The sequence below is a fragment of the Procambarus clarkii genome, chromosome 47 (assembly GCF_040958095.1).
Source record: "Procambarus clarkii isolate CNS0578487 chromosome 47, FALCON_Pclarkii_2.0, whole genome shotgun sequence".
Classification (NCBI taxonomy): Eukaryota; Metazoa; Arthropoda; class Malacostraca; order Decapoda; family Cambaridae; genus Procambarus; species Procambarus clarkii.
The window spans coordinates 31,606,840-31,678,928 of record NC_091196.1 but is presented as its reverse complement, the minus strand read 5'-3'; the positions used below and the strand labels follow the sequence as shown (position 1 = coordinate 31,678,928).

Genomic DNA, 72,089 nt, shown 5'->3' with positions numbered 1-72,089 from the left:
TTGGCGAGACGTTACGAGTGGAGTCCCGTAGGGGTCAGTCCTTGGACCTGTACTGTTTCTGATATATGTAAAGGATCTCCCAGAGGGTATAGAATCGTTTCTCTCAATGTTTGCCGATGATGCAAAAATTATGAGGAGGATTGAAACAGAGGATGATAGTAGGAGACTACAAGATGACCTAGACAGACTGAGTGAATGGTCCAACAAATGACTGTTGAAGTTCAACCCGAGTAAATGCAAAGTAATGAAACTAGGCAGTAGAAACAGGAGGCTAGACACAGGATACAGAATAGGTGATGAAGTACTTAATGAAACGGACAGAGAGAAAGATCTAGGAGTTGATATCACACCAAACCTGTCTCCTGAAGCCCACATAAAAAGAATAACGTCTGCGGCATATGCGAGGCTGGCTAACATCAGAACAGCATTCAGAAACCTGTGTAAGGAATCATTCAGAATCTTGTACACCACATAAGACCAATGTAATGTAAGACCAATCCTGGAGTATGCGGCCCCAGCATGGAGCCCGTACCTTGTCAAGCACAAGACGAAGCTGGAAAAAGTTCAAAGGTATGCCACTAGACTAGTCCCAGAACTAAGAGGCATGAGTTACGAGGAAAGGCTGCGGGAAATGCACCTTACGACACTGGAAGACAGAAGAGTAAGGGAAGACATGATCACAACCTACAAAATCATCAGGAGAATCGTCCGGGTAAACAAGGATAAACTTTTCAACACTGGTGGGACGTGAACAAGGGGACACAGGTGGAAACTGAGTACCCACATGAGCCACAGGGACGTTAGAAGGAAGTTTTTCAGTATCAGAGTAGTTAACGGATGGAATGCATTAGGCAGTGATGTGGTGGAGGCTGACTCCATACACAGTTTCAAATGTAGATATGATGGAGCCCAGTAGGCTCAGGAATCTGTACACCAGTTGATTGATAGTTGATAGGCGGGACCAAAGAGCCAAAGCTCAACCCCCGCAAGCACAAATAGGTGAGTACAAATAGGTGAGTATACACACATGCACACACACACATTACCCCCCCCCCTTTCTCACTTCTTCTGTAGCATACCAGATGTTCCCCCCCCCCTACCCCTAAAACCCTCACACACAGTGGGACTCCCTTCATCTCCCTCACCCTCTCCCACCACCTGACCACCTGATCTGAAGTGGCCATCTCTGCCTCCGCCCATACAATCTCCCTCCTCCCCCCCACCCCACCCTCCTCTCTCTCTCGTCCTCTCTGTTCTCTATTCTCTGTTCTCTCTCTCTCTTGTCCTCTCTGTTCTCTATTCTCTGTTCTCTCTCTCTCTCTCGTCCTCTCTGTTCTCTATTCTCTGTTCTCTCTCTCTCTCTCTCTCTCTCTCTCTCTCTCTCTCTCTCTCTCTCTCTCTCTCTCTCTCTCTCTCTCTCTCTCTCTCTCTCTCTCTGCACCCCCCCTGCCTAACCCTATCAAAACATATCAGGGGAAAGGGACAAAATGGCAGGAAGACGCTACAGAGACACAGGGAATAGTCAAAGTGACCAAACGAAGGAAATGTTAACCCAAGTTTTGGTGGAATTCAGGAAGGAGATACATGAAATGAGGATTACAATTAACAACCTGCAAAGAGAGCTGACATCAGCAGGGAAGGAGATCAAATCCCTCACAGAGAAAAATAAATAGGCCGAACATCAGATTATTATCCAAAGGGAAGGTGGGAAAGTTGCATTGTAAGGGAATGCCTCTGTACCTGAAACATTTGCGGAACAACTGAGAAAGAGCTCAGAAGCAATGGACACAGTGAGGGAGGTTGCTATGCAAGCAGCTACCTCACAGGAAGCAGCAAGGTGCACCAGTCAGCTGCTGGAAAGAAAAAGATCAGTGGTAGTTGTAGGCATCAAAGAACTGGAAGCATCCAATAGGCAGGAATGGAATAGCAAGGATAGAGAGGCAGTACATGGGCTACTGAAGGGGTTACAGATGGAAGGGGCTGAACAAAACATTGAGAAGGTTTTCAGGGTGGGCTAGTACAACAAGGACAGAAACCGACTGGTAAAGGTGGTGTTTACAAACAAGGCCACGAAGGAGGTTATTCTAGAAAGGAAGAGTCGTCTGCAGTATGTGGAGGGATACAAAATAGTATTCCTGTAGAGGGACAGGACGAAGGAGGAGAGAGCCAGGGCAGCAGAGGCAAGGAGGAAGCGCAGGGAGAGAGGAGTAAACCAGGAAATCGCAGCCCCCAACACAACAGTCCCAGAGACAAGAGGGAAACCCACAACCAGCATCCCAGCAACACCAGAGGGGCGGGCAACACCACCACCCCCCTTTGCATAGAAACCCTCCCTTCCCCTCACCCTACCTGCCCCCATCCAACCCTCCCTCCCCCCCCCCCACCCCATTCCCACCATGTCCCCCCTCCCACCTTTCCCCCCTGTCCCCCCTCCCTCTTCATCCCATACCTTCCCTATCCCTCCTCCCCCCTCACCCTATATCCTCCATGTCCCCCCTATCTCCTTAACCCACACCCTACCTGTCCCCTCTTCCCTTGAACCCCCACCCCCACCTCAAAAAACTCTGAGACCCTGCAAACCACCTCACAGATCTTCTCAACCAGGGAACTGCTTTCCCCACCATCAGAATGTTCACCAAATAGGGGACAAGAAAATGAACAGAAGAAAGTGAGCTTCAAGGTAATGTACACTATCATAGATGGGATTACAAATAAACCAAGTGAACTCGGAGAATGGGCACTAGAAGAAAACCCAGACATATTAGAGCTCACAGAAACAAAGCTAACGAAAACCATAACAAATGCAGTGTTTCTACAGGACTACTATGTAGTGAGGAAACAGAGAGAAGGGAGAGGAGGAGGAGGTGGTGTAGCTTTGCAGATAAGAAAAGGTTGGAGTTTTGAAGAGATGGTAATTCAGAACTGTGAAGGTTTCAGTGACTACATATCAGGCACCATAGCAACTAGAGGACAGAAAATTATAGTAAAAATCATATATAACCCCCCAACGAACGACAAAAGACCCAGACAGGAATATGATAGAAGCAACATGGCCACCATCAATATAATAGAGAGAGCAACTTCTGTGGCTAGCATGAACGGATCCAGACTGCTAATCATGGAAAACTTCAACCATGGGAAGATAGATTGGGGGAAAAGAGACCCACATGGAGGACCAGACACATGGAGAGCTTAGCTGCTGGACATGGCAACAAGAAACTTTCTAAGTCAACACGTCAAGGGACCGACAAGAATGAGAGGAGAGGATGAACCAGCCTTGCTTGATCTGATATTTACCCTAAATGAGTCGGATATCAGGGAAGTTAAGTTGGAAGCCCCCTTGGAAATGAGTGATCATAGTGTATTGAGTTTTGAGTACCTGGTTGAGCTAGGAATTATCTCACCCAAAAAAGAACTGGGAAACAAAGGGCTGGCGTACCGAAAGGGAAACTATGAGGAGATGAATAAATTCCTAAGGGATATACAATGGGTCACAGAACTCAGAACCAAGTCCGTACAAGACATGATAGACTATGTCACCCAAAAGTGTCAGGAGGCTGTAAGCAGGTTTGTCCCAGCCCGACAGGAAAAAAATAGAGAAGCAAAAGAAGAATCTGTGGTTTAATAGAGAATGCATGAAAGCAAAGGAGCTGAACAAAAGAGCATGGAGGAACTTCCGTAATAACAGAACACCAGAAAGTAGAGAGAGATACCAGAGAACCAAGAACGAGTATGTTAGTGTGAGAAGAGCAGCTGAGAAAAGGTATGAAAATGATATAGCTAATAAAGCCAAGACCAAAGCAAAGCTACTACACAGTCACATCAGGAGGAAGACAACAGTGAAGGAACAGGTGATGAACCGTAGGACGGGTGAGGACAGGTACACAGAGAATGACAAAGAGGTGTGTGAAGAACTAAACAAGAGGTTCCAAGAGGTCTTCACAATAGAACAAGGTGAGGTTACTGTGCTAGGAGAGGAGGAATTATACCAGGCGGCCTTGGAAGGGTTCGAAATTATGAGAGATGAGATCAAGAGACACCTGTTGGATCTGGATGGTAGAAAGGCTGTTGGTCTAGACGGGATCTCGCCATGGGTACTGAAAGAGTGTGCAGAGGCACTTTGCTTGCACTCTCCATAGCGTATAGTAGGTCACTGGAGACAGGAAACCTACCAGAAATATGGAAGACGGCGAATGTGGTCCCAATATGCAAAAAAAGTGCGACAGGCAAGAGGCACTGAACTACAGGCCAGTGTCCTTGACTTGTATGTTGCAAGGTCATGGAGAAGATCGTGAGAAAAAACCTGGTAACACTTCTGGAGAGAAAGGACTTCGTGACAACCCATCAACATGGGTTCAGGGAAGATAAATCTTGCCTTACAGGCTTAATAGAATTCTACGACCAGGTGACAAAGATTAAGCAAGAAAGTGAAGGCTGGGCGGACTGCATTTTCTTGGATTGTCAGAAAGCCTTTGACACAGTACCGCATAAGACGCTGGTACATAAGTTGGAGAGACAGGCAGGAGTAGCTGGTAAGGTGCTCCATTGGATAAGGGAGTACCTGTGCAATAGGAAGCAGATAGTTACGGTGAGGGGTGAGACCTCAGATTGGCGTGAGGTCACCAGTGGGGTTCCTCAGGGCTCTGTAATTGGTCCTATCCTGTTTCTGATATATGTAAATGATCCCCCGGAGGGTATAGACTCATTTCTCTCAATGTTTGCTGATGATGCCAAAATTATGAGATGGATTAAAACAGAGGAGGACTGCTTGAGGCTTCAAGAAGACCTAGACGAGCTGAAGGAATGGTCGATCAAATGGTTGTTAGACTTTAACCCAAGCAAATGTAATGTAATGAAGATAGGTGTAGGGAGTAGGAGGCCAGATACAAGGGATCATCTGGGAGATGAAATTCTTCAAGAGTCAGAGAGAGAAAAAGACTTGGGGGTTGATATCACGCCAGACCTGTCTCCCGCAGCCCATCTCAAGAGGATAACATCAGAGGCATATGCCAGACTGGCCAACATAAGAACGGCATTTAGAAACTTGTGTAAGGAATAATTCAGAGCTGAGTATACCACATATGTTAGACCAATCCTGGAGTATGCAATCCCAGCGTGGCGTCCATATCTAGTCAAGGATAAGACTAAACTGGAAAAGGTTCAAAGGTTTGCCACCAGACTAGTACTCGAGCTGAGAGGTATGAGCTACGAAGAGAGACTGCGGGAATTAAACCTCACCTCGTTGGAAGACAGAAGAGTTAGGGGGGACATAATCACCACATTCAAGATTCTCAAGGGAATTGATAAGGTAGACTAAGACAGGCTATTTAACACAAGGGGCACACGCACTAGGAGACACAGGTGGAAACTGAGTGCCCAAATGAGCCACAGAGATATTAGAAAGAACTTTTTTAGTGTCAGAGTGGTTGACAAATGGAATGCATTAGGAAGTGATGTGGTGGAGACTGACTCCATACACAGTTTCAAGTGTAGATATGACAGAGCCCAATAGGCTCAGGAACCTATACACCTGTTGATTGACAGTTGAGAGGCGGGACCAAAGAGCCAGAGCTCAACCCCCGCAAACACAATTAGGTGAGTACACACACACACACACACACACACTTAGCACTCTGTGGGGGTTGGTGGGAGAGTGGACAGCATGTTGTACACGTAATCCTGTTTACCGGAGTTCGATTCCCGGCGCTGGCGAGAAACAAAATGGGCAGAGTTTCTTTCACCCTGATGCTTCTATTCACCTAGCAGTAAATAGGTACCTGGGAGTTAGACGGCTGCTACAGGCTACTTCCTGCGGATGTGTAACAAAAGGAGGCCTGGATGAGGACCGGGCCGCGAAGACGCTAAGCACCGAAATCATCTCAAGATAACCTCAAGATAACCCCCGGACTCCCACCCACGCCTTGGCACTGAAATCTCTCAGAATAGGGTGTCCAAGAAGAGCCTGAAGGTTTGGTACACAAACACTGGCGGAGTTACAAACAAAACAGAGGAAATTAAAGGAGTAAGTAAAAATAAGTAAGAAAAGAGTAAGCAAGCAACACATGGACTAAGGAAGAACATCATGACAAGTATGAACGATTGTGAAGACTTGGTGACTTCGATTTGAATCAATACCCTGGGAAGCCAAGATAACACGCCCGGAGGACTTTTGAACCTCCCGATTCATAAACTTGACCTTAGAGACCTTCATGAATCTACGTATCAAACAGACTACGAGAATGAGGAAAGCGGATGTTCCATGTCTCATCAATGGTGTCTTTGGTATTCATCGGGAAAGAATATTTGATATTCAGTACCTTCCTCCCTTGGATTAGATTAACCATATCCTTTTGAAAATTAAAATTGCTATGCGCTATAATCCAGAAAAAATGGGGAAAATAAAACAGCTGAAAAACTTGATTTCAAGAGAGGATACAAGAGGGAACTATTGATCAAATAGGAAACTAAACAAGTTCTTTAATGAATTTAATTTAAAAGACTTGTTGTTATTCGAGGAAGTAAATGAAATATATACCAAACTTTGTGAGGTACATGCCGAAGCTACAGCAAAATTTATAACAATGCAGAGATGTAGAACTAGAAAGTAGGATTGGCTCAAAAGATATTGTGAGAGGGTCAGAGAAAAAAAAGACAAAATATATTCATTTAATACAGGAAGAGGCTGTCCCCTCAAACATACCAGAAGTGCAAGTAAGCAAGAAACATCTTCACGATAGTCGGTAGAGGCAACAAGAACCTCGAGAAAGGGATAGAAGACAAATATAAACCAAAATCAGTCCCTTTCTATAAATTCATAAAAAAAATGCAGGTAACGGAAAAAATCCAGAGGAGGAAAATTGGGAACAGATTCAATGAGAATGAAAAAAAATGTATCTCTAAATGAACAGTTCCATCAGTGGGTTTGTGCAAAGTGAGAACCAGACACAAGGCAGAATTCGGAGAACATCATAAAGTACATCGGACTGTTTCGAGACGAAGTAGAACAATTACTCAAGGAGCTAGAAAGAAACAAAGTGGTTGGTCCAGATTGAGTCTCACCTTGTCACCTTGGATGCTGCAGAAACACGCACTTAAGCTGTGCATTCCATTTAAATTGATTTTTCAGTCATCTTTACATACAGGAATTCTAGCAAATATATAGGAAAAACCAAACATAGTTCTAATCTACAAAAATGGTAACTGACAACACCCTCTAAAGTATAGACCCACGTCGTTGACAAGTACTTGTCAACGATACAAAAGTCAAAACACTAGGCAAAAATAGTTAAAACCAAATGGGTAAATTGGAGAGAAATGACCAGATAACCATCATGCAGTTTGGCTTTCTAACAGGAAGAGCATGTGTAACTAGTCTACCCAGTTATTATGATAGAGCCACGGAGATTTTACAGGAAAGAGATTGGTAGATTGATTACATTCATTTGGACCTAAAAAAAAAAAAAAAGGCTTTTGACAAGAGTTCCACACAAGAGGTTGTTGTGGATGCTGAAACATACTGGAGGGGTAAAAGGAAGACTTCTAACATGGATGAAAAAAATCTCTGGCAGAAAAATGAGGGAGTAATCAGAGGCAATGTATCAGACTGGAGAAATGTTACTGGTGGAATACCTGTGCGTTCAGTTCTAGCACCACTAATGCTCATTGTCTATATAAGCGATCATCTAGAGGGAATACAGAATTTTGTGAATATTCTTGTTGATGATGATACGCACTGAGGAAGATAGAACATTTAAAGGTTTGTCATGACCTTCAAAATGACCTGGACAAAGTAAGTGTATGGAGCTACACTTGGCAAATGCAATTCAACACGAATAAATGCCACATTATGGAATGTGATGTAAAAGGAAACAGGTCACACGCAACATGTATATTATGAAATTCATTAAAGAACTCGAACAAAGAAAGAAATCTAGAAGTGGTTGTGGATAGTAGAATGTCACCAAAGGACCCCATCAAGAAAGTTGTACGAGGAGCATATGCTACATGTTCCAGCTTCATAATCGCTTGTAAATACATCCACGTTGAAATACTAAATAAACTGTTCACGACGTTCATATGAACAAAATTGGAATATGCAGCGGTTGTATGGGGCTCATGACTCAAGAAGAACACGAATAAACTGGAAAAGGTGCAAATACTTGCTACAAAATGTCTTCCAGAACTGGAAACAAGAGCTACAAGGAGAGGCTAGAGGCGTTAAATATGCCAAAACTAAAAGATAGATGAAAATGAGGTGATATGATCAGAATGTTCAAAATAGTAACAGGATTCGACAAAACTGACAAAGAGAAATTCTTAAAACCTGAAACTTCAAGAACAAGAGGTGACAGATTCAAGCTAATGGAACAAAAGTGCTGAAAAAATATTAGAAAGTTCTCTTCTTGCAAACAGCGTGGTAGATGGTTGGAACAAGATAAGTGGTGGAGGCCAAAACTGTCCCAGTACAAAGAGACTGGGAAAGTACTGGGAAAACGGGATACCACGAGTGTAGTACTCATCCTGTAACTATGCTTAGGTAATTACACACACACACACACACACACACACACACACACACTACGAGGGGGGCCTCGTAGCCTGGTGGATCGGGGGGCCTCGTAGCCTGGTGGATGGGGGGCCTCGTAGCCTGGTGGATAGCGCGCAGGACTCGTAATTCTGTGGCGCGGGTTCGATTCCCGCACGAGGCAGAAACAAATGGGCAAAGTTTCTTTCACCCTAAGTGCCCCTGTTACCTAGCAGTAAATAGGTACCTGGGAGTTAGTCAGCTGTCACGGGCTGCTTCCTGGGGTGTGTGTGTGTGTGTGTGGTGTGGGGAAAAAAAAAAGTAGTTAGTAAGTTAGTAGTTAGTTAGTAAACAGTTGATTGACAGTTGAGAGGCGGGCCGAAAGAGCAAAGCTCAACCCCCGCAAAAACACAACTAGTAAACACACAACTAGTAAACACACACACACACACACACACACACACACACACACACACACACACACACACACACACACACACACACACACACACACACACACACACACACACACACACACACACACACCAGAGTACAGGAGGCAGAAGTCACGCTGCAGCAGGTTCCAGGAATATTGAATTGCCTAAGTATTGAGAACAGGTTGAGGGCTGTAAGTGGTGTTTCAGAATACGTGAAGGTATAGTGAATGTGAAAAGTAACTAAGATACAAGAAACAAGGAAAAGTGAGTGAAAAATCTGTGTTGGAAAAGTTTATATTCCAAAACAAAAGATTGTCAATAACAAAGATGGCTGCCACCATGGGGGAGGACAACACACCACGAGATGATGGTTTCAAAAGAATCTCACCACACCATGTAATGAAAGGAGATTTTTTTGGCAGGTTAGAGATTACTGAGGACCTGCTAATGAAGTATGAAGAAAAAGTAACTGAATTAGCACAAGAAAATGAAGGTCTCAGGATTGAGTTTTGCAATTTAAAAGAAAGCACTTTCCAACTTTTTTTTTGTTATTAATACATTAGGTACATCTGCATTTGTGCAGCTACCCTAGACTATATGAAGGGGAGTACAGTGTGTCAAAATGTAGCTACGTGATGCTAAATAATCCTCATCACACAGGATGGTTAATCATACAGAGGCATGTGATCAGTAGTCTGCACTGACAGACTCTGGGTTCGTTATGAGGATATCATGAGCACAAGAGTGAATAAGGCAGCAGTGGTAATACAAGTCCCCATCTCGCAGGATGGTTAGTCATACAGAGCCATGTGTTTAATAGCCTGCACTGGCAAATTTTGGGTATACTGTGAGGATATCTTCAAGAATACGAGAGTGAATAAAGTAATTGCAAAGCTCCAGGTACCTCATGCCAACTGGTCTGACAGGTCAAATAACTGGGCATTCAGTGATGTAGTGCGGGAGATCGTGCCTCAGTTCCTGCTCACAGAGTTTGCAACTGGAGTGCTCAGGATTGGGAGATCCGTCACCTATAGCCACCTGCCACAGGTAACGGTAACCTAACCTGATCGTGGCAACCACTGTGTCGCACAGTCTGGTGGACGTTTTGTGCTGTCCATAGATATAGGTTTCAGATCTGAACAACTCATAGCTTATTATGCTAGTGCTTTCAGGTCGTTGGGAGTCAGTAATTTCTTTCCTATCAGACCAGAGCGTTTGGACCAACATAGTTTTGACAGTAGAGATGGGATACCTAGATCTAATTCAACTTCATCTTTGTTGCACGCTAATTTGGCTGCAATGTCTGTCTCATTATGATGGGATATATTTATGTGTGAAGGTATCCATACAAAGGAGATTCGAGACCCTTTACTCTTTGCAACAATTAGGTCATTTATAATTGGGAGTATGAGGTTCTTGCTGTCGATCTTCCAAGAGAAGTTTTCGATTGCTTGAAGAGCAGACTTTGAATCACAAAATATTATTCCTCCTCCAATGTTTTTTAATGTACTGGTTGCTAAGTGTAATGCTGCTAGTTCTGCTTGTGTGGAGGTCAGCCAGTTGTTTAACCCGACACTGACAGTCTTTGTGCAAATATTATTTCTATAAAACCTACATGCTGCTTCAGTCCGTCCAGTAGAAGATTGGACTGAGCCGTCGGTGTAGACACAGTGCTCGTGAGATCTTAAATTCTCGATGGAGTAGGCAATTGTTTTGAGTGTGACAGCTTTGAGAAGAGCAAGATTTTCGTTATCTTTCTTGGTTATCTTGAGATGATTTCGGGGCTTAGTATCCCCGCGGCCCGGTCCTCGACCAGGCCTCCACCCCCAGGAAGCAGCCCGTGACAGCTGACTAACTCGCAGGTACCTATTTACGGCATCAGGGTGGAAGAAACTCTGCCCATTGTTTCTCGCCGGCGTCCGAGATCGAACCCGGGACCACAGAATCACGTGCCAGTGGTCTGTCCGCTCAGCCACCGGCTCCACCGGTGACAGGTGTGTATAATACTTGAATGGTGGGGTACAGATAAAGAGGAATATCAGAGACAGGTAGATTGCACTTAAAAGGAATGTTGAGTTTAATGAAATTGTAGGCATTGTTGCTCAGCCATTTATCATAAAAGGAGTGAGTTGGTATGTCGGCACCAGTCAATAGGGTGTTAACAGCACTAAATAATTTGTCTCTGAGCAATGCAGGAGATGTAGGATCTCTCATGACTTTAAGGCAAAAGGTAGTGTTGACTTGCATGATTCTCTCTAGTATGGTTGAAAGCTTCAGTTCTTCCCTCATATTGATGATTCTTGTGCATCTTGGGGCACCAAGAATTATCCGCATGGCCTCATTATATTCTACTTTAAGTTTGTCCAACACAGAGGAGGGGAAATTAATTAAGTGCAAAGCATTATAATCAACGAGAGATCTAACAAACATCATATAGAATAGTCTAGCATATTTAATATTGATACCAATGTTCTTACCAGTAAGTGTTTTTGGTGGTTTTAGTCTTTCTTTTAATCTACGGTGTAGATCATTTACAATGTCACTGTTAATACCAACTCCAAGGTATTTGTGCTGCCAACACGTTTCAATGTTCTGGTTGTTGACCTTGAAAGTTATAGGGACACGAGTTTTCTCTTGGGGATGGTCGAGAACTCTGGATTTATTTATACAGATAACAAGACCATATTCAATGTTTTAGCAGCGAGTGAATCAAGTAGAGCTTGCAGTCTAGTTTGGGTGTTTGCAACAATGCATATGTCGTCGGCATAACAGATGACGGCTTCGTCAGGTAGTGTGGGAATATCAATTGTTAATTTATGCATCAGAACATTGAACAGTGTAGGATTTAGCACTCCACCCTGGGGTGTACCCAACTCGAAGGGTGCACAAAGTTTACTTTTGACCACCTTGAAAAGGACTGAGGTGGTTCTGTTACTCAAGTAACTCTTGAACCATGTCAACAGTCTTCCCTTAACTCCAAAAGAGGCTAGTAATTCCAATATTTTTTCTCTGCTGTATTAAAGGCAGTTTGGAGATCAATAAATGCCGCCTGAGAGCTTGGTCCCTCTCTAATAAAATATTCAGCAAAGCAAGTTTGTGTGCTTCTTCCAGGAAGGAAACCATACAGGTTAGGGGCAAGGTGAGGCTTTATTTGAAACATTAGTCTGTCGAGTATAATCCTCACAAGAACTTTACACATGCACGACGTCAGAAAAATAGGTCTGATTTTTTTGTGAATTAGGCTTGGGTATGGGTATTATGAGTCCCTGTGTCCAGCGGTCAGGTAAAACACCCTGCCTTAGACTTTGATTAAACAATTCTAACAAAGGACTATTTGGCAGCTCAGCAAGTACTCTCATGGTATTGTATGTGATGCCATCCTCTCCAGGAGAGGTAGCCTTACCTTTCTTGAGTGCATTTTTAATTTTAAAGGGGGTTATGCCATAGTTATCATCAGGCCCTATCTCATTACAGGCAATTTCAATATTGAAGTTACGATTTATTTTGGTACTAGCTAGATGGTGTTGTACATCTAGGGGCAGGCTGCTTATACTGGCAGTGCTTACATATTGTTGAAGCAGCATGTCGGCATAGTCTACAGGTGAATGGTGATCAAGTTGACGACTGCTAGGATGAGAAATATTTTTAATTTTGTTCCACATTTGGGTTGAGGATGTTGAATGATTGATGCCTTGTAAAATCTGTATGTAAGAAACTTACCAACTTAACCAATAAGGAAAAGAGACAGGAGGAACAAATCAAGGAACTAGTGAAAGAAAATCAGGTATGGAAAGTGAAGAGTGGTGACTGAAGAAATTAACAAGAAAATAGACTCATATGGTGAACAACTAACAGGGAGTTAGGCAAGAATATGCTAAAAGAAACTTCATTGACAACTCAAATAGAGGAAGTTAATGAAGAACTGGAAAAGAGCAAAGAGGAAACAAAAGAAAAATCTGCGAGCTATAAAACGAGAAAGAGACGACCAAGGAAATGTGTTTCGATGTCAGAACCAGAAATGACAAACAAGAAGCACAAATTAGGCAAGCAATTAGGAAAGAACTGGTAACGAACAATAGTAGGCATCCTTTAGTCTCGGGAGATTATGGAATTTCGCTCTGGTTGCTCTCCAGGGCACAAAGCCTGGGTAGGTCAATATGGAGGAGAAGCTGTTACCCATGCAGCAGGCCCCCCCCCTCCCTTTCCACGTTGCTGAAATTATCCAAGGGAAAGGGTAATACACATGGTTCCAGCACCGTCGCAGGAGCTGCCAGAGCGAGGTCGAAGTCGACAACGAACTGCTTTAGGGGCTCCAACTCCTGATTTTCCTCGAGGTTGATTCCTGAAGCCTTTCCCAAAAGAGGGGTATGGCCCCAAGGCAGCGGAGGTTTAAAATCAAAGTTTTCCTTCCCCTAGATGAGCTGCCTTCCCAGGCTAACGAGTCCCATTTACCCGGAGCAGCTGGTTTTAAGGCGCCAGAGGCACGCCCTCGTTCCTTCTCCTGACAGTAAAAGCAGTTCCGCCGGACTTAAAGACTAAGCCACCCGTGCTGGCCAGGAGTTGGACTTGGTTGACAGCGGCTATTGGAGACGCACGCTGTACGGGAGCATTTTATAGGTCATGGGAGCTCGTTCCCCATTACCGTCCCCTGGCTATGACAACCCTTTGGAACCAAAGGGTTGTAACGAACAGTAAACTAGTGCAAAACACTGCAGATAGCATTAAGTCAATAATATTTTGGGTGTTTAAAAAAGGAAATATAATCTAGGGTTGACAGAGCAGCAGAAGGCTGAAAATCATTGAAAAAATAGACGGTTTAGGAAAAGGCCTCACTTCAAAGGAAAATTATTTTGGGAGGACAGGAAAATAAAAGAAAGACAAGAATAACCCCTTAAGGGGTGACATTTAATGGAGTGAAGCAAATGACGGAAGTGCTTAGAAATGCCAGGATATTGTAGTGATGAAGATGCTAAATGTTGGGCATTAAGCCAACCTCTCAAAGGAAGACAGAGAAAAGCAAAAACTAAATCTCGATGAAGTGAAACGTCTCAATGGGAATAGCAATGAAGAAGAAATAATTTTTTTACAAAGTAATAGGGAATGGAAAGTCAGTGAAATGGTACATAGAAACAAAATCATTAGAGGAAGGGGAAGTAAAAGACAAATGGAGAGGGAACATGTTCCTGAAAATTGTATATTCCAACATAGATGGAGTGAGATAAAAAGAATACTGGAGCTTAAAGATATAATTCAGCTTAGGGTCCCAGATAGTGTCACACAAATATAGACGAATCTTGAAGAAAATATTTTAAATGAGGTCGTGTTCCTAAGGGGCTACTCAGCTTGGAGACGTGACAGGAAAACTCGGAAGGGGGAGGAGTAGATGTGCTGATGAAAGAACGCCTGAAGGTAAGAGAGTTTATAATCAGCAACCCTTCGAGAAGTTGACATGATATCATTGCAGGTTTGGAATCAGGATGACAAACTGATAATCGTAAATGTCTACAGCCCACCAGCAGGCAATACATGGACAAAGGAGGAACTAGATGACAAACGAGAGGGCTTCATTCTGATCATGAATGAGATTATAGTAAAAGCAGATAAAGATCAATCACGGTTGTTTGTACTGGGGGACTTTAACTTGAAAGCAAGAGACTGGGAGGCATGCGAAGCAAGAACGGAGGACATTTTAGACAGGCAGATTTGTAAACCTCATTCTGGAGACATTCATGTATCAACACGTGAAGCAGGCCCCAAGAAGGGGATGTTCCGTCAATACTGAATTTAATATTTACTAGGAAAGAAGAGGAGATATTTGATATCCAGCACCTTCCTCCCTTGGGGAAGAGTGATCAAATCCTGTTGGAAATTAAGTATGCTTTGCGATATAAACCAGAAGACAATGGAGACGTTAAAACAGCTGATAAAATTTATTTCAAGAGAGGGCACTATGATGAGCTTAACAAATTCTTTGATGAATTTAATTGGACAGACTTGTTGCTAGGCAAGGAAGTAAAGTACGCCAAATTTTGTGAAATATATAAGATGAAGGCACACAAACATTCATACCAAAACATAGATGCAGAACCAGATAACAGGATTGGTTCAACATGAAATGTGAAAGGGCTAAAGAGGAAAAAACAAGAACATAGGTACAATATCGGAGGATGCCTAACCCGAAAACATTCCAGCCCTACAAGCAAGCAAGAAACAAATACACATCAGTGAAGAGAGAGGCAGAAAGGTACTTCGAGAAAGTGGTAGGGGACAAATATAAAACAGATCCAGGCTTTTTCTATAAATTCATTAAAAGCAAGCTACGTGTCAAGTATTAAAATCCAGAGATTGAGAATGGGAAACAGGCTTACTGAGAATGAACAAGAAATGTGTGAAATGCTAAATGAACAGTTCCAAAACGTGTTTGTACAAAGTGAAGATTTCGGAGAGCTGGACACATTGCCAATTCCAGAGCACACCATAGAACACATAGAGGTATCTCAAGACGAAGTGGAAAAATTACTCAAGCGGTTAGGAAGAAATAAAGCAGTTGGACCTGATGGAGTTTCACCTTGGGTGCTGCGAGAATGTACATCTGAGCTGAGCATTCCACTCCAATTAATATTTCAGACATCCTTGTGCACAGTAATCTTAGCATATATATGGAAAAGGGCAATCATAGTTCCAATCTATAAAAATGGTAGCCTCTAAATCAATTAATTTAGGAGGCTGAGAAGACCCTCTAAATTATAGACCTGTGTTATTAACAAGCGTGGTAGTTAAAACACTAGAAAAGTAGTTAGTAACAAATAGGTAGAACACCTGAAAAGTAATGACATAATAACATACAGACAGTATGGTTTTCGAACAGGATGATCCTGTGTAACAAATCTACTTAGTTTATATAATGGAGTGTGACGGTAAAGTGTTGGAGTGTTGATGTTCGGCAGTCCTCCAATGGCAGGTGTCAATGCCTGGTCACACTTACAAAAAAAAAGAGACTGCTTGCCTGTTTGTCTGTGGTAAGGTAATGGGAAGACATGCAAAACACAAAATATAAACAATGAAATTTTAATTACTTTAGAAAACAAGATATGAACAAAGACAATCCCTTGGCTTACGTAAAATTCAAAACAAGTCAACAAACAAAACAACATGAATAATTACTAGATATGAAAATTTACTCTATAATAAAATAATGTGCAATGCAATTATAATCAGGTGCTGAGAATATTGGCTATAGCTGCCACCTCCCTTAGTATACGACAGCCAGGGCTTAGTATACCAGAGAGAGATGTCAACTTCTAAGAGCACAGGAATATTCTGAGGAGGACGGCTTGAGCTGGCCCAGACGTCCACTCAAGTAGAGGGCGTGAGTGCAGGTGCAGGTGTGCTGTCGGCGATCCACCAGCCAATCAGGAGCAGGCAGGCGGAGAATGGGTATTTAGCTCGTTGACGACGGGCAGTGAGCCGGCGTGCCGGATGGTGCAAGGTACGCTTTGCTTCCTGGTCAAAACGTTTTGTGCTACTGGTGGACGTATCTTTAATGTAGCATCTTGTACTTGTAGAATGACGTGACTGATATAGGGAAGAGCAGGCTCAATCTCTCTTGAAAGAGATTATCGTCACAACTCTCCCCCGAAGCCTGCGGTTCCGGAAGAAGTTACGTCTTCATATGGTAGAGTGATAGGTGGAGCTGCCTCTACTTCATAGACTCTGGAGAGGGCGTCGGCTATGATGTTGTGAGAACCCTTGATGTAGAAGATCTCCAGGTTGAAATCTTGTAGAGATAAAGCCCATCGTAGAAGACGTTGATTATTGAATTGGGCTTGATGCAAGAAGCGGAGAGGATTGTGGTCTGAGTAGATGGTGGTAGACCGAGCACCATGTAGGTATGGAGCAAAGTGTTGCAGATTCAGGACGATGGAGAGTAGCTCCTTCTCGATAGTGCTGTAATTCTTCTGGTGGGGTTACAACTTGTAGCTGTAGTAGCTTACAGGTAGAACCTCCTCACCTCGTTGCTGCATCAGGACACCCCCGATGCCGGTACCACTGGCGTCGACATGGAGGATGAAAGGCTTCGTGATATCTGGCGAGCGAGAATAGGATTAGAACAGAGCAGGAATTTCAGTTGTTCGAAAGCAACGGTTTGCTGAATGGTCCAATTATACTGTTGCATGGGACTGGTTAAAGTGATTAATGGTGTTGCTACCGTACTAAAATTCTTCACAAACCTACGGTAGTAGGAGGCAAGACCAAGGAAGCGCAGGAGCTGCTTCCTGGTGGTAGGCTGTGGATAATGCTTGATGGCTTGAGTGTATATGTTTAACGGAGCTAGGCTGCCACTCCCTATTACATGACCCAGATAACGCACTTTACCTTTGGCAAAGGTGGACTTGCCCAAGTTGATGGTGAGGCCAGCTGTCAGGAGCTTGGCGAACAGTCGCTGCAGCTGGAGCAGATGTTCGCTCCAGGTGTTGGATGCTACAACGATATCATCCAAATAGGCGTTGGTGTTATCCAAGCCCTGGATGACGCGGTTGACAGCTCTCTGAAAGGTGGCCGGGGCATTACATAGTCCAAAGGGAAGGCGTTCATACCTGAAAAGTCCAAAGGGAGTGATAAAGGCAGATATTTCTTTGGCTCGCTCTGTTAAGCACACTTGGTAATACCCCTTGAGCAAGTCCACTTGGGACAAGTACCGGGCATTACCAATGGCGTCAAGGATGTCATCTATCCTAGGTAAGGGGTATGCATCCTTGACAGTCACATTATTCAATTTCCGATAGTCGGTACACAATCTAACCTTACCTTGGGGTTTTGGCACCAAGATACAGGGTGAGGCCCAGGGGGACTCACAAGGTGTGGCCAGTCCATGATCCAGGAGGTACTGTACCTCAGCACGCATGACTTCTTTCTTGCTAGGGCTGATTCGGTAGAATGGTTGACGAATCGGCCGGGTGTCAGGGAGCAGTTGGATGTCGTGCTGAGTTACATTACACTCTTGTGGATCATCTTGGAACAACTCCTGATGTTCCTTGAAGATTTTGATGAGAGGTGCACTATTATTGTCCTGAAAATAGTTATGAAGATCAGTTAGGATTTCTGAATTAGAAAGCGCTGACTCAGTGTCAGTGCTTTCGGGAGAAGAAGCAGGGAAGGTCTCACTGTGGATGTATGGACCTTTAAAGGTAGAATATGCTATTAACACAGTGGGAGGAGTACTGTTATATAGCTTCAGGAGGTTGACGTGGCACAACTGGGTCTTCCGCCGCCTATCTGGAGTCTCTAGAACGTAGTTGTGGTTGTTTCTGCACTCCTTGATGCGGTAGGGTCCTGAAAACCTGTTTTGCAAAGGAGAACCTGGGATAGGGAAATAGGCCAACACGAAATCTCCCGGTTTAAATTTCCTTACTTTGCTGTTCTGGTTGTAATGAGTCTTCATCCTCTCCTGGGCTTTCAATAGATTATCCTTAGCAAAGTTATGCACCCTCTCTAGAATGTGCTGTAGGTTTTGAAGATACTGGGGCACATTCTGATGCTCACTGAAGGTGGCATCACGTAGAGAGTCTTTAAAAGCTTAGAGAGGAGTACGGCACTTATGTCCGTAGAGCATCTAATAAGGAGATACTCCTAGAGACTCATTGGGAAGACTTCTAAAAATACACATAATGAGACCTAGTTGTTTATCCCAATCCTTAGAGGTCTCATTGCAAAACTTTTTTAGGAGTGCTTTAATAGTCTGATGACTACGCTCAAGAGAACCCTGTGAAGCAGGATGATAGGGGCTGGACAATACCTGTGTGATGTTGAACTCCTCCAGTGTCCTCTTGAAGAGATCACTGGTGAAGTTGATGCCACAGTCACTCTGAACCTCCCTTGGAAATCCATACTGGGTGAAGATCTTCAATAAGTGTTTCACCACAGTAGCAGCCGTAATGTTCTTTACTGGAACTGCTATGGGGAATCTGGTGGTAGGACACAGGATGGTTAGTATATAGGCGTTGCCAGAACTGGTCCGAGGTAAAGGACCAACACAGTCTATAATAAGTCTGTGGAAAGGTTCCGCAGGCACCTGGATGGGTGTCAGAGGTGCTCTGGGGATAGAGATGTTCGGTTTACCTGCCATCTGACATGTATGACACTGTTTGACGTACTGTTTGACGCTATTTACCATACCTGGCCAGTAGTAGTCTTGACGGATTCCGTGGGAGGTTTTGTTAAAACCGTAGTGCGAAAGTGCTCCGTGGGCCAAGTGTAGAATAGTGGGCCGCAGGCTAGCAGGAATCACTAGTTGTTCGACGTTGGCCCAATCGTCCTCCTCCTTCAGTTTACTGGGTCTGTATCTGCGGTAGAGCAACTCGTTCTCTAGGAAGAACCCAGGAATACTGTCAGGTTGAGTCTCAGCCTGGAAGAATAATGGTGTCAAGGTAAGATCTTCCCTCTGTAACTTACGGAACTCCAACGTGGTCAGATTCGGGGGTAGTTCCTGAGGGTCTTGAGGGACAGCGGTAGCAGTAGTGTCAGCTGGCTGTGGTCGTGCAGCTTGTGCACGGGTGGTCACCAAAACCGGAGGAGAAACTTCATCACTCTCTTGAACCTTTGCTGGAACATACTCAAAGATGGGATTATCCATTACAGAGGTACACACCTGGGGTTTGTCCATGACAATCAGGTTGGTCGGTTGCAGGTCTTCTGCCAAGTCGTTGCCCAGGAGAAGTTGCACTCCAGGCATGGGAAAAGGCTTTTCCCTGATGGCGACTTGGACTTCTCCGGTCACGAAGGGACAATCCAGGTGGACTCTGGCGAGGGGATAAGGAGTGGTAGCAATGAGGTCAGTGATGAAGACAGTTTCTCCGGTGTAGGCGATATTGGGCACAGCCGACTTCAAAAAAATCGATTGAAGAGCTGCTGTGTCCCTCAAGATCTTCAGTTTGAAACGTGCCTCCGGATTTGAGCCGTTGGCAGAGACAGTTCCAGTATACAGGTGTTTACTGAAAAGAGAAAGATCATTACCTTGAACACCAACATTCATCACAGGCTTACCGGACTTAGGAGGAGTCTGTTTGGGTTTAGTGGATTCAGTATTACCTTTGTATTGAGACTTACCACATTTATCTATGGTATGTCCATAGAGTCTACAATACTTACAGTACAATTGCGAGCTAGCTTGATCGGTACTCACTTTCTCGTAACTGTACCAAGACTTCTTACTGGAAGGTGGTTCTGGTGTCAGCCGGTGGATGAAGCTGTAAGTGTCAGCCGACTTAGCACACTTTAGGTAGTCGGTCTACTCTTTATCTGCTAAATATAAACGGACAGGAGGAGGCACACGCCTCAAGAATTCTTCAACTAGCATGAGGTTGACGAGTTCTGCAAAGGTAGAGACATGTGCTGCTTCCAGCCATTTCATAAAATATCTCCTTTTGGTATTAGCAAATTCTAGAAAGGTGGTGGTACTTGCCTTTAGGTGGTCACGGAATTTTCGTCGGTAGCTTTCGGTGGAGAGAAGGTAGGCGTCCAACACTGCTTGCTTCAGAATCTGGTAGTCATTCTCAGACGCCAAAGTACTGAGAGTAACTGCAGCTCTACCTGTGAGATGTACTCTGAGAAGGGTAGCCCATTGGTCGGCAGGCCAGCTAAGTTGATTAGCAAGGGTCTCAAAGGTGGTAAAAAATACGTCGACCTCTGTCTCTACGAATGGTGGCATTAACTTACTTGCATGGGAGATATTGAAACTTACTGGAAGACTTGTGGTATGCTGGAGTTGAGTGAGGTGTGTAGTTTCCAACGCGAATTCTTATTGACGACATTCCATAGCCAGAGCTGCTTGTTGTTTGTCATGCTCGCGTTGCATCTCCAGGTGACGATGTTTTGCTTCAAGCTGTACTTGCTCACGCTCACGGAGTACTGCAGTTTCACGCTCCTTGAAGGCGACTTCACGTTCCTTTATTTGTAGGGCTTCTTTTGCCAGGGTCGCTTCTCGTTCCTTTTCTTCCTTTCGTATTGCAGCTGCTTCCCTTTGTTGCTCTCGCTCGATCTTCGCAAGTTCTAGTTTGAGTTTCATAGTTGCCAAATCAAGTTAATCTGCAATAGAGTAAGTTTCGTGAGTTTCAGAGTCAATCTTACCTTCCTCTAAGAGATAATCCAGTAACAGGTTATGCAGTTCATTTTTGTTGGCTCCATGGGGAACATCTAGCCGATACTCATGTGCAAGAGTTTGTAATTCGGTCCTCTTGGCACGACTTAAGTTCCCTATTTCACCTGCTGGATCTGCACGGAAAGCTTGGAGACGAAACATGGTGAAATTAGCAAATAAATGCACAACGAATATACTGTTGTGATATGGTGAATGTCAGAAACAGGACAACGTGGCAACTGGTACCTATCCTGTGGAATCGTTAACAATTAATGTTAATTTCAAGATGGTAAATGATTAATAAATCAAGATCGCAGGAAATCTTTTACCCGGTACTCAATGTAAGAGGATAAGGGCAAGAAAATCCTACTAAATAAGCGAAACTGAGTTTCTAAAACAAATGAAACATTTATTTGCCTCAAAAGTGAATTAGGTAGTCCAAGAATGTAGGCATACCTTGCCGAGTCTCTATAGGACATAAGCAAGTTTTCCCACTGAAATGAAATATGATACTTACAGAATTAGCGAACTTTTGTGCTCTGAAAAAAAGAAAGCTAATTCCCTACCTAAGTAAATATCATCATCTCTGACCGACGTGTAGGGGTGCGAGGTGTCAACTGGTAACGAGAACTGCTGCTGAGGTCCCAACTCAGCAACTAAAGTTCGTGCGAGAGGAACTATGGCCCTCTTTATCCTCCTACAGTCGGATTGCAGAAGATTAGGTGCTCTTGACCTGGGGACAGACCACAGTACCAGGGTACCAATATGATGATCTGCCGAAAATATGAGAAATATCCTAGGGACAAAAGGTGGTAAACACGAGTAATAACACGGAGGGAGAGATGACCAATTAAGAGAATGACTGAGGCCTACAGTCACCACGTAATCCAAAGTTGTCTCACACTCACCATATACTACTCTCGGAATGCACAATACACACAGCACCATATGAAAATAAAATTGAATATTGAAAATAGTGAAAAGCAACTGTACCAAAGCCAAGTACGCTTACCACAAATTTACGTTTTGGTACTAGTACCTGAGTGAAGCATCCCGGACAGGCCCCCATGAAATGTGACGGTAAAGTGTTGGAGTGTTGATGTTCGGCAGTCCTCCAATGGCAGGTGTCAATGCCTGGTCACACTTACAAAAAAAAAGAGACTGCTTGCCTGTTTGTCTGTGGTAAGGTAATGGGAAGACATGCAAAACACAAAATGTAAACAATGAAATTTTAATTACTTTAGAAAACAAGATATGAACAAAGACAATCCCTTGGCTTACGTAAAATTCAAAACAAGTCAACAAACAAAACAACATGAATAATTACTAGATATGAAAGTTTACTCTATAATAAAATAACGTGCAATGCAATAATAATTAGGTGCTGAGAATATTGGCTATAGCTGCCATCTCCCTTAGTATACGACAGCCAGGGCTTAGTATACCAGAGAGAGATGTCAACTTCTAAGAGCACAGGAATATTCTGAGGAGGACGGCTTGAGCTGGCCCAGACGTCGACTCAGGTAGAGGGCGTGAGTGCAGGTGCAGGTGTGCTGTCGGTGATCCACCAGCCAATCAGGAGCAGGCAGGCGGAGAATGGGTAGTTAGCTCGTTGACGACGGGCGGTGAGCCGGCGTGCTGGGTGGTGCACGGTACGCTTTGCTTCCTGGTCAAAACGTTTTGTGCTACTGGTGGATGTATCTTTAATGTAGCATCTTGTACTTGTAGAATGACGTGACTGATATAGGGAAGAGCAGGCTCAATCTCTCTTGAAAGAGATTATCGTCACAGGAGCCACAGAGATACTACAAGAAAGAGGTGGTTGGGTTGACTGTGTCTATCTGCACCTAAAAAAAATGGTTTTTGATAGAGTCCCACACAAGAGGTTGTTTTGAAAACTTGAACATGTTGGAGGGGTGACAGGGAGACTTCTGACATGGACGAAAAAAATTCTAACTAACAGACAGATGAGGGCAGTAATTAGAGACAATGTGTCTGACTGAAGGAGTGTTACTAGCAGAGTACCACAGGGCTCAGTTCTTGCACCAGTAATGTTCATCGTCTACATAAACCATCTACCAGAAGGAATACACAATTATATGAACATAATGGAGGATGTTAAGATACTGGGGAAGACAGGAAATGCAGACGATTGTAATGCCCTTCAAATTGATCTAGATAAATTAAGTACTTCGAGCGACAAGTGGCAAATGGAATTCAATGAGAATAAATGCCATGTTATGGTTTGTGGATCCGGATGTGGATCCGGAGAAAATAGACCCTACACAGCCTACAAATTATGCAGAAAGGAATTAAAGAACTATAATTAATAACGTGACCTTGGGGTGGTTTTGGGCAGTGAACAGTTCCCAGAGGAACACATGAAGAACATTGTGAGAGGAGCGTATGCGTCACTTTCCAACTTCAGACTTGCTTTTCATTATATGGATGGTGAAATACTTGAGAAACTGTTCATAACTTTTGTGAGACCCAAATTGGAATATGCAGCAGCTGTATGGAGCCCAAATCTCAAGAGGCACACCAATAAACTGAAAAAGGTGCAAAGGCATGCTACAAAATGGCTTCTGTAAGTTTTTTTTTATTATTATTATTTTTTACCTGAGACGTGGCCACACATTTACAATGCTAATCAGCATGTATAAATTTTCTTCCGTCCTCCAAGGACAGAGTTAGAGAGCCATTAAATAGCCTTGGAGAAGAAAATAATGAGTACTCTGAGAAGACCTTGTGGATCCTCACAAGGTCTTTGCTTTGATCCACTTTGATATTTTCTTCTCCTACCATCCCTATTCTTTTTGTATGTGTGTATATATATCTAACTTAATTTTAAAATTTCATTACACAAAAAGGGTTACAACATTGGTAACATGCAGGGTACAAGGCTACTTGTCACAAGTTGTATAGCTCCTCCATCTTCCCAGATGGCGGGCAGGAACCATGGATGAAGTGAGCATTTCCTCTCTGGAGCGCCACACTAAGGCGCTGAAAGAGAAATATGTATATATATATATATATATATATATATATATATATATATATATATATATATATATATATATATATATATATATAGAAACGTTATCCCTACAGACAAAAATCAGAGGATACAACTGACGGTTTACTATAAAACCAGAAAAACGGCCAGCCTACTCATGAGAAACTCTCCAGACACAAAACAGAACGCTTTAAAAGAGACTAACGTCGTCTATGCCTTCAAATGCCCTCTTGGGGACTGTAAGCTCCAAAAAACCCAGTATATAGGCAAGACAACAACATCTCTTTCTAGGCGTTTAACGATGCATAAGCAACAGGGCTCCATTAAGGAACATATAATCTCTTCCCACAACCAAACCATCGCCAGAGAAATCCTAGTAAACAACATAGAAATCATCGATAGATACAGTGATAGCAGACGGCTTGACGTTTGCGAGGCACTACACATCAAGAAGTCAACACCAGCAATCAACAGCCAATTAATGCACAACTATATTCTACCCACCTCAAGACTCCGCTCCAATATAGAAGCATCAAGAAATATGGACCAATAGCCTTGCTACATACACTTCTATTCAATACCCATTGTTTCATGTTCTGTCTTGTGTTGATGAAATTAATACCCTATTAATGCCACCTCTTGTTCTGTCTTGTGTTGATGAAATTAATACCCTATTAATGCCACCTCACCCCATCCACCTCACTAAAATGTAGATATAAAATCGGAGATGCGTAAGTTCTATTCAGTTGTGTATTTGTAAACTAAAGTCTTTGAAAATGTAATAAGTTTTACGAAACGCGCTCGTGTCGCGTCAGACTAGAAATAAAAATGAATTTTGGAGAATTGATTTTTGATTTACCTCCAACAGTGAAAAGAAATGTACGAAAGATTGAGAAAATTCGTGTTAGAATTATTAATCTTACTTTTTCGGTCATATTTAATAATATATATATATATATATATATATATATATATATATATATATATATATATATATATATATATATATATATATATATATATATATATATATATATATATATATATATATATATATATATATATGTCGTACCTAGTAGCCAGAACGCACTTCTCAGCCTACTATGCAATGCCCGATTTGCCTAATAAGCCAAGTTTTCATGAATTAATTGTTTTTCGACTACCTAACCTACCTAACCTAACCTAACCTAACTTTTTCGGCTACCTAACCTAACCTAACCTATAAACATAGGTTAGGTTAGGTTAGGTAGGGTTGGTTAGGTTCGGTCATATATCTACGTTAATTTTAACTCCAAAAAAAAAAAAAATTAAGCTCATACATAATGAAATGGGTAGCTTTATCATTTCATAAGAAAAAAATTTGAGAAAATATATTAATTTAGGAAAACTTGGCTTATTAGGCAAATCGGGCCTTGCATAGTAGGCTGAGAAGTGCGTTCTGGCTACTAGGTACGACATATGTATATATATATATATATATATATATATATATATATATATATATATATATATATATATATATATATATATATATATATATATATATATATATATATATATATATATAACTGAAAACTCACACCCCAGAAGTGACTCGAACCCATACTGCCAGGAGCAACGCAACTGGTATGTACAGGGACGCCTTAATCCGCTTGACCATCACGACCGGACATAAGGAAGTGATAGCCTAAGCTATTTGAACCACTTCCCCGCCGGCACTCGGATAGTAATCCTGGGCATAGCATTTTATCAAATCACCTCATTCTTTGGGGCAACACGTGAGGAACACAAATGCAAACAAGACCATTCAGGCTTGTTTGCATATATATATATATATATAAACACAACTTAGACACACCCTGCAAGATGACTCGAACTCGGAAAGCACAGGTGTTTGCGCAACTGACATAACTTTTACGCTAACCGTTACACCACCCAGACCCTTCAAAAGGAATGGAAACTTCGGAATATTTTCGCAACATTTCCTTCCCCCCAAGAGCACCAGGGTAGAACACGATCAGATTACGTTTTTCATCAAGCACTTGCTTAACAGGGAGAACTTGTGCCTTTATTCACACACATATACTTGTGTGTGAATATTCACACGCACTTGAAACCCGCCATATACTGCAGGTATGTTGACGTCATTTTTATGCAGGTACCTAATGTCAGACATCTGCAGCAGCTGAAAGAGGCATTCGAGCAGAATTCTGTTTTGAGTTTCACGTACGAGATGGAGAATGATGGGAAGCTGTCCTTTCTAGATGTATCAGTGATGGAAAGTGCATTTATCGAGGGCTGGGGTTGTTGTTGTTGCGAACTCGTTGGAACCAGTGGTTGGAGGCGTTTGTTTGGGTTTAAACTGTTAGCAGATAGTGGTATGGGAATTGATATGGAGGAAGGAGGTAATGAAAGTATGTGTTTGTGGGAGAAAGAAATTGGCAAAATGATCAGGGAAAGAGAAGGGCCTCAAAATAACAATACACTTACGGTATATTACTCTAATAGTAGAAGTCTAAGAAACAAAATAAACGAATTAAATGCTCCTGTCTGTACAGAAAAAAATAGATACTATTGCACTTACCGAAACGTGGATGAATGTAGAAAATAGAGAACTATTAGCTGAATATCAAATAAATGTATTTAAACTATTTCACACAGATAGATATATTAGACGAGGAGGGGGAGTAGCCATATATGTTAGGGACAATTTGAAATGTAGTCTCAAAGAGGGAATCAAAACTGAGCCACACACACAAACTCTTTGGATAGAATTAAACGAAAAAGCAAATAATCTTATAATAGGAGTTATATATAGGCCACCAAATTTAGACAGAATGGAAGGAAAGCATCTATGGGATGAAATATCTAGAGCATCTAGATCTAACAGTATTTATGTCATGGGTAACTTTAATTTTAGTGGAATAAACTGGTTGAACAAAACAGGGAATAATGAAGCAGAAGATTTTCTAGAATTAATTGACGATTGCTTTCTTACGCAACACATTAAAGAACCAAAGCGGGAAAATAATATTTTAGATTTAGAGTTAACTAACAGGGGAAACACATATTAATGATATCGAAATCGGGAGTGAACTAGGGAACAGTGACCACAAAGAAATCAGATTTATTTATTTATTTATTTATTTATTTATTTATTTATTTATTTATTTATTTATTTATTTATTTATTTATTTATTTATTTATTTATTTATATACAAGAATGTACAGTGGGTTAGAGAGAATACATAGCATAATATTTACAATCTTGTAAAGCCACTATTACGCGCAGCATTTCGGGCAGGTCCTTAATCTAACAGATAATTTTAAGTACGTAAATTCTAGCAGAATTAATAAAATGATAACAGATACATTGCAAGAAAAAAAATGAGATGAGAGAGAATAGTAAGTATATTAAAGCACATTGGTATATTAAAGCTCTGATTGATTACATTGACAACTTGATTGGTAATTTAAACAAGATTAACAGACACCATACAGCAAATTGATAACACATATAAGAAGACAGTAATGATCACATTGGTAAAGATGTTCGGATTGGGTACATAAATATAGGGAGATTGGGTAGCAATAGATACAGTGCAATTTTAAGCAACAAGGTAAAAAATCTATGCGGATGAGATTAGGTACTTTTTAGTTTTGTTTTTGAATGATGCAAAAGTTGGACAGCTTTTCAATTCATTAGGGAATGAGTTCCATAGACTGGGTCCCTTTATTTGCATAGAGTGTTTACACAGATTAAGTTTGCCTCTGGGGATATCAAAGAGATATTTATTTCTGGTGTGGTGATAATGGGTCCTATTACATCTGACCAGGGAGAGTTTCAGAGCAGGATTTGCATTTCAGAACATGGTTTTGTAAATGTAACTGACACAAGAAAATTTGTGGAGTGAGATTATGTTTAGCATGTTAAGGGAGTTAAACAAGGGGGCTGAGTGTTGTCTGAAAGCAGAATTTGTTATTATTCTGATAGCAGATCTTTGCTGGTTGATGATGGACTTGAGGTGGTTTTCAGTGGTTGAACCCCATGCACAGATACCATAATTAAGATAGGGATAGATTAGTGCATAATATAGAGAGATGAGAGCATAGTTAGGATGTATAGTTAGGAGATGAGAGCATAGTATGGCAGCGGCGGTGGTGGTGATGGCAGCGGCGGTGGTGATGGCAGCGGCGGTGGTGGTGATGGCAGCGGCGGTGGTGGTGATGGCAGCGGCGGTGGTGATGGCAGCAGCGGTGGTGGTGATGGCAGCGGCGGTGGTGATGGCAGCGGCGGTGGTGGTGATGGCAGCGGCGGTGGTGATGGCAGCGGCGGTGGTGATGGCAGCGGCGGTGGTGGTGATGGCAGCGGCGGTGATGGCAGCGGCGGCGGTGATGGCAGCGGCGGTGATGGCAGCGGCGGTGATGATGGCAGCGGCGGTGATGGCAGCGGCGGCGGTGATGGCAGCGGCGGCGGTGATGGCAGCGGCGGTGGTGATGGCAGCGGTGGTGATGGCAGCGGCGGTGATGGCAGCGGCGGTGATGATGGCAGCGGCGGCGGTGATGGCAGCGGCGGCGGTGATGGCAGAGGCGGTGGTGATGGCAGCGGCGGTGGTGATGGCAGCGGCGGTGGTGATGGCAGCGGCGGCGGTGATGGCAGCGGCGGCGGTGATGGCAGCGGCGGTGGTGATGGCAGCGGTGGTGATGGCAGCGACGGTGATGGCAGCGGCGGTGATGATGGCAGCGGCGGCGGTGATGGCAGCGGCGGCGGTGATGGCAGCGGCGGTGGTGATGGCAGCGGCGGTGGTGATGGCAGCGGCGGTGGTGATGGCAGCGGCGGTGGTGATGGCAGCGGCGGTGATGGCAGCGGCGGTGGTGATGGCAGCGGCGGTGATGGCAGCGGCGGTGGTGAATCCAGCGGTGGTGGTGATGGCAGCGGCGGTGATGGCAGCGGCGGTGGTGATGGCAGCGGCGGCGGTGATGGCAGCGGCGGCGGTGATGGCAGCGGTGGTGGTGATGGCAGCGGCGGTGGTGATGGCAGCGGCGGCGGTGATGGCAGCGGTGGTGGTGATGGCAGCGGCGGCGGTGATGGCAGCGGCGGCGGTGATGGCAGCGGTGGTGGTGATGGCAGCGGCGGTGGTGATGGCAGCGGCGGTGGCGATGGCAGCGGCGGTGGTGATGGCAGCGGCGGTGGTGATGGCAGCGGCGGTGGTGATGGCAGCGGCGGTGGTGATGGCAGCGGCGGTGGTGATGGCAGCGGTGGTGGTGATGGCAGCGGCGGTGGTGATGGCAGCGGCGGTGGTGATGGCAGCGGCGGTGATGGCAGCGGCGGTGGTGATGGCAGCGGCGGTGGTGATGGCAGCGGCAGTGATGGCAGCGGCGGTGGTGATGGCAGCGGCGGCGGTGATGGCAGCGGCGGCGGTGATGGCAGCGGTGGTGGTGATGGCAGCGGCGGTGGTGATGGCAGCGGCGGCGGTGATGGCAGCGGTGGTGGTGATGGCAGCGGCGGTGGTGATGGCAGCGGCGGTGGTGATGGCAGCGGCGGCGGTGATGGCAGCGGCGGCGGTGATGGCAGCGGCGGTGGTGATGGCAGCGGCGGTGGTGATGGCAGCGGCGGTGGTGATGGCAGCGGCGGTGGTGATGGCAGCGGCAGTGGTGATGGCAGCGGCGGTGATGGCAGCGGCGGTGGTGATGGCAGCGGCGGTGATGGCAGCGGCGGTGGTGATGGCAGCGGCGGTGGTGATGGCAGCGGCGGTGATGGCAGCGGCGGTGGTGATGGCAGCGGCGGCGGTGATGGCAGCGGCGGCGGTGATGGCAGCGGTGGTGGTGATGGCAGCGGCGGTGGTGATGGCAGCGGCGGCGGTGATGGCAGCGGTGGTGGTGATGGCAGCGGCGGTGGTGATGGCAGCGGCGGCGGTGATGGCAGCGGTGGTGGTGATGGCAGCGGCGGTGGTGATGGCAGCGGCGGTTGTGATGGCAGCGGCGGTGGTGATGGCAGCGGCGGTGGTGATGGCAGCGGCGGTGGTGATGGCAGCGGCGGTGGTGATGGCAGCGGCGGTGGTGATGGCAGCGGCGGTGGTGATGGCAGCGGCGGTGATGGCAGCGGCGGTGATGGCAGCGGCGGTGGTAGTGATGGCAGCGGCGGCGGCGACATAATATCTGATTTTGGAGAGTATCCCAACTGTTTTAGAGACTTTCTTAGTTATGTGTTGTATATGGGTGCTGAAGTTGAGTCTCTTGTCTAGGAATATGCCAAGAAACTTTCCATCATTTTTATTGCTAATGTTTACATTATCTATCTGAAGCTGAATTGCATATGTAGATTTACTTCCAAATAAGATGTAGTAGGTTTTTTCTATGTTAAGTGTTAGTTCATTGGTTGACATCCATAAGTGGACTTTTTTTAGCTCATTATTAACAACATCATTTAGTGTATGTGGGTTGGGGTTAGAGTAGATGAGGGTAGTATCATCAGCAAACAAAATAGGTTTCAGAATGTTAGAGACATTAGGCAGATCATTAATGTATATAAGAAATAGGAGAGGTCCCAAAATGCTGTCCTGTGGCACTCCAACGGTTATTGGTAGAGTGGGAGAGGTTATATTATTGATGGCTACACATTGGTGTCTATCACTAAGATAGGATTGGATATAGTACAGTGTAAGGCCTCGGATTCTATAATGATGGAGTTTACGTAAGAGATAATCGTGATTAACAGTGTCAAAGGCCTTTCTCAGGTCAATGAAGAGTCCAATCGGAAACTCATTTTTGTCAAGATTTAGAGAAGATTTTTCATTTTTGTCAGATTTAGCATTGAGTGAAATAGATCTGCAGTTTTCTGCCGAGAAAATTCTGTTAAAGTGCCAAATTTTCGTAAAGCTAATTTCAATATCCTAAGAAATTTTGGGGGGCAAATAGATTGGAAAGTTTTGAGCATGTGGGGGGGGAAGGGCCGTCTTGGAGCAAGACGTGAACCCAGCGATGTGTGATGTAAAGGAGGATTTCGATTTGGATTCAAAATATAACTTATTTACAAATATTATAATCAAAGCACAGGAAAGTAGTATACCTTACAAATTGAATAGATCAAATTCAAATGACCCAAAATGGATAACAAAGGATCTGAAAAACCTTATAGGTAGAGAGAGAGAGCATGGTAAAAAAGGATTAAGAATGGGAAAGTCAGTTTAGAACAAGAATTCGTACAACTGGTTAGAAATGTTAAAAAAAGAGATAAGGAAAGCAAAAAGAAACTATGAAGTTCGTATAGCAGCCCAAGCAAAGACAAATCCTAAAGGATTTTTTCAGTTATATCGAACAAAAGTTAGGGAAAGGATAGGTCCATTAAAAACTGAGACAGGTCAGATAACGGATAATGACGAAGAGATGAGTAGTATTTTAACAAATATTTTATCTCTGTATTTACTAAAGAAGGACTTAACTCTATGCCTTCTGCATAGAAGGCATAGAGAAGTCTATGTGGGTGGGGGATGAGGACAGGTAGACTAGTCTAACAGTTACCAAGGATGATATTATTAATCAAATAGTAAAACTCAAACCAAACAAATCCCCAGGGCCAGATGAAGTATTTGCCAGTGGGCTTAAAGAATGCATAGAAGAGCTTTGCGAGCCATTGTATACCATATTTAATAAATCATTAGAGTCAGGCAGAGTGCCAGAGTCGTGGAAGGTTGCTAATGTGGTACTAATTTTTAAGAAAGGAGATAGATCACTTGCATCAAAATATCGGCCAATTAGCTTAACGTCTATTGTGGGAAAGTTACTTGAATCGATAATTGCAAATACAATTCGTCTTCATCTTGAAAAACATAAATTAATAAATGAGTTGCAACATGGTTTTTCAAACGGCCATTCATTTTTAACAAATTTCCTATCTTTTTATTCCAGCATAATTGAGGCAGTTGATAGTGGTAAGGTTTGCGATGTTGTGTACCTTGACTTTAGCAAAGCTTTTGATACAGTGCCACATGAAAGACTGATTAAAAAGATAGAGGCTTATGGTATTGGGGGTGCTATATTAAGTTGGATTAGGGCATGGCTATACCAAAGGAAACAGAGAGTTAATATAAATGGGGTTAAGTCAGAGTGGGAAAATGTTGTGAGTGCCTCAAGGCTCTGTATTGGGACCTCTGTTGTTTATAATATATATAAATGATTTAGATTCAGGTTTGAGTAGCAACATTTGCAAATTTGCCGATGATACAAAAATCGGTAGGGAAATTAACACGGAAGAAGACTCACTATTACTTGAAGTCGACCTAAATAGGGTTTTGAAATGGCCAAAGGATTGGCAGATGCAGTTTAATGCTGATAAATGTTCTAGTTCTGAGGCTAGGTAATGATGATAGAGTTACAAGATACGAGCTAGATGGTGTTGAGATTGCGAAGTCGGATTGCGAAAGGGATCTGGGAGTTATGATTAGTAAGAATTTAAAACCAAAGGATCAATGCATGAATGTTCGTAATAAGGCGAATAGGACACTTGGATTTATTAATCGAAGCGTTAGTAACAAGACGCCTGGTGTTGTTCTTCAGCTATATCTTGCTCTGGTTTGGCCCCATTTAGATTATGCAGTTCAATGACCAGACCACACACTAGAAGGTGTAGGGGCGACGACGTTTTGGTCCGTCCTGGACCATTCTCAAGTCGATTGTGATGAGGAAGTAGATGCAGGCAATAAATAGGCTAGAGAAAGATGAGGAACAAAGTGTAGTGGAGTGGATAGTAGTAGGAATAAGAACTGCAGAGGGCCTATTGGGCCATACGAGGCAGCTCCTATTATAATCACCGAATGAGAAGGAGGTAGTAATAGGAATAAGAAGAGGATAGTAAGGGAACGTAAAGAAAACAATGAACGGAAAAGAGAGAAGAGAGAAAGAAAAGTAAAGAGAAAGAAAGATAAATGGAAGGGTAATCTTATGTTAGGTCACTTTTGTTAGAAAGATTAGAGCATTTGAGTATATACTGTGAAAGGGAAGAGTCCACAGCAACAAAGCCAGGACTCAAGTTCATGTTGGGTACATTGTGTATTAGAGCCGATTGAACAAGACGGCGTCTGTGTAGAGTAGAGGCAGGAAAGATTATTTTGGAGGAAGACCAATCAATAGGATGATTGGAATCCCTCAGATGACAGAAGAGAGCATTGTTAGTGTCTGCAGGCTTAACACTTCTCTTGTGTTCTTTAAGTCTGTCATTCAGTGTACGGCCAGTTTCGCCAAAGTATTGGAGAGGACAAGACGAACAGGAAATAGAGTAGGCACCAGCAGCATTAGAAGCAGGAAGAGCAGTGTGAACTAGATTGCTACGAAGTGTGTTAGTTTGTCGTAAGGCGAGCTTTATGTCAAGAGGACGAAAGGTATTGGTAAAAGTTTTGAGTTCAGATATGAAGGGAAGGCATAGTACTGTGCTACTAGTGTTGGAAGCAGGTTTAGGATGACAGAAATTGCGTTTTGCTTGAGAATAGGCACAGTTGATGAAATGCAAAGGGTAACCAAGGCGAGAGAATGATTTGTAGATAAAGGAATGATTTGTAGATAAATCATTCTCTCGCCTTGGTTACCCTTTGCATTTCATCAACTGTGCCTACTCTCAACCAAAGTTACCATGTTCTTATGTTCTTATGTCGATCATGGTTTCACGTGTGGCTGGACTGGCTGGTCAGGTGTACAAATCAGACCTGGGAAAAAGACAGGCACAACAAATGGCAGAAGTATGTATATAACTCTGGGTTCTAGAAGGTTGGAAAACCCCAGAGTAAGGCAAGATCTGCTAAACAAATCCACAAGGGCAGTGACAGGCAGCAAGATCTGCTGTCTGAGTTAAGCACAATTAATAAATTCACATTATTGCCGCTAGAGGAAACTTTAATGAACTCTAATAATCCTGACTAAAGGAGTTTCTTTAACCTTTATTGTACAGCGCGAGATCTTGTTTCCATGGGATGACAAGACTGCACTTAACTACTGATGAGAGTTGACGGAAGATCATCTTCTGCATCTGGCTCAACACTTGAATCATTAGTCAGCACCACTGAGTCAGGAATTAAACTTGCTGAAGGCAGCTCTAGTTCCTCCCTAGCATGATAAAGTTTCCATTTATTAATATGGATAGTTCTTTTCACTTGGTTCTCAAATACTCCTTTTATGACAAGATATGCAGGACCTGCTCTCTTAATTACTCGATACGGCCCCCGCCTTCTAGGAGCTAGTATCCTACTCTGGTTGGCGGGCGCAGCTTCATTAACTCTGAAAACGAGGCTACCCTCCTTCTGCTCAAGAGGTAGTACTTTCTTGTCATAATCCTGAACACATCGATCCCGTGCCTTTTGGGAAACTTCAGCTGCAATTCTCCAAGTATTTTTCATCTTAATGAGGACTTCTGAAGGATAATCCTCTCCATACACAACAGTATGTTTGTTCAGCAGACCTGATGGGAAATACATGAATGACCAATATAAAGCAGAAGGGGTTGGGTATTGATGGATTGGCGTATAGCAGTGTTCAAAACCAACTGAACATATGGTAGGTGTTCGTCCCATGAGTTTGCATCGTGCTCTGCAAGAATTGCAAGCATATCTTTAACTGGACGATTGGTTCGTTCCGTCAACCGGTTCGCCTGAGGGTGGTAAGCTGTTGTTAAGGCCGAAGTTGTCTCTAGAATTTTGCAAACATTTCTAAAAGTATTACAAACAAATTCCTGACCTTGGTCAGAGACTAAAACTTTAGATGGACCAAATACAGTTACGAGCCTACACAAGAACGCATCTGCAATAGTACGAGCATTCATCTGAGATATTGCAATCAGTGTAGTGTATCAGGACAGATGGTCCACTAATACCAACATGTAACAATTGCCTGCATGACTGTGACGGAGACCAATCAAATCAGCTTCCACTCGATCTTAAGGTATAAAAATTTCTTGAAATTCCGGCAGGGGCGCTTGTACCTGAGGAGAACCTTTCCTTCTCTGGCAATTTTGACACGATTTTACATATTTAATCACCTCTGTTAACATACCTGAAATAAAAAATAGAGACTTTGCTTTCATGTGGGGTTTATAAATACCCGGATGATTGCCAAAATCATCCGGGTATTTATAGAAAGTTCACTCTGGCTCCAAAACTAGATTGCACCCCATGTATTCCATACAATTACACTTCATACAAGCCTACATTATATTTATATCAACAGCTAAGCTGTTACACTCACAAAGTTGACACATGGTGTATTCGACATTTGAGTGTTGAGAAAGCTGCCAGATACATTTATATCCCAAGCGTATTCTGGCCACTATAACATTACATTGACGAGTTCTTGCTCTTTTAGTTCCATATATAAATGTCTCTTGATATTTATTAATATATTTAAATGCCACAACTTTCAGGTCTTTGTGAAAGACCTGAAAGTTAGGTTAGGTCCTTTGTTAGGTCAGTAAGGTCTTTATTAGATATTTGTTCTATTCTCTTTGTCACTGTTAATGAAACACCCATATCAATTTCTACCACTGGTTTTCTGCAGGCTGTCTTTGAATGCATGTCAACAGTGTCATGCTCTGGAAATGCCAACATGTGATGGTATCCAAAGGAATTTAATTTCAAATCTGTTTTCTTTAACGGCTAAAACATTCATTAGAATATCAGTGACTTTTTCTGGGTGTCACTACTATGTGCGTTCAATGCCAGGAGTGCACTCTGCGAGTCACAGTATATAAGTCCACTGCCTTTTTCTTTAAAAAATTCAGTGGCAAGGTATATGCCTGCAAGTTTGGTTTGAGTTGTACTTGCCCAGTCATTGACGCGCTTCATTGCTGTATGCACGAGAGAAGATTGTTCAAATATATTACATGCACATCCGGTACATCGTCCACCTTTTTCTACAGAGCCGTCGGTATAGCACTGATACACCTCGTTACCCTTAACCTGAGTACTCTCAGTGATGCTTTTCAGTGTTAACTGTTTTAATAATGTAGTGTGCACACTATCTTTCTTGGGTGCATTTACAAAATCAACTGATAGATCCCAGTTATCCCATGGAGTAATTGGTTGATTAATCATTAATTGAGTTGGATATATATTTAATATTTTGATGGAGTTGGTTACCGTGTAAAATCAAAATGCATTATCAAATTTCGCTCTTTTTCTATAGACCTCAGGTGAGTGCAGCATATTAGAAAGTTTAGCCTGAAATTTCATGTGTTGCCGAGATCTACTCAATGCCTTCACGCCGAAAACTGTGCTAATAGACAAAATTCTCTCACTTATAATAGGTAATTTTAACTCTGATCTCATATTAACTCTTCTCGTGGTCTTTGGAGCCCCAAGGATGAGACGCATAGCTTCATTTTTCAAAGTTTCAAGGGATTTTAGCTCTTTGTCAGTGTACAGTGTGAGATGTAGAGTATTGTAGTCAATCACAGAGCGTTTAAATGATACATAAAACATTCTAGCAAGTCTCACGTTAATTCCATGATTGACACCAACAAGGACCCGCAAGGGCTTTAATCTCTCCCACAGTCTCCTCTTGAGGGAAGAAAGGTACCCAGGGTCGTTAATGGGGACACCAAGGTATCTGTAAGACTCGCAGTGCTCGCCCATCTATATGATAATTGGGTGGTGGAATACCACATGGAATGAGGGCACGAGTTTTCTGTACAAAGATAAGGAGGCCACATTCCTCAGCTCTAGTAGCAAAAGCATCGAGCAGAACTTGCATTCTAGGCTCGGAGGCAGCCTGTAAACATATATCATCAGCATAACAAATGACAGTGTCTTCATTATTAGTTGGAAGATCTTTAATAAGTTTATGCATCAGAACGTTGAACAACAAGGGGCTGAGGACCCCTCCTTGTGGAGTTCCCAGTTCAAAGTGTTTGCTCTCTGTGCTTTTAACATCATTAAACAAAACATATGCTGTTCGATTAGACAAATAGCCATTTATCCATTTCAGTAATTTTCCTTGTATTCCCAGCTCGGCAAGTTGTTCTAGTATGATTTCTCTGTTTGCTGTCTCAAAAGCTGCTGCTAGGTCGATGAAGACTGCTTGAGGGAAAGCTTCAATATGTGCGATGTACTCAGCAAAACATTGTTGTGTACTGAGCCCAGGCATAAATCCAGACAGTTGGGGTGACAGGTGCCCCTGTATACGATACAAGAGTCGGTTAAGAACAATGCGTTCAAGCACTCTACAAACACACGATGTTAGAGATATGGGTCTATAATTATCTGAGTGTGGTTTGGGGATGGGAACAATGACACTCTTTGTCCAAGCATCAGGTAATACTCCTTCACTTAAACTCATTCTGTACAACACTAAAAGTGGATTACCTGGTTCGTGTGAGACTAATCTCAGTAAACTGTAAGTAATTCCGTCCTCTCCAGGAGCAGTTGATTTGCCCACATTTAGTGTATGATTTAATTCCCATTCATTTACATCATTAAGATCCGACACGTTGATAGCTGTACAGGATTTTTTTCTTTATTATTAAATAACATATAAATACAATTAAGAGGCAAGGTACCGAAGCACCATAACAGTATTGAACACCACAGGATACATCAACAACAACAGAGCATCATACTAACATAAAACAATACTCCAAACCAATACATAAATATACAAACACCAATACATAATATACAAACACAATGGACCGCAAGACAAGTAGGACGTTATCACCCACCAAAATGAGTAGAAGCAAGTACAAGACGGCAATATAAGGGAAGCCTTCAGCCTCAAACATACAGCCATCGACAGATAAACAAGACAATATAAGGGAACACGGTCAAATGAATGGTCAGACATAAGACCTGAATTAACAACATACATGAAAAACAGACCAGACCCATCACACAACACACAACCAGAACGTTCGGCACAAGCAAGGAGGGGAGACACCTCCAAACGTCGCTGCAAGACACGCACACATTGAAGGTCCACATAAACAGTAAGGGTAAAAAAAAACCACAAAAGCAACAAATGAAAAAAAACAAAAAACCGCATTCAACCAACACACAAGACATACAAACTAAGCAACCAAACGCCAAGAAACACACACATGCATGCCTAAGCGGAATCGCAGTTCCCGCCCACAAACCATTAACACCAACCGTAATTGGAAGGGTAATTGTTCAACAATTCCAGATCTTCCCTCGGAAAACACCCACAGACCTGTGAAGTGCAGGGGGGGCGACTGTTTCCCCCCCCCCTTCTTCAATACCAACTACAGATCATGCCCTTCACGCCCAACAGCACCAGGGTCAACTACCCCCCACCTCGGACCACTTGCACTAGGGGTCCCACAGACCGGGACTGGCGAGGAAGCATCCTCACCCCATCCCAGCTCCTCGACAACCACCGCCTCATCCACCACACCCAACCTATCTTCCATTTTCTCCATCGGTTCCTAACAACCAAGAGACCGTAACCTGGTAGCGCCCTTCCTGCGTCTCAGCTTAGGAACCAGCTCAACAGTACGTGACGCTTCTTGAGGCCTGTGAGGTGGACAAACACCTTCCATTGGAGAGTCAGCTGAAAGTGCTACCTGAGAAGAGGGGGCAAACCCTACCCAAAGTGGCTCCACAGGCAGAACAGCCACATCAGACCCCGCACAGTACAGCAGAAGGGAACGCCTCCTAGGGAGGCACGTCCACCACCACTGCCTTTGGCATTCCATGAACCTCTGCTTGCACCTTTGGCTGGACACACGGCCCGTCAGGCTCAGCCACATCCAAACACACAGGTGGGCAGGCGACCTCCTGTACAACAGGCTGCACCACGGCCTCCTCACTCACAGCTGGCACACGGATGCGCACAGGCCCATCAGCCAGAACGCTACGGGCAGGACAACACCCCCCACTGGGCCTTCCTGGGTTGTGAGAGGCGAAAAATCACGTTTTCTAAAAATATTCACACAGTTAGCTGCACCAACTGCAAATGCCACCGCCAGGTGATTCGTCATTCCTCATCGATAACACATACGGGGCTGGCCAGCATATTGACATCGGAGAGTAAACCCCAGCAGGGAAATCGACGGCGGTATGTTCTGCGCCAAGGACATTGTCAGGTACTAGCAAGCATTCCCTTACAATAGCCAACATATACCTTATTCTACGGAACGCTCAAGATCTTCCCAAACTTCCCAAACAGCCGCGTCAAAAACCCATCCGTCAGTTCAGAAGGGGCACCACGTACTGCCACTTATGTCAACGTCGCACTCAAGTTGACTACCTGCATGGTGTCCCTATCATCAGGAATTGGGAAAGGATAACCTTCACACCACTCAAGAAACTTCTGGAACACCTCTTGGCAGTAAAATTTAACCACTACACGGTGGTTTTGAACTATCTGAACTCGCACAAAATTTGCCAGAGGGACACTGCGCACTTCCACGAGCCCAATTCCAATCGCCGTATGGCTCACAGGTGTAGAAAACTCGAGTCCAGCTGACGAAGTCCCCTTTAGGGAAGGCAATGACGACCTTATCCTGGAGCAACCATACTTAGCCTCAGCCAGGTACCACATATTGCACGGAACAGGCCCCCAACCACTGACTCCACGCCTCGCTTGTCAACTGAGGAATGACGGTGTCACTTCTACTGGCAAGACTGATGGTTCATTGTCTGTTGGGCTGTTTGTTATTAAGTCTGTTCAGTATGTTAATTGGGAGCGAGTTATAACTTGATGTTAGTGCTCATTAATCAAGGAGAATATTTCGTTGTAGGGAGTAATTGTGACTACGAGATCTCTGGAGAAAGCCTGTTCATTCGGTATTGTGTAATCTTGATACCATTTTGAAATAGTTAATGAAGTGGTTATGCAAACCATATAGAATATTCATTTTCCGTCTCTGATGTCTACTAGGTACATCACATTGTACCTTATAGGACGAAGAAATTGCACAGTGATCTTTAACCAACGAGCATTCCTTATTATCTTGCACAAGGTTTCTACCCATTACATAACTAAGTCTGCCTCTAAATAAAGAAGTTTGGGGTATCCGTAGTATTCACAGTTATTTTGTTGACATAAATATATTTGATAAATTTGCAGCCATTATTGTTGTTAATACTGTCTCCCAACATAATATGTCTAGTATTAAAATCTCCCATGTATATTGTCTCATGATTGTCTAGATCTGGGAGCAATGTTACATTTAGTTGCTGACTTCTGGCATATACGTTGAGGAATGAGAAGTGGCCTGCTGTAGTTTGTACATGGGAGTGATGGTGCTGTGTGTTCACATTGTGTGACGTGCTCACCAGAGCATGCTGTAGTTTGTACATGGGAGTGATGGTGCTGTGTGTTCACATTGTGTGACGTGCTCACCAGAGCATGCTGCAGGTTGTATATGGAAGTGATGGTGCTGTGTGTACACATTGTGTGACGTGCTCACCAGAGCATGCTGCAGGTTGTATATGAAAGTGATGGTGGTGTGTGTACACATTGTGTGACGTGCTCACCAGAGCATGCTGCAGGTTGTATATGGAAGTGATGGTGGTGTGTGTACACATTGTGTGACGTGCTCACCAGAGCATGCTGCAGGTTGTATATGGAAGTGATGGTGGTGTGTGTACACATTGTGTGACGTGCTCACCAGAGCATGCTGCAGGTTGTATATGAAAGTGATGGTGGTGTGTGTACACATTGTGTGACGTGCTTGTCGGAAAAACCCACACCATTTACTAACATATAATACAATAGGCAGATAATATTGCTGCAGTTTTGAAATAACAAATTAACCCTAAAAACAGTGTTTTAATAACTCATAAAAACGAGACCACAGTGAAAATTTCCTTTAGTAGAAAACAGGAGATATCATTGCCACATCGCTATTAAATTCACCAGCTATATTAATGGGAATTATTCTTAATACAGCAATCTTTGGAACTTAAACATCATAAAAACATTTCCCTTGAATCAACTTGATTATCAGTACCAAAGTAGAGTAAATCTGGGCCCTCTAACTACTGCTTGGCATCTGGACAAAACAACCAAGGCATCAGTGGGAGGAGGGCCACAAAGGTCGCCATTTTAATTTTAACATCAGTCACTGGGGCAAATTTAGCTCCTATAATTTTCCCCTTGGACAACAATGTTATTGAACTAACAGTGTTCCCGTTATCAACACCAACTACGTCTACTATAAGGAGGTATTCTAGCCAAAACCGGTTATAATTCCCCACATTCTTGGCCAGTTGTGTGTAGGTAGATTAGGGTGACCAGGTAAGAATACTATACAGCGACTAAAACAAGGTAAATATTCCTTGGACCTCATGTAATAAATGAATTGCCAGTATTTCCCTTTGATATAGTTGTTATATGACGATTGCTGCTATTATTGTGAGTGCCCTTTGACAGGTGTAACAGAAGAGGAAGAATAATTAACACTTCACACAGAAATCACGATAACGTGATGCATCAAATGAATCCTGGTCACGGCCCTTGTGGATTTGTTCAATTAACACTAGTTACCTAGCACACCGGGACAGATGTGATGCCTGCCTCATCCTCGAGGATTATTTGGTGTGATCATCCTTATTCATAACTGGTGGACCAGGCCCATTATATACAGATAAGGCCTCCCCATTTAATTAATAATATATGTAGTCTAATATTGCAGTGAATGTCTAGTAGCCAATAATTTATATTGATGACTACATAAATAAACCATAAACCCCCCACAATGTGAAAGGAAAGGGATTTGTGGGAATATTAAATCATACAGACCACTTTAAACATCGAACAGTTTGCTATCGAAAAATATAAATTAACGTAAAATATAAATTACTATATAAATTAATATCAACTAAATAAACAAATCTCCCAGGTCAGTTTCCCCACAGAGCTCACAAGAGCATACTGCATTTATACATGGAATTGATGGTATTGTGTTTACATATTGTGTGACACGCTTTGGTGGGGTTTGGAACTGAAGTTAGACATGTAGGGATTCTATATAACAATTATATCAATGTTGTTGCTAGTAACATGTGCAATTAGGTCATTTAGTCTTCTGTTGATGCTACGAATGTTCCAACTGAGAAACCTAATGTTCCTTGTGTCAGCAGCAGTCATTGTGGTGGTATTCCTGCGTGGGACTGTTGGTCCTATTGTTGTGCTTCTCCTACTTCCACAATGTTTTAAGTGATTGTACAACATAAATAGCCGCACCAACCTGGTGTCTGGTTTCATCAGTAGCGCCTGGTGATTTCATCAGTCGCTTAATCATTGAAGAACTCAGGATTGTCTGTGCAGGTATGTTCTCTGTAAGTTTCATGGCATAAGCACTGTCAGACATTGGATTTTCATTTTCACTCTGGTACTTGACTTGAATGCGTTCGTTGCCCACTTCAGTATATGCTGGTGTGGGTCGAATTCCTTTTTCAGTTACTATTTCTGAGTCACTATTACTGCTGTCATCACTGAGTTGACTGACGACGACGATGACGCCGTCACAGTCTGCGTTGTCGCTCTCATCTCTGCTGCTGCCGCCACCACAGGTTTCTTTACCAGCGCGGGCCACGGCTGTGACACAACTGTGTGAAGGCTGTTGTATCTCTTGTGAAGAAGTCCGACGTAACGTCTGTATGGTTTTTGCCATTTCTGGTGCCTGTGTTTGCAAAGCTGCCAACTTTCCTTCATGTGTTGTCTCGGCCTGTTGTGTGTTGTCAGGGGCGTTGTTGGTACTGTCACCACTATGGGATTGGTCACCAGTACTAGAGCTCGAGCTGGTATCACTATGCGCTTGTTGAGTCGTGGGCACTTGCTTCATTGTGTCAAGGGAGGCTTGTCGTTTGGTACAGTCTGGAGGCCAAATGGTTCCTCCTTTACCACATCTGAAACACTTGAGCGGCTGTTTAGATGTAGGCACAGTTTCAGGTTGTTGTCCTGTTCCTGTTACCATGCTCTGGTGTTCTTGGTCCAGTGCAGTCCAGTGCATCAGCTTTCTTTGGTCTCTAGTCTTCTTAAATTGACAGTCCTTCAGTGCACGAGGATCGGAATAGAGGACACATGGGCGTGCACCAGCAGTGCTTAGCAATGTGCCCATTGCCACAGCACTCATAACACTCCACAGGGTCTGACTGCCACACCCTGAACGTGCTGGGAGGCACATACGACCCAGTAAACCAATACTGGTCAGGTGGTGGTTCAGACGTGTTCCAGACTATGACTATTTTATTGGAAGGTTTACCAGTCTCATATATTCTCCTTACTCTGTATACTCCGTCTAATTCAAAGGCTCAGTTTAGTGGATACTCTTGATGGTAGCTGTAGACTAGGTATTCCTTCATCTTCTTGTTTCGTGATAGACAATCTAGAGGGGAGAATTTTACACCACCTACTGTCCTATTGTCTCTTGCAGAAAATCATTCACAACTTGCTGATCCTTTCTTGAAACGTACACATGTGAAGAGTTGACATCTGGATGTAGAAGGTCTTTAGAGCCAGGTGTGTACCTATGACTCAGCTTCTTGCTCCAAACAATCTTGTCGGCTACAGTCATGCTTTTAGGGAAGACCAAACGTGTAAACTCACACTTTGGTGCTGGTGGAGATCATCCACCCTGTTGTTCACCAAGGTTTTGCTTCCGTTGTTCCATTTCCAGTTTTTCAGTTAACAAGGTCACAAACCATTCACTGTGTGATGGGATGAGAGTGTCACTGGTCATGTTGGTGGAGAGCCCTGATGGTCTAGCAGCTACCTCCTCCATACTTGCTTCTTTAGGCCATATTTAAATTTTAAAATTTTGCCCCTGCCATCACCAGGTGGCCGCCCCTGCCATCACCAGGTGGCCGCCCCACCCATCACCAGGTGGCTGCCCCAACCATCACCAGGTGGCTGCCCCAACCATCACCAGGTGGCTGCCCACCCATCACCCGGTGGCCGCCTCAACCATCACCAGGTGGCCGCCTCAACCATCACCAGGTGGCCGCCCCACCCATCACCAGGTGGCCGCCCCACCCATCACCAGGTGGCCGCCTCAACCATCACCAGGTGGCTGCCCCAACCATCACCAGGTGGCCGCCTCAACCATCACCAGGTGGCTGCCCCAACCATCACCAGGTGGCTGCCCCAACCATCACCAGGTGGCTGCCCACCCATCACCAGGTGGCTGCCCCAACCATCACCAGGTGGCCGCCCCACCCATCACCAGGTGGCCGCCCCACCCATCACCAGGTGGCCGCCCCACCCATCACCAGGTGGCTGCCCCTGCCATCACCAGGTGGCCGCCCCACCCATCACCAGGTGGCCGCCCCACCCATCACCAGGTGGCTGCCCCAACCATCACCAGGTGGCCGCCTCAACCATCACCAGGTGGCTGCCCCACCCATCACCAGGTGGCTGCCCCAACCATCACCAGGTGGCCGCCTCAACCATCACCAGGTGGCCGCCCCAACCATCACCAGGTGGCCGCCCCACCCATCACCAGGTGGCTGCCCCTGCCATCACCAGGTGGCCGCCTCAACCATCACCAGGTGGCTGCCCCTGCCATCACCAGGTGGCCGCCCCACCCATCACCAGGTGGCCGCCCCACCCATCACCAGGTGGCCGCCCCAACCATCACCAGGTGGCCGCCCCTGCCATCACCAGGTGGCCGCCTCAACCATCACCAGGTGGCCGCCCCACCCATCACCAGGTGGCCGCCCCACCCATCACCAGGTGGCTGCCCCAACCATCACCAGGTGGCTGCCCACCCATCACCAGGTGGCCGCCTCAACCATCACCAGGTGGCCGCCTCAACCATCACCAGGTGGCCGCCTGAACCATCACCAGGTGGCCGCCCCACCCATCACCAGGTGGCCGCCCCACCCATCACCAGGTGGCCGCCTCAACCATCACCAGGTGGCTGCCCCAACCATCACCAGGTGGCCGCCCCACCCATCACCAGGTGGCCGCCTCAACCATCACCAGGTGGCCGCCCCACCCATCACCAGGTGGCCGCCCCACCCATCACCAGGTGGCTGCCCCAACCATCACCAGGTGGCTGCCCCAACCATCACCAGGTGGCCGCCTCAACCATCACCAGGTGGCTGCCCCAACCATCACCAGGTGGCTGCCCCAACCATCACCAGGTGGCTGCCCACCCATCACCAGGTGGCCGCCTCAACCATCACCAGGTGGCTGCCCCAACCATCACCAGGTGGCTGCCCCAACCATCACCAGGTGGCTGCCCACCCATCACCCGGTGGCCGCCTCAACCATCACCAGGTGGCCGCCTCAACCATCACCAGGTGGCCGCCCCACCCATCACCAGGTGGCCGCCCCACCCATCACCAGGTGGCCGCCTCAACCATCACCAGGTGGCTGCCCCAACCATCACCAGGTGGCCGCCTCAACCATCACCAGGTGGCTGCCCCAACCATCACCAGGTGGCTGCCCCAACCATCACCAGGTGGCTGCCCACCCATCACCAGGTGGCTGCCCCAACCATCACCAGGTGGCCGCCCCACCCATCACCAGGTGGCCGCCCCACCCATCACCAGGTGGCCGCCCCACCCATCACCAGGTGGCTGCCCCTGCCATCACCAGGTGGCCGCCCCACCCATCACCAGGTGGCCGCCCCACCCATCACCAGGTGGCTGCCCCAACCATCACCAGGTGGCCGCCTCAACCATCACCAGGTGGCTGCCCCACCCATCACCAGGTGGCTGCCCCAACCATCACCAGGTGGCCGCCTCAACCATCACCAGGTGGCCGCCCCAACCATCACCAGGTGGCCGCCCCACCCATCACCAGGTGGCTGCCCCTGCCATCACCAGGTGGCCGCCTCAACCATCACCAGGTGGCTGCCCCTGCCATCACCAGGTGGCCGCCCCACCCATCACCAGGTGGCCGCCCCACCCATCACCAGGTGGCCGCCCCAACCATCACCAGGTGGCCGCCCCTGCCATCACCAGGTGGCCGCCCCTGCCATCACCAGGTGGCCGCCTCAACCATCACCAGGTGGCCGCCCCACCCATCACCAGGTGGCCGCCCCACCCATCACCAGGTGGCTGCCCCAACCATCACCAGGTGGCTGCCCACCCATCACCAGGTGGCCGCCTCAACCATCACCAGGTGGCCGCCTCAACCATCACCAGGTGGCCGCCTGAACCATCACCAGGTGGCCGCCCCACCCATCACCAGGTGGCCGCCCCACCCATCACCAGGTGGCCGCCTCAACCATCACCAGGTGGCTGCCCCAACCATCACCAGGTGGCCGCCCCACCCATCACCAGGTGGCCGCCTCAACCATCACCAGGTGGCCGCCCCACCCATCACCAGGTGGCCGCCCCACCCATCACCAGGTGGCTGCCCCAACCATCACCAGGTGGCTGCCCCAACCATCACCAGGTGGCCGCCTCAACCATCACCAGGTGGCTGCCCCAACCATCACCAGGTGGCTGCCCCAACCATCACCAGGTGGCTGCCCACCCATCACCAGGTGGCCGCCTCAACCATCACCAGGTGGCTGCCCCAACCATCACCAGGTGGCTGCCCCAACCATCACCAGGTGGCTGCCCACCCATCACCCGGTGGCCGCCTCAACCATCACCAGGTGGCCGCCTCAACCATCACCAGGTGGCCGCCCCACCCATCACCAGGTGGCCGCCCCACCCATCACCAGGTGGCCGCCTCAACCATCACCAGGTGGCTGCCCCAACCATCACCAGGTGGCCGCCTCAACCATCACCAGGTGGCTGCCCCAACCATCACCAGGTGGCTGCCCCAACCATCACCAGGTGGCTGCCCACCCATCACCAGGTGGCTGCCCCAACCATCACCAGGTGGCCGCCCCACCCATCACCAGGTGGCCGCCCCACCCATCACCAGGTGGCCGCCCCACCCATCACCAGGTGGCTGCCCCTGCCATCACCAGGTGGCCGCCCCACCCATCACCAGGTGGCCGCCCCACCCATCACCAGGTGGCTGCCCCAACCATCACCAGGTGGCCGCCTCAACCATCACCAGGTGGCTGCCCCACCCATCACCAGGTGGCTGCCCCAACCATCACCAGGTGGCCGCCTCAACCATCACCAGGTGGCCGCCCCAACCATCACCAGGTGGCCGCCCCACCCATCACCAGGTGGCTGCCCCTGCCATCACCAGGTGGCCGCCTCAACCATCACCAGGTGGCTGCCCCTGCCATCACCAGGTGGCCGCCCCACCCATCACCAGGTGGCCGCCCCACCCATCACCAGGTGGCCGCCCCAACCATCACCAGGTGGCCGCCCCTGCCATCACCAGGTGGCCGCCTCAACCATCACCAGGTGGCCGCCCCACCCATCACCAGGTGGCCGCCCCACCCATCACCAGGTGGCTGCCCCAACCATCACCAGGTGGCTGCCCACCCATCACCAGGTGGCCGCCTCAACCATCACCAGGTGGCCGCCTCAACCATCACCAGGTGGCCGCCTCAACCATCACCAGGTGGCCGCCCCACCCATCACCAGGTGGCCGCCCCACCCATCACCAGGTGGCCGCCTCAACCATCACCAGGTGGCTGCCCCAACCATCACCAGGTGGCCGCCCCACCCATCACCAGGTGGCCGCCTCAACCATCACCAGGTGGCCGCCCCACCCATCACCAGGTGGCCGCCCCACCCATCACCAGGTGGCTGCCCCAACCATCACCAGGTGGCTGCCCCAACCATCACCAGGTGGCCGCCTCAACCATCACCAGGTGGCTGCCCCAACCATCACCAGGTGGCTGCCCCAACCATCACCAGGTGGCTGCCCACCCATCACCAGGTGGCCGCCTCAACCATCACCAGGTGGCTGCCCCAACCATCACCAGGTGGCTGCCCCAACCATCACCAGGTGGCTGCCCACCCATCACCCGGTGGCCGCCTCAACCATCACCAGGTGGCCGCCTCAACCATCACCAGGTGGCCGCCCCACCCATCACCAGGTGGCCGCCCCACCCATCACCAGGTGGCCGCCTCAACCATCACCAGGTGGCCGCCTCAACCATCACCAGGTGGCCGCCTCAACCATCACCAGGTGGCTGCCCCAACCATCACCAGGTGGCCGCCTCAACCATCACCAGGTGGCCGCCTCAACCATCACCAGGTGGCCGCCTCAACCATCACCAGGTGGCCGCCCCAACCATCACCAGGTGGCCGCCTCAACCATCACCAGGTGGCTGCCCCAACCATCACCAGGTGGCCGCCTCAACCATCACCAGGTGGCTGCCCCAACCATCACCAGGTGGCTGCCCCAACCATCACCAGGTGGCCGCCCCAACCATCACCAGGTGGCTGCCCCAACCATCACCAGGTGGCTGCCCCTGCCATCACCAGGTGGCTGCCCCAACCATCACCAGGTGGCCGCCTCAACCATCACCAGGTGGCTGCCCCACCCATCACCAGGTGGCTGCCCCAACCATCACCAGGTGGCTGCCCCAACCATCACCAGGTGGCTGCCCCAACCATCACCAGGTGGCTGCCCCAACCATCACCAGGTGGCCGCCCCAACCATCACCAGGTGGCTGCCCCAACCATCACCAGGTGGCTGCCCCTGCCATCACCAGGTGGCTGCCCCAACCATCACCAGGTGGCCGCCTCAACCATCACCAGGTGGCTGCCCCAACCATCACCAGGTGGCTGCCCCAACCATCACCAGGTGGCTGCCCACCCATCACCAGGTGGCTGCCCCAACCATCACCAGGTGGCTGCCCCAACCATCACCAGGTGGCTGCCCCAACCATCACCAGGTGGCTGCCCCAACCATCACCAGGTGGCTGCCCCAACCATCACCAGGTAGCTGCCCACCCATCACCAGGTGGCTGCCCCAACCATCACCAGGTGGCTGCCCCAACCATCACCAGGTGGCTGCCCCAACCATCACCAGGTGGCTGCCCCAACCATCACCAGGTGGCTGCCCCAACCATCACCAGGTGGCTGCCCCAACCATCACCAGGTGGCCGCCCCAACCATCACCAGGTGGCTGCCCCAACCATCACCAGGTGGCTGCCCACCCATCACCAGGTGGCTGCCCCAACCATCACCAGGTGGCCGCCCCTCTCACACCTGGTGACCACGTGACACTGTCCTACTAACACGTCTGACACAAGGTAACAGCAGCTCTGCCACCAGTTGACAGAAACTTTGACACCAGCAATCGTCGTCTGTGACGTTACTTGGTGGTCGTGACAATACCTGTCACACCTCCTTCATCAGTTGCCTGCACATCTTTCGACACGTGACAGTACCTAAGGTCCCACCTGACCACAAGTGACATCTCAACTTCCCTGCCTGGTTGGTACCGAACCCAGTGAATAAAAGATACCCTTTACAATTTAATGCCAACCTTCACATCTCGTGTGTAGTTCATCTTTAGCTGCCTTAACGCTCTAAGTAAAGAACAGAGGGAGTGATTCATCACCATTGCTTTACACATTCATGGAGACACAACCATGCGCTCCAGCTGAAAAACAAAACATTTATGATGAAATTAGTGTTCCCTGCGGCAGGATCCTGCACCACATGCTCCTCAGGCAGGGAACCTTGAGGCACACTAACCACGAGGTTCCATACCTAAGACAGGCTGCAGGAGGAGCTCCCGACGCCTTGTGGGAGGTACGGGAGCCTACCAAACACTGCACTAATATTTAAATACCATCAGCATCAATGAACTCGAGGAACTTTCTCCAAGCCCAAGAAACGTTTAACTCATTCATTAAATTATAAGATGATTGTCACCGTATTCCTGCGTGGCGAGGAGCCCGCGCATCTTTCCCATCAGTTGTCGCGTTAATTAACACAGGTGTCTGCTAAGTGTTTTTGACCCGTCCAGTCGCGGTCCAGTTCACGTTTTTTGCGAAGATGATGATGTTGAAAATATGCGGCCTTCTGCAGCTCTCGTCAGTATTAAACACCCTTCTCGACACCTCAGTCAAGCAAGAGGAGCCACGCTCAGAGCTACACTACCTTGACACAAGAGGAGCCACGTTTAGAGTCACACACTCTCTTGACACAAGAGTAGCCACGCTCAGAGCCACACTCTCTTGACACAAGAGGACCGCCCCAAGAGTGTTCAGAGTCACACTCTCTCTTGACACAAGAGGAGCCACGTTCAGAGCCCCACACTCTCTTGACACAAGAGGAGCCACGTTCAGAGCCACACACTCTCTTGACACAAGAGGAGCCACGTTCAGAGCCCCACACTCCCTTGACACAAGAGGAGCCACGCTCAGAACCACACTCCCTTGACACAAGAGGAGCCACGTTCAGAGCCACACACTCTCTTGACACAAGAGGAGCCACGTTCAGAGCCCCACACTCCCTTGACACAAGAGGAGCCACACTCAGAGCCACACTCAGAGCCACACTCCCTTGACTCAAGAGGAGCCACGTTCAGAGCCACACTCTCTTGACACAAGAGGAGCCACGTTCAGAGCCACACTCCCTTGACACAAGAGGAGCCACACTCAGAGCCACACTCCCTTGACACAAGAGGAGCCACGTTCAGAGCCACACTCTCTTGACACAAGAGGAGCCACGTTCAGAGCCACACTCCCTTGACACAAGAGAAGCCGCCCTGACACACGGAGTTCCTCCCCATCCGAGGCAGTTGTTTTACGTTTTAACATTGCAATCAGAGAAGCAGGCAGGTGAGATTGTCTGGAGTTTTCTAAGTTAGAATTAGAAGAAGAAGAATGATCGGCGAACAGATTGGCTTTGTTAGAGCAACTTGTCAGCTACAGAACCATCACACTCAAACGGTCGAGAAAATTGAGACTGACAGACATTATGGAAACTTTCAGTGAGATGCCAGAGTCAGTTCTCAGAGGACGAAGTTGCCAATAGTCAGTTCTCAGAGCACGAAGTTCTCGAGAGTCAGTTCTCAGAGCACGAAGTTCTCGAGAGTCAGTTCTCAGAGCACGAAGTTCTCGAGAGTCAGTTCTCAGAGCACGAAGTTCTCGAGAGTCAGTTCTCAGAGCACGAAGTTCTCGAGAGTCAGTTCTCAGAAGACGAAGATGCCAGAGTCAGTTCTCAGAGCACGAAGATGTAACCTCGTATTCCACTGCAGGAAGACAACAGGGGCACAGTCGTCCACGCAAGGATCAGAGGCCGGGAGAGTCAAGACGAAGCAACTGGAATGAAGCACCATTGACAATCTCCGGTGGCGGGTGCACAGCACAGGCGGATGTGGTGCACGGAGTGTAAGCTACAGTCACCCAGGGGAAAATTACCACCAAAACTCCTGAGAGTGTTTCACAGAACTGAGGGAAAGTGGCTCAGGCGGCGGCCGGGAGACTGAGACCGAGGTTTTGTAAGTGGCGACGGACGGACAGACGGACGGATGGACGGACAGACGGACGGATGGACGGACGGACGCACGAGAGAGAGAGAGAAGAGAGAGAGAGGGAGAGAGAGAATAGAGAAAGCGCGCACGTACCCAACGTCACTAAAGTGTTGTACTAAATTGCCCGAACCTAATAACTGAGGACAAGTTATAGATTAGACATAGTGAGGACACAGCTGTGTGTCTGTGCTCGCTAGTGCAATGTTCCGTTTATTTTTTCTCTGTTCACTAAATTTCCCTTAGTTGTGAAGTGGAAGTATTCTCCTTTATTGTTCATTCTCTATGAATTTATTCTGTCATCTATTTATGCCAGTTGTTTATAATAATTATCTCCCTCATTCTCTGTCATTCGCCAACCCCGTTGATTTAGGAGTAACCAAGGCAGAAGAATTTAAGCTATATTCTTTTAACGAATGTACAAGTAATTAAGGAAACGTTAAACGAAACCGTGGAACTCCAATACCAGTATACATTGTCATGTGAGTGTCTGAGGCAGGTCAATAATTAGAGAAATGTTGCACACGTGTCGCCTGTGAGTGATGGTGGGAAGTGAGTTAAGTCGTGGTTGGTCACAGTGGTTGCCAGGATCAGGTTGGGTTACCGTTACCTGTGGCAGGTGGCTGCAGGTGACTGATCTCCTAATCCTGAGCACTCCAGGTGCAAACTCTGTGAGCAGGAACTGCGACATGATCTCCCACACTACATCACCGAATGTCCAGTTATCAGACTATTTAGACCCGTTGGAATGAGGTACCTGGAGCTAAGCAAGTACTTTATTAACTCGTGTTCTTGGAGATATCCTCATAATGCACCCAGAGTCTGCCAGTGGAGACTACTTATCATATGCCTCTGTATGACTGACCATCCTGTGTGATGGGGATTTTTAGCACCACGTAGCTAGCTTTTTGACACACTGTACTCCCTCTTCATATAGTCTAGGGTAGCTACACAAATGCATTTGTTCTGTGACGGTGTTCCCCCCCTTATATTTCTCCCACGCCTGCTGTAAGAGTCATGTCCACTTTACCCGAGCGTTCTCTACGTCGCAGGCATCAGTTTGATATATGTGGGAGGATGTAGTGTTCTCGGAGTGCCGAGAAATTTATCAAAGAAGAGTATTTTGGGCTGTGGTTTAGGCCCTTTAGGAAGCCAATATGGCGCTGGCTCTCCTGTTTTGCCGCCAAAACTGTGTGACGTCAGTGACACCAGATTGGTCACCGACAGCGACGTGGCACAGGGAGCCAATGAAAACCCCCCATGGCGAATATGACGTCACGAAGGAAGGGGGGTCCGGTCATCGCGCCGCGCTGGCGCCATCAGTCTAAGACAGCACGTCAAGGAGGTCGGACGTGCGCTGGGGGGGGGTCCTGTCAGTTGGTCAGTTTACCCCGTCTCCAGAGAACTTACGCATCACCCGTGGTCTGCCAACACCTGTGGGGTCTTCCTTCGTTCATGTGTTGAACCGAAGAAGGAATTGACGGGATATTGAGCAACAAGTGCTCCAGGAACAGGTGTTGTGCAAGAGTGGAGTCAAGGCAGCGACGTATGCGACGGCTGATAGCTCCACAGTGATGACGTAGTGGATGAGCCAATCCTCCGTGAGGGAATCAGTCTGACACGACACGTCAAGGTGGTTGGACGTGCGAAGATTGGTCCTGTCAGTTTGACAGTTGTTTCCCGCTCCCGTGGATTTTACGCGTCACCCGAAGTCTGCCAGTACTCTGTGAGGTCTTCCTTCGTTCATGTGTTGGACCAGAGAGGGGATCGACGGGAAATTGAGCAACAAGTGCTCCAGGACAAGTACTGTGCAAGAAGAAGTGAAGTCTGTGCAGTGACGTATGCGACGTCTGAGGCAGTTCACCCGTTTGTGACGGCATAGTGGCTGAACCGAGCCACCGGGAAGCAGAGGAAGAAGAAAACTATTCGGGAATTCGAACGACTGCAGCCGAGACGTAGGTGGGCAGCTGTAGCTGGGAGGAGAAGTCGACGGCCGGGAGACCGACTCAAACCCTACAAGAAGTCGAGGAGGAGCACGGACCTGCAGTGAAAAGGCACGGAGACGACGCGCTTATGGTGGGACGTTGATTGAGTTCCTGGAGGACACGACAGTGTGTGTGTGGGGGCGTTCCCTACACGAGGCAGGAGCCAGGACCAGGAGCTACAACTCAACTCTCACCGGAGGATAGGTGGAAGTAGGTGATACTAGTTTCCCTCCCAATTCCCCTTTAGTCAGCTATATTATTTAGCCTGAGCATTTTGTATGTCGTGAGCAAGGCTCACCCATGTCACAGTAAGGCACCAGTGTGCAGAGAGGTACTATGAAGAGTACTCACAATATTTATGATTATTATTGGTGTATGCAGGCACCCGGAGTAATTGATGAATCTACTGTGTTGAGAATGTCTTTCATGAGACTTTAATGTAATCATATAGTGAGAGAATATATATATATATATAATTATGCCAGTATTTGGGAGTTAGGCTATGTGCCCAGTAACTATGTTATTATCATTATATATGTCTATGCTCGTGTATTGAATAATCATTCATGCGTGCAGTGATTAATTGTGTTATCGCCCACGAAAGGAATTACTAAGAACTCCAGTGATATATACTTGCATACGTTGTCATTAAACGAAGGGCAGTGTGTAATACCATGACAGTGAATTATTGTCACCTTTAATATAGAAATGTTTGATTGAGCACAAGATCAGTGTAGCTAAGTGTTCACGTGCTATTGACGCAAATATTGTGTGTTCGATCTTCTAGTGATCTTTGAGAACTTGAAGAAACAGAGCGCGTGACGCCAGGAAAACAAGCAGACAGATAAAGTGACATTCGCGCGGGGGTAGTCGCCCAGCTGATTTTGACATTGATGAGAGGGGGAGTGTTGCCGGCTTGGTGGGTTCATATTATATGTGTGGGAACCAGCGATTCCCGCCTGAAACAGCTGTTTGCTTATTGATATAATCTTGTGATGTCTTTGAATGAGTTTTAAGTAAAATACAAAATACATTGGTGTTTATATCATCCCCTCCATATTTCTTGTGGCTATGTAATACCTGAAAACAGAGAGTGATAGAAGTGAATACCTGCCTGATATCAGATCTATTGAGTGTGACCTTGCCACTGTTACCACAATTCAACAAAACCACTGACGTGTTACTGGACACCGAAAACACCAGTTGGCGACCTTGTGGTTAGTAGTAGAGCCCTATGATGGGGCGGGCATACAACAGTTAAGTGAACAAGTTGTGTTCCCACTCCTTCTTGATCAGGGGCCGGTTGGGATTGACTGGGATACTCTCCTGGCGTACAGTGGCGCCGCGAGGATAGAGTGAAGACCTGCAGGGCTACGGTGAGTAACCTCGAGTGTACTGTTGCTCACCCGAGGAACCCCGACAGTTCCTAAATGTGTTAATAAAAAAAATCACTCGTAAAAAAAAAACGTTAAGTCGCATTCTGTGGAAATAATGCACTGTAAATTATTTTTTTTAAATTTTGCCCCGAGGGGCGAGTTTATTGGGCAGCGCCACTCATCTTGTGAGTGGACATACCGCCATAGCAACATGAACAACACTCCCCAATAGGAAGAAAACCCGCTGGGTTGTTCATCCTGTCACTTGTACCCAGACACAGCTGGGACTTGCTTGACTGTCTCAAGTGAACAGCTCCTCAAACAAGAAGATTAACATCTATCAACCCTTAAAAGTTTACGTTATCTTGGGGGTGCAAAATGGGGGAATCTTTTAAGAACAGTATCAATATTTGACAAATAGTGTTTTCCTTACTCAAACAATGTGGGGTTTATTATGTGTGGGCAACCTGTCCTCTTACAAGGAACGACACATTTCTCTCGTATGCATCATACATAAGGCCAAAAATTGTCGTACCAAAAAATGGAAACGGCTAGCAAAAGTGACGTACTGTTTCGTTTTCTGTTTTGGGACCTCTGGTAGTTTAGGAGAAGACACTTTACATTGACCGTTTTGTTGACGTTGGGAAACCTTAGGAAGATGGGCTGGTGTGGGCCCACAAAGCCACGCGGGTCGCAATATATATTACAACGGAGAGGCGGAAAGAGAAGAAGTACGATAGGTTAAACCAAACAGGAGCTGATGCATCTCTAACAAAAGTTTTTTTTTTTTTTTTTTTTTTTATAAAAGTACAATATACACAATAAAAAAGATACAAAGCCTGACAAAGTACATAGTAAAGAACCCAAAGAATTCTTATGACAACAAACATTATACAGAACAAATGCAAGAGCATGAAGACTTTTTCCTTTTTTTTTTTTTTGTACAAGAATACAACATAAAACAGAAATCCAATCATGCATAACACAAGATCCACATGAGTAACACAGAGAACACAAAGGCTCACACAGAGCAGCTACACATAATAAGCCAGCGGCATAAAAAAAAAGAAAATAAATTAAAATAACAAAAGGGAAAAATTACATGAAGCATGACGGATAAAAGTACCCAAAAGGGCCACACACACAAGGCAGAAGCCCACATAACCAGGAGCACAGCACCGGAGCACGCAGGAACCGGTGGAACAAATGAAAAGATACGTACACATACACACCACAACACAAGGACCTACGCACACAGGAGTCGGACGCAACAAAACGCCCACACAAATAAACAGGAGGAAACACCAGAACGCACGGGAACTGGGAAACAAGGTCCAGAACCACAGCCAAACACACACACAAAAAAAACAGTGGAACACGCAGGATCCGGCAAAGGAACACAAAACACACACAAACCCAAACAACAAGGACACACACACAAGGAGCAACACAAAAGCACAGCACAGGCAAACACACAACGCACCGCCGAGGAAGCCCTCAGGGGGCAGGGGGAATACCCACAACCCAAACGCCCAAATGACCGAAGAAGCCCTCCCCCCCAAATCCATCGACACCACACCAATACACTAATCAAACCCCCGACCCCCCCACCAACCCCAAAGCATCACCCTGAACATACGCGGCAGTGAACCAATCAGCAAACCTCACCGGAAAAGCACGCCGCAACCACCACCATGTGAAACGCAAACGCCCCCGCAGAAAACCCAGAATCCGGCGAACCCCATAGCCCTCCAAACGCCCAACCCATACGCAAAACACATAATCCGCAATCAAGACATTCAGAGTGTTCCGAAGCCGCCCGGAGCCCTGAGGAAACGAAAGAAACAGGAACCGTAAAACATCCCCCTGAAACCCGAGCCCACAGAACACCGCAATCACATCACGCAACCAAGCAACTAAACCCTGTACCCTCTCACAAAAATAAAACACATGTAACTGCGTCTCAACCAATCCACAATGTGCACACGTCGCGGAAGAACGCAACCCAAGCATACACAAACGATCATTCGACGGCAAGGACTCGTGCAGCATACGAAAGAGAAACTCCCGCTGCTGCGGAGCCAAATGCCGCCCACCCAAGACCGACCAAATCCCCCCCCAATCCCAGCATGGAAACAAACCCTCAACCCGATGGCTCACATGACGAAGGAGAACCCCATAAACCCCCCAACACGACAGGGACAAAAACCCAGGAACACGACAGAGCTTCCGCAGAATCCCAACTGCCCACGAATACACAGCAGGTGTATAAAAGGCGACCTCACACCCAGCCCCTAACTCAAGCAAATAGCTAAACCGAACTGAACAGAAATAAATCCCAAGCGCACCGAGGCCCTCACCCACCCCCAAATACTGACGCAACGACACCCAAAACAAAGCCAATGCCTTGGTAAAAACATCAGGGATGCCAACACCCCCCTCCTCCACCCGCAAAACCATGGAGGAGCGACGAACCGGATGATACTTCCCACACCACACATACCGATAGACTCTGCACTCCAACCTATGAGCACGCCGCCGATCCAGGGGGAAGCACTGAGCCAAAAACCACACCCTCGAAAGAACTTTGCTAGTAACAACAATCGCCCGCTGATAAACCATCAATGGACGCGAGGATAACAAACCAACCACCACCTCAACCGACCGAGACACCGCATCCCAATTCCACTCCAAGGATTGGGCATACGAGCTAAACCAAGTAATTCCGAGAACCCGAAGCGACCTGAGCACTGGAAACCACGACCCCGCCCACACTGAACGGGAGGTCCAGCTCCCCAGCCCCATCAGACAGGACTTATCCCTATTAACAAGGGCCCCAGTGGCCAGCTCAAAACGCCGAACAAGGTCCTGAACCGCAACCACAGAGCCATCGGTCGCCACAAACAGAACCGTATCGTCAGCATACCCACAGATCGGTAAACAGAGACCAGCAGGCAGCCTCGGAGGAACCACCAAAGCACATGACTTAACCGCACGAAACAAAGGCTCCTGAAAAATAACATAAAGGAGCATAGATAAGAGACACCCTTGCTGCACCGAGCGGCGAACGGCAAAGGGGGCACTAAAAAAACCATTAATGCACACACGACTACGACAGCGGGCATACAACATACGAACCAAAGAAAGAAACAACGGAGGAAACCCGAACCTCTCCATAGCCTGCAGCACAAAAGCCCATCGACACACGGTCGAATGCTTTTGACCAATCTAAGCTGAGCATCGCCGCAGGTAGGTGAAGCTCAGAGGCACACAGAAGCACATCACGTAAAAGAGCATTGCACTGAAGCAAAGACCTACCCGGAATGCCACAAAATTGCTCAACCAAAACCACAGAACCAATAACATCCCGACACCGACCTGCCAGCAACTTCGAGACAACCTTATAATCAACATTTAACAGGGTGATCGGCCTCCAATTCGACAGAAAACGCAAATCACCTGGCTTCGGAAGCAACCTCACAACCCCATCATAATGGGATGTGGGTAAGGAACAGGTCAGGAAACAAAAACGCACCACCTCCAAAAAAGCCTCCCCAATCACATCCCAGAAAGTCACATAAAATTCCACAGGGAGCGCATCCGAGCCAGGCACTCTGCCGGAACGGAAAGACCGCACCACATCCCAGAGCTCAGCCGACGACACGTCTCTCACCAAAGTGGAACAACCTGCAGCTGACAAACCAGGTGAGCAGTGACGCAAAAAGAAAGCAGCCAAATCCTCATCCACTCCTACCTCCCCATACAGCGCTCCCAATTCCTGCTGCACATACAACAGGACCCCATCCGTGTTAGACAAAACAGAACCGCCCGGACGCTGGAGACCGGTGAAAAGAACCGAGTCCCGAAGGGCTTTCTCCTTTCGCAAAAGAAAAGGAGAAAGCCGTTCACCAGACACATGCTCGTCAACACGAGCCCACACCCGAACCCCTTCTGCCAACTCCTCCCGCAAACCACAAATGCGCTCCTTACACACCGAAATAGCATCAAAACAATCAGCCCCACCATTTAGCAACACATACAACCGAGTCAACCCCGCCTGAAGAAAGCGCAACAAACCAAACCGCCCCGCCGCCTCACGCCTCGCAACCACAACAAAAAAGGACTTGCATTTCACCTTGCACCACTCCCACCAATCCAACACAGACGAAAACTCGCACTTGCGAGCAACAAGCCCCACCCACCACCCACGAAACGCCTCACGCACCCAAGGACAACGCAACAACCGACAATTCAACTTCCACCAACCCCTCCCCACACGAACCTGACTATGAACAGCAACATGCACCACAACCAAACAATGATTAGAAAAGGCAACAGGAACCGTACGAAATGCAAAAACAGAGTCCTCCAGCCCATGAACATAAAAACGATCCAGCCTGGAACACGCCCCTCGCGCAGCAAAGGTGAATCCCAAATCGCCCCCAAACATGAGAGCAGCATCACGAAACCCACAACTCTGTAAGGTGGAGACCAACGCCCGAGAAACATTCTGCGGATGCGCACTATTGCAATCCCGTGCGAGAGTGACACAATTAAAATCGCCCCCAAAAACCATGTCCCTTGTGTCATGACGCAAGAAATGTAACAGCCCACCCTGGAAAAACTCCTCCCTCTCCTTGCGACGCGCCGTGCCAGAAGGAGCATACACAGTCAATAAGGGAATCTCCACCCCGAGGTACCGCACACGAGCGAACAACACCCGGCCATCTTCATCCATCTCCATGTGAAGCACGGAAATGGACGCCCTCCGGGAGAACAGCATCAGCGTGCCCCCAAAGGACATCCTCGGCGGATTAAGCACTACATGAAAATCATCAGTCAACCCAGACAAAGCACTCAAGTCACGCACATTATGCTCCTGAAGAAAGGCTACATCTACACGTTGCTCACGAAGCACAGCCACCAAGCCCATCTGCACAGCCAAGTCACGCAATCCACGCAAATTCAGCGTCGCACAAGTCAGAGAGGGCGCCATCAGGAAGGCAATGAGGACCCCACCAACCCCACAGCCCCCGTAGAAAGTGGAGCAGAGCCCCCCACATGGGAGGCAGTAGGAACAGTAGGCGCACCATCTGGCAACCCTGCAGAGGAGGGCCCCACAGGAACGTCGGCGCTCGCACTCTTTGTAGACTTTGTAAACTTCAACGTCAGTGCATCCCGTCCAGGACCTTCCACACCAGAGGACACCACCCACTGATCAACCACAACTGCTTCTGGGGCGTCACTGCCCCCAGAGGGGGCCCCGGGTGCAACAGACCGCATCAGGCCACCAGAGGGAGGAGGAGGAGGGGCAGCTCCTACAGCTGGAGCAGCTCCAGCCGTAGACCCCCCTCGCTTAATGGGAGGACCTTTGTCAGAGGAACGCGCCCATGCCTCCCGCTTACGACGGGGCTGGTCCGACGTCGCGACCGGGGAAGGCCCTCTAGAGCCACGAGAGGACCGCCGCACCTCCGGAGCAGCAACAACCACGTCGGATGAACGGCCACCAGACGTAGGAGCAGCCCCACACGAAGGGCCTGCAGGATCGCCACTCACACCTACACACGATGGAGCAGCTTCCACAGACTTACCTGTCTCCATGGCAGCAACATCTGAAGCCCGATGAACCTCCGCAGTGACGACGTGCACAGGAAGTGAGGGTGCCACATCAGACACCAACGAGCCAGGTGGGTCAAACTGCTGAACAGCCGGAGTAGGATCAGTCGAAGCAGAAGACACCAACAACGAGGAGGGGCCGTGGGGGGCAAACACGGTCTCTGCACCACCTGGCTTGGCCCCCCCAACCCCCAAGGGGGGAAAATCACCCTCCTGGAAGATAGCTGGTTCCCCCATCCCGGAAGCAGTGCAACCGGCCGCAAGATACCCTCGCAAACCACACCGAAAACAGGTGCGTGGTTGATCCTCATAGAAAACCCGCATGTTAAAGCCGTAGAACTTGACCTGAGAAGGAATATCACGCATCAAACGCATGCCAAGGGTCCGCACATTGGTCCTCAAGCCCGACAGGCGGCCTGAGCGGAGGCAGGTTATACGGTGAGTGAACACAGTACCGTACCGAGAGAAGCAGGTGTGAAGGACCTCCTCGGAAAAGTCCAAGGGAACTCCATGCATGCTGACAAACGTCGGCGCCACACACCGGTCCGACACCTCCACAGTACCAGCAGAGCCCGGGAGCAGATGAGAACGCCCAGCAAAATCACTCACAAAACGCTGATATGGACCAGGGGCAGAGAACTTGATCACCACACGCTTGTCAGAGATCTTCTCAAGGCCGTAAACAGTGAGCAGGTCCACCTGGAAAACATCCAAAAGCATCATTTCCACCAACGCCCAATCAGCAGCCGCCGAGAACTCCAATCCTGCGGAATCCACCCTCCGAATCCGCGTCACCGACGACGCCATAACGCCAGCTGCCTCTACAGGCTAGCCGGCACACCACACACCAACAACAGCGACCTGCTCACGCCAGACGTCAGCCAACAACTGAGAGAGCGCCAACGCCGTGACCGCACCCTGCAACGAGCAAGCAGCCAATCCTCTCTAACAAAAGTTGTAACTGTACTCAGTGAACCAAAAGTAGCAGCGGCTGATCGAGGTCAAGAGTTCATTGGTAAAGTTTGCCAAGAATTACGGTAACTTCTAAAAACATCCTCGTCACTTGTCCTAGTTATGGCCTGGTAATCAACAGTACTAATAACCACTACAAGTTTGGCCTTGCCTCCAATTCAGTCTTTCACTAACTGTTAAATAACAATACAGCCAGTGTCTAAGGTGAATAAGGTGCAAAATGCTGCAAATTTAATACTGGGAAAATACAAGTATTACTCAGGTGGCATTAAGTTATTGTTCTGGTCTAATGGGACGAAGAGCAACAAGGCACCAGCAAATAATCAGGATATTCCTCTCGAGGCGGTGCTGGAACTTAATATTAATATTCAAATAACCTGTACATTAACTTAACATTAAATAAGTGCTTAGTCAAAAAAGTCACTTTGTGATTTGAGGCACAATTAGGTTAAATAACTCAATTAAGACCTGATCCTATAGCCACTACTTATTCAGTGTTAACTACTTGTCTAATTAAAAGCCGGGTGCTCGGCCACCAGAGGGGGAGGACGTCCAATCCTGCTCTCGCCAATTGCTTATGTGCCCAACTAGCGGCTGGTCGTTGACGCGGTGGTTGGCTGCGGTCTTGTGCCCGGCGTGCGCTGTATGATGGGGGAGCCCCATTACCCCCATTCTGCGGGCTCAGTCTATTGAATTTAAGTTTTCCGGCAAGGTAGAGTGCCCTACGGAGGAGCTGATATTATGTGATGTGCTGGGTCTAGATGTAGCTGCCATTTGTGGGGTGGAGCTATTGACTACCCATCAGGTGGTGGTGAACATGGCTACGGAAGAGGATTACTGGGTGTTTCTGCGCCAGTTTGAAGGTCGGACATTACATTGAAAGGCATTCATTCCGGACTCAGTAGGTTGTTGTCTCCAACCTCAGTGGCCTTTCAATGTATGTTCATGGCGCTTCTATTGAATTCCCGGAGGTGTTACTGCGGAGGTACTTTGGTACTTTGGGCAGTTTGGGAAAGTTGTGCGTGTGCAGATGAATGCCATTTCATCCGGTCGTTTATGGGGCATTCAAAATGTCATTCAAAAGCTTGAAATGAAGCTTCGGTTGGACATCCCGTCATCTGTCAAGCTCATGGGATTTTACATCCATGTATATTATATTATGCCCTGCAGCCCTGGACATATTTTCGTTGTGGGATGTCTGGCCACCTGGCTGCTGGGTGCTCTGCAGGCATCCTGGAGAGAGTAAATTTTCTCTGCTAGCTGTTGAAGAGGCTTTGGAGGGTGTGGCTGTGGGCATGTCTTTAGATGCTGTGCCTCTCTCTGTGTGTGTCGGATGGGGAGGCTGCTCCTGGTGGGGGTCGGGCGCCGGATGCTGTGCCGTCGTCGGATGTGTGTTCTGAGGCTGCTGATCGCGCTGTCGGCGCGGGTGTGGAGCGGCAGGTCGGCCTCCCTCTGCTTCTCTCTTCTGCGACTATTTTGCCCTGTGCCGCTGGGGCTTCTATCTCTGCATGCCTGCTGCTTCTTCCTGCTGTGCTGGTGGATTGAGGGGAGTCGTGATCTTTTGGTGTAGTTGGCCCGACCCCCGCATATTGTCACTGCCGCTGAGGTTCTGCGGCATGCCTGGGATCGGACTCCCTCCATTGTGCAGGTCTCGGATTCTGTGGCTATGGAGACTTCTGATGATCTACGCCTAGATCCTCAGCGATTGAGGCGTTCTTCACCTGGTTTGGGCTTGACAAGGTCTGACTGGGCAGACATGGGTGAGTTTGCAGGTTGCGTGTCTTCTGATAGCAAGGTGGCGGTACCTGGTGATGTTGTGACTGATTCGACGGTGGTGGTGGCGGATGTCCATGCCGAGGATGCGGGCGCAGGTGTTGGAGGTTCTGTGTTGATTCCTGTGAGCCCCCCCCCCACTGTGTCCCCTGCTGTAAGCTCTCTGGAATGGGAAGTGGTGCCCCCTCCTGCGGTACCTGGTGAGGCCCGTGACCTATCGGTGGTCTTCAAGAAGGATGTGCACTGGGTGGGCTCTGTACCTGTGCCCCATGCCCCGTGGTATTGGTGGTTGCCGTGGGGTCGTACCCCGTGTCGAGGGGTCGGTGTGCCGCTGGGCCCCGAGAACCTGCCGCCTGTGTGGGTGCAAAGCGTGAAAAGTTTCATCTGTGATATTCCGGACTTCATGCAGTGCCTTATGCCGCCCTCTGGGTAGTCGCTTTACCTGGGATGACTGGGTGTTATGGGAGGCGTATTGTACAAGGCATCCTATGCTGATTTTCCAGAAAAGTATGTGTAGGCCTTCTCATTTCATGTACAGTATATGCTGTAGGCCCTTCAGGCTTTTCTTTTATTGTAAATATGTATTGACTGTATTGTGTGGGTGATTTGGTGTCCGTTTCGGACTGCCCTGTGTATTGTCTTTCTGTGTGTATTTGTTACTATGTATTTATGTCTTTATGTGTTATTTATGTGTTTGTGTGGGGTTTGGTTTGGGGCTTATTATTCTGTTCCTTTGTACTTTTGTTGTTGGTTTGTTTTCTAGTCTTTTGTTATTATTGTATTTATGTGGCATGCTTTTGCAGGTAAATAAAAAAACCAAAACCGGAGTCCACCCTAAAAGAAACACGTCAGTGACGCGTCCATCAACCACTGGTCAATACAGGCTACAGATACTTGGTCCTTCACTGGGTGTTGACACATTTCCTTTTATACTCCCAGTGCAGGTACAGTAACTAAATACTGGTTAACTAACTGCATCACAGTTAGCAAGAACAATCCTGCCACTAAAAACATTTCCACTATAAATGCTATTTTACAGGAAACACAGATATAGGTACGTTGTGTAGACATACAGATGTAAAACTGATACTATTGCATCAGTTGTCGTATGTATGTTCTCAAGGGTATTTATTGTCTAGAACAATTAACATTTCCAACACTTGAATTTACACTAATTTCTTCAAATCAATGGTGATTGCAACCCACAAATTAGGGTATGTCAGTATGTCAGAATAATAGCCGAATTTCCGACTTCATTTGTACATATACCTTTTAAATAATTTGCATATGTCATTTAAATTAATTATTTGCCTTTTCAACATGCAAAATAACTTAGATGAAAGCAACTAAACATTCATTGTCTCTATTGAAAAACAGTTTGGTTGCTACTTTATTGATCAATTTGCATATGTCTAGTTATTTTATATTTTATTTTATTGATATTATTTTTTATATATACAAGAGTTCTTACATTCTTGTACAGCCTCTAACACGCATAGTATTTCGGGCAGGTCCTTAATTCTATGTTCCCGTCAAATCGTTTAACAACCAGGTACCCATTCACTGCCGGATGAACAGAGGCTACAGTTAAGGATTGGCGCCCAGTCAATCCTCCCCGGACATGGATACGAACCCAGGCCAAAGTGCTCGCGAAGCGCCAGCGAGTGCTTTACCACTTCGCAACGGGGACAAATAAGCATATATTCAAAGGGACATTAGCATGTCTAACCCCACAGTCTAATCCCGACGCCACAGATGAGCGCTGAGCACCCAATCATTCCACAAGCTGAGCGGTGACCAGACAGTTCTCCCACAAGCTGAGCACTGAGCAGCCAGTCCTCCCACAAGATGAGCGCTGAGCAGCCAGTCCTCTCATAAGCTGAGCACTGAGCAGCCACTCCTCCCACAACTTGAGCACTGACCAGCCAGTCTTCCCACAAGATGAGCGCTGAGCAGCCAGTCCTCTCATAAGCTGAGCACTGAGCAGCCAATCCTCCCACAAGCTGAGCGCTGACCAGCCAGTCCTCCCACAAGCTGAGCACTGACCACCCAGTCCTCCCACAAGCTGAGCACTGGCCAGCCAGTCTTCTCACAAGATGAGCGCTGAGCAGCCAGTCCTCTCACAAGCTGAGCACTGAGCAGCCACTCCTCCCACAAGCTGAGCGCTGACCAGCCAGTTCTCCCACAAGCTGAGCACTGAGCAGCCAGTCCTCCCACAAGCTGAACACTGAGCAACCAGTCCTCACACACGCTGAGCGCTGACCAGTCAGTCCTCCCACAAGCTGAACACTGAACAGCCAATCCTCCCACAAGCTGAGCACTGAGCAGCCAGTCCTCCCACACGCTGAACACTGAGCAGCCAGTCCTCACACACGCTGAGCGCTGAGCAGCCAGTCTTCCCACAAGCTGAGCGCTGAGCAGCCAGTCTTCCCACAAGCTGAGCGCTGAGCAGCCAGTCCTCCCACATGCTGAGCGCTGAGCAGCCAGTCCTCCCACATGCTGAGTGCTGAGCAGCCAGTCCTCCCACAAGCTGAGCGCTGAGCAGCCAGTCCTCCCACATGATGAGCGCTGAACAACCAGTCCTCCCATAAGCTGACCAGTCAGTCCTTCTGCATGCTTGTGCTGAAAAACTAGTCCTCCCACAAACTGAGTGCTGAGCAGCCAGTCCTCCCACAAGCTAAGAGCTGAGCAGCCAATTCTTCCCCAAGCTGAACGCTGAGCAGCAAGTCCTCCCACAAGCTGAGCGCTGAACAACCAGTCCTCCCACATGATGAGCGCTGAGCAGCCAGTCCTCCCACATGATGAGCGCTGAGCAGCCAGTCCTCCCATAAGCTGAGCACTGAGCAGCTAGGCCTCCCACAAGCTGAGCACAGAGCAGCTTGTCCTCCCACAAGCTGACCAGTCAGTCCTTCTGCATGCTTGCGCTGAAAAACTAGTCCTCCCACAAACTGAGTGCTGAGCAGCCAGTCCTTCCACAAGCTAAGAGCTGAGCAGCCAATTCTTCCCCAAGCTGAACGCTGAGCAGCAAGTCCTCCCACAAGCTGAGCAGTCAGTTCTCCCCACAAGCTGAGTGATGAGCAGCCAGTCCTTCCACATGCTGAGTGCTGAGCAGCCAAGTCCTCCCACAAGCTGAGCAGTCAGTTCTCCCCACAAGCTGAGTGATGAGCAGCCAGTCCTTCCACATGCTGAGTGCTGAACAATATCAGGGGTTGGGGTTTTTTGAACTGGATACTGGACTTAACTGATGCTTCACTTACTGGCAAACAGACTCCAACCACTTCCTGATAAAATAAGATCGATTACGGCTACACTGCTGCTGTCGTCAATCGATCAACCATGGACACTGGAGTGTATAAAATAAGATTGGAGATCACGCTGCAGTCGCTTCATACTAGGAGTGGGGTTCAACGTCACCTTTATTTGTGGGTGCTACTCCTAACTGGCCTATTGGTCATGAATACATACCCTCTCGAGCCGCCGTGACTCCCCCTCTCACCTTATTATGGGATGATCTCCAAATTCCCCTTTATGCTGTTACTGACCTCTGTCAATCAATTGGCAACTCACACACACACACATACACACACACACACACACACACACACACACACACACACACACACACACACACACACACACACACACACACACACACACACAGCAGTAATGGATCTGGACTACTAATTATGGGAGACTTTAACCATGGGAAGATAGATTGGACGAACACAGACCCGCATGGAGGACCAGAAACATGGAGGGCTAAGCTGCTGGACGTGGCAACAAGAAACTTTCTAAGCCAGCACATCAAAGAACCAACAAGAATGAGAGGAGAAGATGAACCAGCAATGCTTGATTTGATATTTACCCTAAATGAGTGGGATATAAGAGAAGTTAAGATGGAAGTGCCCTTGGGAATGAGTGACCACAGTGTATTGAACTTTGAGTACCTGGTAGAGCTAGGACTTATCTCCCCCAAAAAAGAACTAGGAATCAAAAGGCTGGCATACCGAAAGGGAAATTATGAACAGATGAGAAGTTTCCTAAGTGAAACACCTTGGGACACAGACCTCAGAGATAAGTCTGTACAGGGTATGATGGACTATGTTACCCAAAAGTGTCAGGAAACAGTAAACAGGTTCATCTCGGCCCAAAGGGAAAAATCCGAGAAGCAACAGAAGAATCCATGGTATAATAGGGCATGTATGGAAGCGAAGAAACTGAACAAAAGGGCGTGGAGGAACTTAAGGAATAACAGAACACCAGAAAGCAGAGAGAGATACCAGAGAACCAGGAATGAGTACGTCAGGGTGAGAAGAGAAGCAGAGAAAAGTTTTGAAAATGATATAGCAAACAAAGCCAAGACCGAACCAAAGCTACTCCACAGTCACATCAGAAGGAAAACAACAGTGAAAGAACAGGTATTGAAACTTCGAACAGGCGAGGACAGGTATACAGAGAATGACAGAGAGGTGTGTGAAGAACTCAACAAGAGGTTCCAAGAGGTCTTCACAATAGAACAAGGTGAGGTCACTGTGCTAGGAGAAAGGGAGGTAAACCAGGCGGCCTTGGAAGAGTTCGAAATTATGAGAGAGGAGGTCAAGAGACACCTGCTGGATCTGGATGTTAGAAAGGCTGTTGGTCCAGATGGGATCTCACCATGGATACTGAAAGAGTGTGCAGAGGCACTTTGCTTGCCACTCTCCATAGTGTATAGTAAGTCACTGGAGACGGGAGACCGACCAGAAATATGGAAGACGGCGAATGTGGTCCCAATATACAAAAAGGGCGACAGGCAAGAGGCACTGAACTACAGGCCAGTGTCCTTGACTTGTATACCATGCAAGGTGATGGAGAAGATCGTGAGAAAAAACCTGGTAACACACCTGGAGAGAAGGGACTTCGTGACAAATCGCCAACATGGGTTCAGGGAGGGTAAATCTTGCATTACAGGCTTGATAGAATTCTACGATCAGGTGACAAAGATTAAGCAAGAAAGAGAGGGCTGGGCGGACTGCATTTTCTTGGATTGTCGGAAAGCCTTTGACACAGTACCGCATAAGAGGCTGGTACATAAGCTGGAGAGACAGGCAGGTGTAGCTGGTAAAATGCTCCAGTGGATAAGGGAGTATCTAAGCATTAGGAAGCAGAGAGTTACGGTGAGGGGTGAGACCTCCGATTGGCGTGAAGTCACCAGTGGAGCCCCACAGGGCTCTGTACTCGGTCCTATCTTGTTTCTGATATATGTAAATGATCTCCCAGAGGGTATCGATTCATTTCTCTCAATGTTTGCAGACGATGCTAAAATTATGAGAAGGATTAAAACAGAAGAGGACTGTTTGAGGCTTCAAGAAGACCTAGACAAGCTGAAGGAATGGTCGAACAAATGGTTGTTAGAGTTTAACCCAACCAAATGTAATGTAATGAAGATAGGTGTAGGGAGCAGGAGGCCAGATACAAGGTATCATCTGGGAGAGGAAATTCTTCAGGAGTCAGAGAAGGAAAAATACTTGGGGGTTGTTATCACGCCAGACCTGTCTCCTGCAGCACATATCAAGCGGATAACATCAGCGGCATATGCCAGGCGTGCCAACATACGAACGGCATTCAGAAACTTGTGTAAGGAATCATTCAGAACTTTGTATACCACATATGTCAGGCCAATCCTGGAGTATGCAGCCCCAGCATGGAGTCCATATCTAGTCAAGGATAAGACTAAACTGGAAAAGGTTCAAAGGTTTGCCACCAAACTAGTACCCGAGCTGAGAGGTATGAGCTACGAGGAGAGACTACGGGAATTAAACCTCACTTCGCTGGAAGACAGAAGAGTTAGGGGGGACATGATCACCACATTCAAGATTCTGAAGGGAATTGATAGGGTAGATAAAGACAGTCTATTTAACACAAGGGGAACACGTACAAGGGGACACAGGTGGAAACTGAGTGCCCAAATGATCCACAGAGATATTAGAAAGAACTTTTTTAGTGTCAGAGTGGTTGACAAATGGAATGCATTAGGAAGAGATGTGGTGGAGGCTGACTCCATACACAGTTTCAAGTGTAGATATGATAGAGCCCGATAGGCTCAGGAACCTGTACACCTATTGATTGACGGTTGAGAGGCGGGACCAAAGAGCCAGCAACCCGTTCTCGCAAATTTAATAAGTCAATATTGACTTATTAAATATGTGCATAGGTGACATACTTAACATAATAGTTTCCCTTGAAAAGCTTCATAGAAAACACCGACCTTACCTAACCTACTTAGTATGTTAAGATAAGCATCTTATTGCTTCGTAATTACATTACCTAACCTATACCTATAATAGGTTAAGTAACAATTGTAATTATGAAGCTATAAGATGCTTATTTTAACATACTAAGTAGGTTAGGTAAGGTCGGTGTTTTCTATGAAGCTTTTCAAGGGAAACTATTATGTTTAGTATGTCACCTATGCACGCAACAAATAAGTCAATATTGACTTATTAAATTTGCGAGAACGGGTTGGAGCCAGAGCTCAACCCCCGCAAACACAACTAGGTGAGTACACACACACACCCACACACACACACCCACACACACACACACACACACACACCCACACACCCACACACCCACACACACACACACACACACACACACACACACACTCTCTCTCTCTCTCTCTCTCTCTCTCTCTCTCTCTCTCTCTCTCTCTCTCTCTGAAGCCTCACCAGGACAAGAGCAAAAATCAACTGTCAACAGACAAACATTTATTACAAGAAAACACACACAAAGAAATATATATAATGCAAGTTGTTCCCAGCCACACGTTGCTGTGGCTCAGAAATGGAAAAGGAAGAAAAGAGAAAGTGCCCGCTTGTAATATGTTTAATTTCACAATGCTTGTGGGTATACAATATTTTTTGTTGTTCCATTGTCTGTGGAGACATAGAGATTGTCTGGTTTGCCGACTATAAAACTCCTGACCCTCCCCCATCCCTGTTCTCCCCCACTATTTCCCCATCCCCTCATCCTCCCAGCCATTCCCTACTCCCCTGTCCCCTCGTCCTCCCCACCATTCCCCCCATCCCCTCGTCATCCCCATCATTTCCCCGTCCCTGTCCCATCATCCTCCCCACCATTCTCCATTCCCCTGACCCCCTTGTCTTCCCCACCATCCCCCACTCTCCTGTCTCATTGTCCTCCCCACAATTCCCCCTTCCCCGTCCCTTCGTCCTTCCCAACATCCCTCACTCTCTTGTCCCCTTGTCCTTTCCACTAATCCCCCCTCTCCCTCTGTCCCCTTATCCTCTCAACCATTCCTCACTCAACTGTCCCCCTCGTCCTCCCCATCATTTCCCCCTCCCTGTCCTCATGTCCTCCCCACCATTCTCCCTACCCCTATTTTTTTCTCCCCCCTCCCGAGTTTCAGCTCGTCCTCCCCCATCATTCCCACTCTCCCAGTCCCCTCGTCCGCCACACATTTACCCCCTCCCTTGTCCCCTCGTCCTCCCCACCATTCCCCCTCCCCCTGATCCCTCGTCCTCCCCACCATTCGCCACTCCCCTGTCCCCTCGTTTTCCCCGCCATCCCCGACTCCCCGTCCCGTTGTACGCTCCACCATCCCCCACTCATCCATTCCCTCATCTTTCCCACCATTCCATACTCCAGCGTCTGATGTGTTCACAAATGATCTGATGTTCCCATCAGAAAAATGGGAAAATCAAATAATCTGATGTTCCCATCACTGAAAAATAAGAAGAACAGTTTCAAAAACGAAATTAAAAACAATTACAAAATAAAGAAATAAACTATACTCATGAAATGAACGGTATGGTAAACGACACAGCTCAATTCCAACACAATGTCACATGAAATAATTAAATCAAAATGAAAATAAATAAAAAATTATGAAAATTCAATTTAACAGTGCAATTGGAAACATTGAAATTGAATTGTAAAATATTTAGTATAGCGTATGTTGCTTTTACATCCAAGAGATTGTGCTTTAAAAAAAAAGAAAACCTTTTTACCTGTCACATGTGTGTCATCTATAAAGTAGGTATATAAAAACACATGCATATTCAAATGCAACGTTGTGTCAGAATTTCAAAGCAGTCGATAAGAAGTTTTGTAGAAGAACTTTTGGAGATTTCCCGCACATGAAAAGTACAGTTAAAAAAATATATATGTTTTTACCTGTCACAGATAAATCTATATAGTAGGTATATAAAAACATGCGCATATTCGAATGGAACATTGTGTCAAAATTCCAAAGCACTTGGGGAAGAACTTTCGGGGATTTGAGATTTTGAACAAACGAACATTTACATTTTTTCTATATAGATTACAGTACAGCACCCTAGGCTACTACTAACCTGTAACACTCCAATATCATATCATCTTCATCAAAATAAGCTGTATAAGGCTGCTTCTCTCTTTTTGGTCCACAACCGCACTGCTTGGAGTTGAATACCTGGCACATAAAAATATCTCCAACAAAAAAATAATTAAATTTCTCATTTTACACTGCATCTTTCATGCCAATATCCAATCAAGCACTCCCTCATACATATGAAGGTGTTTAATATGGTTCTCTGTTCTACGTCCTGAGTCCCCACTAAGAACATCTGTCTGGGTCCTCAAAATCAGGTAGGTACTTCTGCAGTCCTTCCAATATCTGCTGCACCTGAAGTCCCACTCAAATGACTGTGAAGTTTCTCTATGCAGCTTCACAAAAGAATAGTGTAGCTCCCCCCTACACTCAAAGTTCCACTCTAACAATGGAGTTCTACTCCACCACTTGAAGTTCGGTGCCACACTTGAAGTCCAGCTCTACACTTGAAGTTCAGCTGTACACTTGGAGTTCACCATATAATCTTCCTCAGACATGAATCTCCTCCACTAACATCTCCCACACAAACCTGTAATTCCATTACCATTCCAAAATAACATGTTTTCCTAATAGA

At 46.9% G+C, this 72,089-nt stretch overlaps 1 protein-coding gene across 1 annotated transcript; it reads left to right on the top strand.

Annotated features, from left to right (window-relative positions):
- Nucleotides 1-28,748: 28,748 nt before the first annotated feature.
- LOC138350911 (angiomotin-like) lies at nucleotides 28,749-34,025 on the top strand. Its single transcript, XM_069302372.1, has 2 exons — nucleotides 28,749-29,090; nucleotides 33,870-34,025. Exons 1-2 carry the CDS (start codon nucleotides 28,749-28,751, stop codon nucleotides 34,023-34,025), a joined length of 498 nt encoding a protein of 165 aa, XP_069158473.1.
- Nucleotides 34,026-72,089: the final 38,064 nt, after the last annotated feature.

Excerpts from the sequence above, each read along its gene's own strand:
- LOC138350911 (XM_069302372.1), top strand. The coding sequence starts at position 28,749 with ATGGCAGCGGCGGCGGTGATGGCAGCGGCGGCGGTGATGGCAGCGGCG. Across the intron at positions 29,091-33,869 it reads TGGTGATGGCAGCGGCGGCG|AAGGTTGGAAAACCCCAGAG; the intron begins GTGATGGCAGCG and ends TCTGGGTTCTAG.